Genomic DNA, 72,089 nt, shown 5'->3' on the forward strand with positions numbered 1-72,089 from the left:
AACAAACAAGACAAATGAACAGCACATGGGAGTTCCTGCACAGTACTGTCTTATCGAGGAGGAAGAAAACAGAATAGGTACTAGTGGACTGTAACGCACAGCGCGCACACGTGCATGCGCACATGTACACACGTACAGACACACACACACACACACACACACACACACCCCTTATGCTCTTTATTTGCACTTCACTTTTTCTGCTCAATTTTTTCCTATTGTACAGATTTTTATAAACACTGGAGATGAGACTGTCCTTATTCATTTGTTGACCCACACATTCATGTATCGAGCAAATGTTATCTACATGTCTGCCATGTACCAGCTATCGTCCCAAGCACACATGATCCCTGCCCTCATGTAAATGTCTACTGATGTCTGTTCTAGCTGCTTAGAAGGATCATCTTTTTCCTCTTCTGCAAGGGCTTTGGGTGGAAACTTGATGTCATGACAGATCCTCTTTGGCTTTATCCAGAAGAAAATAGTTTGAGTGATAACTAGAAATGGTCCCCAACATCCTAGATGATCTCTATTCAAAGGTGAACTGCTTTTTCACAGGTCACGGGCCCCTTCAGAAGATGTAGCAGCAGCCTTAATAAAGCCTGGCTCTTTTACAGTCCATGTTCATGTACATTAAACAAGCACTTGAAGACAAAGCTCTGTAACAGCTTTCACTATTTCAGTATGACTCAGTAATGTATTGATTATAAAATAAAACCAGTAAACATACACATCAAAGGACTGGGATGTTAACATTTTGATTATAAAGGATGAGAAGTAAGAAGATTACTATGAATGGGTAAAACTAAGAATTTTATGCTTTATTAACCCAAATTGGATTGACTGTTGCATCCAGACATTTAAAATAAATTATAACAAGGTTATTTGTATAGACGTCACTATTTGTTTCTTTCTGCTGTAGGAATATGAACTAATGAGGTATTTATTCTTTCCTTCTCTGTTACCCAAAAAGGTAGCTAAGCCTAGGTGCTTAGGTGTTAGGACATAAATTTAGGGGCTACTAATAGCTTTTGTGTTGCATAGTTGAAAACTGAAAATTCTACAAGTTGGGATAATTTCCCCACCACGTAGCTTTCTTTCTGAAGCTGTGCTCTTGTGATGGACAGCTCCTACACTTACCAAAGCTTTTCAGTTCCCACTATTTGTCAGAAAACTGACATGAAGAAGGAGCAAAATTGACCATCATCAAGTTTCAGGAAACTCTTAAATGCTCTAGTTATTTCTTCTTTCTACATCTCCAGGAACAGACGCAAAATAACACGAGTGAGATTGAGTTTCTCACAACCAGGAGAGTGGCACTTGAACCTAATTATATTTGTATCAGAAAAAAAAAGATGAACTGTAATATTAACTGAATATGCATACTATGAAGAAAATTTATACCAATTAGAGAACAGTTTATCTGATTTTGGTTACTTCTGAGTTCTAATAGCTGTTGGTAACTGGATACACTGGGTCCTTCATCTGTGGGCCCAAGGTGACCCAATCAGAATAATAGGTTATGTAGCTTGAATACTGCATGTATCCTGTCCATTTATTTGGTTAATGTCATAGTGTAGTATGTGCTAGGTCTTTATAAAGCATTTAGGATACAACCATGTACAAAACATAAAAATTAGTCTTCTTTTGGATATTATCATCTAGTTAACAGAGACAGTCAACATGCAATTTAAACAACTGGGTAGGCAAGAAAACACCAGTTATTATAATTGCTTTGATATATGAAATCAAATAACAGGTGTAGAAAGAACCAAGCACTACCCTACGGTGGATGAACAGGAAGGGCCAGTTGGAGAAGGCTGCATTTAAGTAACTGTTAGAAAGAACTAGCTATTTAAACCAAATAACTTTTCAGGCAGGAGAACTAGGATGAAGGCCTTAAGATGATAAATTCAGTGCAATCAAGAACCAGAAAGAAAAGCAATGTGGCTGGACGGTTTAGCCAGTTGCGGTTTATTGAGTCATGAAGGGGAAGCTCAGAGATGTTTCAGGGATGTAGTCTTGGGCTAAGCCTTGATAGGTCTCATAGACTAAAATAAAGAGTTTGGATTTTATGACGAATGCATTTGAATCCACTGTATGGATAGTTTTGATTTGGCAAATAAAACAATATATCTTAGGGTTTCCAATGTTTATCTAACTACTATGTGAATAATGGGAAAGCTGGGAAGATAGCTAGCAGGTTACTGCATAGCATAGATGGTTATTAATGGTACCTTGCTCAAGAGCAAGTGTAAGAGGAGAGGAAGAAAGTGAGCATATTCAAGACATAATCTGGTGGAGAGAGATGTAGGTATTGCTGATATATTGGATGGAGGGGATAAGAGAAAAAGAGGAATACACGCTAACTCCCATCTCTGTGGTTTAACAACTGAGAAAAAGTCTGCCAAATTTTGAAATAAGGAATTTTTGGGGAATGTAAAAGTTTATTGGTAGTAATAATTTTATTTTACTATACTTAAGTGTGTAGTATACTTGTGTGAGGCCATGTGGAGTACAGCTGAAGTATTAAACGGAGGATATAAGAATCTAGTGTCCAGTGAAAGCCAGAGACATAAATTTGGGAAACATTGACGTATATATTGTATGCGAAATCATGTCTACGTGTGATTTAATAGAAGTAAAGTAAATATAGGAAACATTAAGGCTGAGGATGAAATCTTTAGGCACTTCACCATCAAGATTTTATAACGGAGAAGATAGTAAAAATGATTTAGGATATGTAGCTGGTGATATGGAGGGAAAAAAAAAACGGTACTGAGGGATTTGATATCTAAGAATAGAAGGTTATTTAAAAAGGAGGAGCACCCAATGCTGTTCTTAGGTCAAGTAAGTAGAACACAAAGAAGTGACCATTGCAATATGGAGGTCATTGGTTACAATGACCAGGAAAGTTTTTGGAATAGTTGGGGAGGAAGGTTGATTTATTTTGGCTTGATGATATAAAAAGGTAGGGGAGGAAGTATAAGCATTGATTAGACACCTTTGTGAAGAAGTTTTGCTGTGAAAGGAAGGAAAGAAATAGAAACAGTAGCTGGAGGGAATGTGGTGCCTATTTCTATGATGGCGAAAAAGTCAAGAGATAAACTGGTGGTGGAAGATGGTCTTCGACAAACAAGCAGTGGATGGTATCCACAGCACATGTGAAGAGTTTGGACTTAAATAGTAGCTGGGACGTTTCATTCACAGTAACAAAAAAGGAGGCAGACAAGTGTGGATTTAGATTAAGGGGTTTGGGTAGATCTGGTGATGAGGAAATGTGGGGAATTCTTTACCTAGGCATGTTCTACAGACCAAAACTAATGTGTTGCCACTTCAAGGGCCACCCTGTTCATTCTCAGTGTCTCTGGATGAAGATGGGTTCTAATTCCTGATATTTGTACCCAACCCCAAATTCTCTCCACCTGCTAATTTGTTCCTGTCAAATTAATGTAGTTCAAGTGTTGTTTGCAATAATTGTTAATTTTCTTTTCAAACACTGTTAATTCAAAAAGATTAAGAATAGATTTTTTAGAACTTATTTGTGATCTTTTAGAAAAAATATTTAAATTAATGAACTGTGGCTTAAGTTCATTGCTAATAGTATGGTGAAAATTGATAAAAAACAAAATAGAGAAAAATAGCAGCTGAGATGGATGGTAGTGACTGTTTTATCATTAAAATAATACCTTTCTGAACATACTAGGAAGCTGTGTACTTTCTGAAGTGTCCTTGCTGGAAAATTATTACAGAAGAAGAATAATAAAGTCTGTGTTTTTGAACTTCACCCCTTTCTTTTCACAATGTCAAAGCAACTCATATTTCTCTAGGAATGTTCAGGTGGAGAAAATGTACCTGGATGAATTATACTCCAGTGGGGAAGAGATCACTGATTTACTCTAACACTTCATCTGTGAGAATTTGCTCTTTTCTATTGAGGGTAGCGGATGAGAGAATGGGACTCAGCATTTTGCGCATTTACATTCCAGTCACGGAAATAATAGCTATATGGTATCTAGAATAGAAAGAGTGCTTTAAAATAAAGCCCTTCTCTCAAATATTAATAGTTTCCACTATAAAAATTGAAGATAGTTCTTCCTAAATTCACTGTTTCAGAGAACTGTTATTAGTTGAGTCAAAACTTTAAATGGCGTTTGTTGCAAAATAAACAATTGGTATACGGCATTTGATGAGAGGGATAGTCTGGGGATGGTTTATTGTGACAATGCAATCACTTTCAGGTATTAAATTCCAGGATGAAAACTATAAATCATTCACCTTGCCAGAGCGAAATTTGACTTATTCTTGTGGTCAACATGGGTACAGACACCAAGAGCAAATGAGTCAGAATAACTTGAAGAAAAAAGCCCTTAGGCAATAATGACGTATTTTTCACCTCTTGCATGAACAAATATGTTCAATCTTCTCTACTATCAATTCTTTAACTATATATTAGCCATGATTGTTTTTCCGTTATATGATATTTATTATTTTATTGTATTAAATGTATTTTATATGAATGAATTAAGTCTAGGGACATATACCAAGATTATAATTGGGTAGAAAAAGTGTACATTTAGCTTTTATCAAGATCATTTAAATTGTATCTATAATTGATAAATGTCCCAGTTGATAATTGTGTCCCTAATAACATGGCACTGATATCTTTTTGTTTGATTTTATAGGTGCCAAGTATAGTTTAATCCGCACAAGTTATGAAAACAATGGTATAAAGAACCACATAGTTGATTTGAGAGCTGAATTTCATCTTTATGCAATTACAGGACCTTTAAGGTACTCCAGAAAGTGTTTCTCAAATTTTAATGTGTGTATGAACCACATGGGATCCTGTTAAAAAGCAAATTCTGACTCAGTGTGTAGGAGGTGGAGGCTAAGATTCTTCATTTCAAACGCCTTGGTAATACCAATGCTGCTACTCTGTTGATCACAGTTTAAGTAGAAAATAAACCTAAGTATATATGCTTTACAATATCAATAGATTAATGAAGTAAAATATTTTCAGTACTGAGTGGTTAAATTTCAGCATAATTTTCGCCTAAATGAAAGAAACAAGAGGCTATTAAAAGTACATTTTCTAGGGCCGGCCCCATGGCTTAGCAGTTAAGTGTGCGCGCTCTGCTACACTAGAAGGATGTGCAGCTATGACATACAACTATCTACTGGGACTTTGGGGGAAAAAAGGAGGAGGATTGGCAATAGATGTTAGCTCAGAGCCGGTCTTCCTCAACAAAAAGAGGAGGATTAGCACGGATGTTAGCTCAGGGCTGATCTTCCTCACACACACAAAAAAAGTACACTTTCTAGTTCCCCTTTTTCTCTCACATTTCTTATTTCCATTTTAAGTAAATATCCAAATTACAAATACGTTCATTAATGACTCTTGCTGACTTCAAAATCTGCAGGACAGCTCAAAAATAAGAACATCTTTTACGACCTGTTTTTTCTGGGAATTGGTAACTTTTGTAGCCATTCTTTCAGTCATTCTTGCTCTGTTTTCCCTCCTGTGGAGGGATCTGACAGTGCATCCTCACCTTGACTTGTTGACAAACAGGAGAGTGGCAAAGATGAGTGCCCAAGACCGGAAGACTTAAAGACCACAGACAATCTCTTTGCTCTTTATTTTTTGGAAAATATTAAAATATCAATATTCACCATTATTCAAAATTTTCTTTCAATCACGTCAAGGCACTAAAAAGATTTATTCAAAACTAACAGCTGAATGGCTGAAGATATTCCATCTGGAGACTTTCAATCGACAACTCAGGAATGCTGATGCTTTGTAACTCTGTTAAGATGCAGGAAAATTTTAAAAATCTCTTTAAAAATTGTGTGTATATTGTATTTGCAGAAATTTTTAAAATATAAATCTTACATAGGATATAAAATATATTTTTATGTAATTTTTCTTCCCTTGAATTAACGTTTGCATGATAATAACTACCACCTGCAGATCTCACAGCAATGAAATGCCAGGTCAACAGCTGCAAAAGCAACAACAACAGCTGTAACCTGGTTTCCAGAAGAGTTGGAATCATCTTTCACAGGTACATTTCAAGTTGGTGTAAATACATAGATTGCCCTAAGGCTTCAACTTCTGTACAGAAGTCGTAAAGATAGTAGTATAACAAAAAGTTATATTTATCACATTTGAAAGCACAGTCTCTTTTGCTCCATCGTTATCTTCAAATGCATCATGTAGGCTTGATTAAATTTATAAAAACAACTGCTGCTACTGGAAAAATGTAAAAGTTTGAGATCTAGGGAGGTGGACACAAAAATAAGGCATATTTTTAAGCAAAATAATTTTTGTATATATGGATTATAAATGATTAGTAAATTGGTTTTTACATTGATTTATTATAAGTGACTAAGTTATAGTAGTGCTGCATCCTTTGCTCCTGAAGAGGTAACTTAGGAGGGGCACACTCGGGGGCTCACTTTCCCTCCCAGCCCTGCAACGCTTCCTACACCACATTCTTAACTAACTTTCACATGCAGAAAAACCTGTTCTCAGAATTCTTCATAAGCAATCTGATGAAATATTTTGCAACTATGATAAGTGGACTTTTCAAAGCAATAAAAAATAGAGTGCAGAAGATACTGTTTTCATGACAATATAGCAAAATAAATGTAAGGAAATATTAGATTATTCAATCTGCCATAATTAGTGCAAATAACTGAAAAGCTTATAAATATGAGCAAATCTCTTAATAATTTCATAATCCCTACCTATTTACTGTCTCTCTTCTCTCATTTTAAGTCCAAGAACTATCAAAAAAATTTTCCTCCCTGTTATTGATTTTAATAATCCTTAGTCTTAAATATGGTATTCGATAAAATGCATGGAAATGAATTTCAATATATTAAATTGTATTTGGCTATAAACAATTGCTAATAATGTACATTATTTGGGTTAGTAATTAACTGTAGAACTACTTTAACTAACGCTCTTTGAAATGAATCACTATACCTTCTCCATCATGTTCACTGGTTCACACATTAATTATATGTAATTTACATATTTGTTGAATCAATGAGTAGATGAGTAAATGAACGATTGTCTATCAATAAAATGAAGCTGGTTATGTGCTTATTTTGTCTAGCAACCACCTCAGGTCAATATTTATCATGTAATAGAAAATAATTTTCCCTTTTTGTTTCAGTCTTACAAAATTTTTCATGGTTAATTTCCTTTAGAATATTTTAGAAAATGTTATGGCATTTTTATCTTTCTTAGATGTAATATACTCTTTTAGGTTTAAGATTAAAAATGTGAAATGAATGGATATATAAGATTCTAGCCTAGTGGAATAAATAAATTATTTATAAATTATATGTGAAAACTGATTTAGATATTTTCAACAGTTTTTGTTTCATTTTACCCATCACTTCAAATTTAATCACAAAATATATTTGTCGTAACATTGGATTAGTCGTAATCATCTATGATGGTAGTTTTGAAAAAATGATGTAATTTGAAAGGCAGTTAATATCTATTTTTCCTGTCAGAGAGAATTTTATTTTATTTTTTTCCTGAGGAAGATTTTCCCTGAGCTAACATCCATGCCAGTCTTCCTCTATTTTTTAGTATGTGGACCGCTAGCACAGCATGGCCACTAACAGACAGTGTAAGTCCGTGCCCAGGAACCGAACCCAGGCTGCCAAAGTGGAGCACAATGAACTTAACCACTAGGCCACCGGGGCTGGCCCAAGAATTTTACTTTTGAGGTATTTCACGAGTCATCACTCATAAGAAAATGTCTACATTATAAAATCATTTAGAATCTAAGAGTGACTTCAACCATGATATTTAGGATTTTTATAACAAAATGTGAAATTTGACAATCAAAAACATGGTGGACGCTTTTAGTGGCCACAAGAGGCTAGGTCCTTTCTTGAATATGGAGATGATACACTGTAAGGTTTAAAGGGCAAAGAGTTTAAGTCAGTCATGTCTTTCTTTGAAAAATTATCTGTCATTCAGATAATTTTGTGCTTTGCATTATAGAGATATACGTTCCTTTGCCTCATGCATTTATCATATGGAATTTAGCAGTTACTGCTCCAGCACTGAAGATGAAATGCTGGAACCAGACCAGGAGTGAGAAACCTGTTATCCATAGGGCAGATTTAGAAACACATCATTCATTCATTTGTTTGTATTTAATTTTTGCTTTATAATTTATTTTTCCCAGCTTTATTGAGATACAATTGACACATAACATTGTGTAAGTTTTAGGTGTACAAAGGTGTACCCATTGATTTGATACACATATATTGTAAAATAACTACTACCATAGCCTTAGCTAACACCTGCATTGTGTCACATAATTACCATTTCTTTTTGGTGGTGAGAACATTTAAGATCTCTCTTAGCAACTTTCAAGTATATGATACAATATTGTTAACTATAATCACCATGCTGTACATTAGATCCTCAGAATTTATTCTTCTTATAAATCACCTTTAAATGTTTCCCCAGATGAAGTCAGGAACCAGGATAATTTGGCAGTTCTCTGTCATAGTCCAGGAAGTTCACAAGGGAGATTTTGCAAGATGATGACCAAAGTACAAAATAAGGAAAATATAAGAGACATCAAAATATAAATGTTTTGATTTTTCCTTTAAAAATGTTAGGTTTGAAGTCAGCTTTCTTCCAATTAATAAATTTATAAAATTTATATTAAAATATAGAAAATCATTAAAATCTAAACTTTTGTTCAAGTCAGTTTAATTTTCCTAACTGGGTAATTATCTAATTAATTTCCTCTCTATGACCTAAAATTCATTTTTAAGTTAATAATATATTTTTTACAACCGTTTGCCAGATAGAAAACCTAATTTTCTGTATCCGTAAGTAATTAGTTTGTGGGCTCTAATCTCCTTTAAGTGATATAGCCAATAAGGGGGAAAAAGGGAAAACATTTGCAGGTATTATCACAATTCCCAGAGGAAATATTCAAATAGTAAATGATTATTATAAAGCATTCATTTCACGAAAATTTGAACGTATGAGTATGAAAGTCTTGGTATGAGTAGTTAAATGTGTGTTAAAAGGTTCCATAAATTAATGATAGTGCAATTGAAAAGTAAAACTAGAAATTATTCATTTTTTCCTGCAAAATTGTATATTTCATTGGTATAAAAGAGCTATTAGTTTGCTTCACTATTACATAGTCTGAGGTTATTTCTTAGATATTGATTTGCAATTTCAATACATTTTGGTTTCATAATTTATTTTTCTTGCTGCTTGTTATGGTTATGTGAGAAACAGTAATTCTTTACAGGACAAATGAAACCAAAATATGTATCAAACAAAACAGGCTTTGAATGTCTTCTCCTTTTTATAAACCTTTAATTAAATTTCAAAAAAAGTTAACTTTTTTTTTCCTATGTAATTTGAGTCCATAAAAATTTATACTACAGGGTGATCGCATAGTTCCGTGATCTCAACCATACTAAATAGAAGCACACCTACAGGGTGTGCAACACAGGTGTAAATTAAGTCTGTTTTTATGTTTTGGAGCCTAGCAATTTTCTTAATGCTATTTAACCATGGCATAACTTGCAAACTGTACTAATAAATTAGAGGGCAAAGAAATGTGCCTCAGATGTTAATCTAGAATTTATACTGGTGATAGACATTTTCTGCATTATTGAGCAGCAATTATCTTGCTTCACATATCACCACAATATTTTAAAGTTTTACTTTCATCTGAAATGGCCGCTAGTTATCATGAGAGCTACCAGTATGCTAAATTGCATGGCATATCACATTTGTTAAGAAAACAGAAGCTGATCACTCCATTAGTCCAGAATTAGATGAGTCTATACAGATAGTTTCTGTGCTGAGAATGTGAAGGCACAGATGTATTTGCATATTTATGTAACCATGTTGAAAGCATGCCATATTACATTTATTCCTCTTCTAAAAATATAAACAATCAGTGAAACTACATTTTGACTTGGCTGATTCTTGTTAATGCTTGCATGGAATCCTATAATTTCAACTTAATGTTTAAAATATATCACATTTAATTACCTTTATGTTGGACCTTCTCTAAAATAAAATATAGTAACTATGTAATGTTATTAAAATGACATTTTTGTGTTTTTACTAAATATATATTTATTATCTATAAACAATACTTGATATAAACTATGATATACACATTACTTTACATACATAAATATACATATACATCTCTCTCTATCATCTTATCTATCTATCCCTCTATCTATGACTAAGAGAATTGGATAAACCAAACATGAATGAAAGAAATGGAGAAATCAAGGATGACTTCTGGTTATCTCGCTTGAGTAACTGTGTAGATGATATATTTAGAGGAATATTGTAGTTTGAGAGAAGGTGCATTCAGGGGAGACCCAGTGTTCATTTTTAGATATCTTAAAATATTGAAAAATCAGTCTGACATCCAAACATGCCAATTGATTAGTAGGATCTGTGACTCTAAATGCCTAGGCTGAGAATGCAAATCAATAGTCATTTTCATAGAGATTATTTTTAGAGCCGTAATAGATGAGATCATCTAAATAGAATATGGAGATTAAAGGAAGCACAGTGTTGACAATGAGGACAAATTTTGAAGAACAGAAATGGATGTGGGGAAAAACAAAAAGTAACCAGAGAAAGAAAAATCAGGCAGAGAAAAAAAAGAAAGTGTGGTATCAGACCAGCTAAAGTATAAGTACGTCAAGGAAAAAAAAGACCGGTAGGTCAACTGTGAAGAACACTGATGAAGGGTCAAGTGAGATGAGGATTTGGCAATCTGAGATTATTGGCCAGTTTGACAGCTCACTGTAGTTCTCTCGTGAATGAGAGGTGGTGAATATGACATTTTTTAGATGATTCTTTTTGGAGTTTGGCTGTGAAGGAAGGAGAAAATGGAGCAATAACTACAGGAGACAGTGAAAACGCTTTCATTTTTAAAACCATTTCTGGTATTGTAATTTACACACAGTGAAATGCACAGAACCAAAATGGACAATGACTTTTGATCATTATCATCATGAATGTAAATAACAGTCAAGTTACAGAATCATTGATCTAATCAACACCTAAATTAAGTTATAGAAGCCACTTCACAGCCCATTTTTTGTCTGTTTCCTCAAAATCCTTACACAGAACTACCAGTACCCATTTCTGATTTTGATCACAATAGATTAGTGTTATAGTTTCTGGGACCTCATAAAAAACTGAATCATTCATTTGTACCAGACTTGTTTCTCTACATATTGATTTTGAAATTCATGAATATCACTATATTCTTTATTAGTTTGTTCTTTTTCATTGCTAAGCAGTATTATATGGTAGGAAAGTACCCCATTTAGTTAATCATTTTTCTGTTGATACCTGTTTTCCTGTTTATGCATACATTTCTTTCCAGATTTGAGCTATTATAAGTAATGCAATGTAATAAGACCAATCTTATATAAGTGTTTTATGGACACATAGTTTCAATTCACTGGGAAAATATTTAGAAGTTGAGTGGCTAGGTCACAGAGTAGTTGTATATTGATAAGAAACTATAACAAATTTTCAAGGTGTTTTTACCATTTTACACCAGTTTTGCATAAGAGTTAGAGTAGGTTTCACAATCTTACCTATGTTTGATATTGTCTTGATATTATTAGTCTTTTAAATTTGTATCCATTTTAGAATGTATAAATAATATCACACATGGTTGAAATTTGCGTTTCCCTGGTGACTAATGATATTGGGTAATTTTTCATGTTCTTATTGGTAATTTCCCTATCTTATTTTGTGAATTATCAATTGAAGTCTTTGGCCCTATCTTGTTGGATTTTTTTTTTCTTTAATTAAGTGTCTTTCATATATCTCGAATACAAGTTTTTTTTCGGATATAGTGTTATTAATAGTTTTCCAATGTGTGGTTGACTATTGATTTTAAATGTTGTCTTTTGATAAGTGTAATTTTTCATTTTGATAAATTCCTTTTATATATTTGTATGTTTTACATGTTCTGTGAACTGTCTAAAATTTATTTGCCTATCCCTAGATTCCCAAATAATATTCTCATATTCTTCCCCTAGAAGCTTTATGCTTCAACTTTTCACATTTAGGTCTATAATTCACCTTGAATTAATTTTTATATATAAGGTGATATAGAAATTGAGTTTTAATTTATTTCATACTGGTATCCACTTGTTGAAGCATAATTCGTTAAAAAGATTATCCTGTCCTTATCGGATTTTGCTGGAGCTTTGGAGCCTTTGCCAAAAATCAAATGTTCTGTACGTGTGCCTCTATTTCTAGATTCTCTTCAATTTCCCTGATATATATAGTATATACCTACACCTATACGGCACTTTTGTGATTTTTTTTTTTTCTAAGAAGGTTGGCCCTGAGCTAACGTCTGTTGCCAATCTTCCTCTTTTTTTTTTTGTTCTCCCCAAAGCCGCCATCTCAAAGACGGAGAATTTATTGGCACAAAGTTGCATGTGTGCATATGTTTTATACTCAATTATTTTAAATTCTGTACCTTATCTAGTGATAATTACTTGCACATTTCTATTTTGGAAATGTATTTCCTCTCTCTCTCTTTTAAATCTTGATAATCTTGCAAGAGTGCACCAATTTTATTTTTCTTTTCAAGGAATTGTTTTTCCTTTTTTGATTATTCTCTTGTTTATTCTGTTTTCTACTTATTTTGGGCATAATTTGCTCTTCCGTTTCAAGTTCTAAAGGCGAAAACTTATTGATTTTAAATTTTATTATTTAAATCAATTTTGTTCTCATGTAGCCATTTAAATCTATACATTTTCCAATAAGCACTGTTTTAGCTGCATCACACATATTTAAAAATGAGAAAGAAATTAAAAGGTTTCATGGACATAAATTTAATTTCATAGACATAATATTGGGATTTTGACAGTAAATATAGACAGCAAGTTATCTAGAAATTTTGGCCCTTAGTATGATAGTTTGCCATATATATATGTTTAAATATAATTTTAAATATATGAATATTTACATGAGATATTGCCATTTGGTAAAGATTGCCATTAAAACAAATGTATATGGAATAAAAGACTGCTATAATAGATGTCAATGGAGATCTTAAGGACTATAATTTACATAAAGTATAATTTAAATAAAGTTATAGAAATAACTATCTCTTGTAGATTATTTCATGAATAGCCCTCCAAGAATCATGCCTCTGTATCCATGCCCTGTTTTAGTCCTCTCATATTTTGATTTGGGTCTTGGTCATGTGACTTTTTTAGACCAGTATGATAATGTGACACAAGCAGAAGTTTGAGAAGGACTTATTCATTGGGGCTTTTTTCTCTTAAATGCTGCCCTGAGACTGTCAAGTAAGGCCAGAATAGCCTACCAGAGCAGGGAGAGGAAAAGTACAGCCCATTTGCCAAATCTGGCTTGCTCCTTGCTGTTTTTGGAAATCAAGTTTTATTGGGTCATGATTAGATTGTCTTCCTGTTTTCCATAGGTGTTTTCACACCACAATGGCAGGATTGAGACATTGTGACAGAGACCCCGTAGCCTACAAAACCTAAATATTTACTTCCCAGCCCTTTACAGAAAACATTTGCTGAATCCTGTACTAGGGAACGAAGTTGGCGTGGAAGAGAACCAAGGCAAACCTGCTGACAGGTGCACCAACTGCTAAAGATGTGAAGGAAGCAGTCTTCAAACTTCCATCCCAGGCATATGTCTGAGGCAAGGTAAAACCAACAGAGAATCACCCAGAAAACTCACAGAATCATGAGAACTAATAAATCACTATTGTTGTAAGCCACTAAGCTTTTGAGCTGACTTGTTACTTAGCAGTGGATCATTAAAATTTATGCTTTTTGTAAGAATAAAACGTGTGGCGTTTACTTTGGGTTTGTGTGGCAGGTGGAGTTGGAAAGGGCAGTGAGGAGATCACAGGTAGAGGCTGGCAGAGCAGTAAGGAAACAATTGTTCAAGGTTAGACAAAAAGCAGCACACGCTATATAGTGGCAGAAAAATTGACAAAAATGTTGCGTGCAGTAACTTGGACAAATGGAAAATTTGCCAAATTGACTGTGTACCTGGCTAAAGACTGTCCTGGCAGAATGGAAGAAGCACCAATTTGGTCCTCTTAGTGGCAAGCAGGACCTATTGTGTTAAAAAATAAAACTATTTATCCTTCCTAGTCTCTCTATGAAAAAAAATTCTCAAGGTAAGAACTGGCCTCCGTGTAGCGATTAAATTAGGAGACTAAGATTCTTTAAGACCTCTTAAAGAATTATGGTGTTGCCTAGTATACCCTCTCAGCTAGATAAAAAGATTTCTAGGAATCTTAAGATTCTTGCCCCCAGTAGCCTCCTATATGGCCCATTGTGAGTGTTGTTTCAAAAACTGGTTTTGGTGGGGAGAGGCGGAGGCATTCACGTGACATAATGATTTGCAGCATTCACATGGCCTAAATACTCCTGTCTTGGCTGGCTAACAAAATTCCTTAACATTTGACAGTTCACTCTCATCAGTTGGTGCCAGCTGGCTCTTGCGTTCCACTATAAAGTAGATACACTCAGAATGCAGGAAAAAAAAAAAAAGCTTTCCATAAGAAAAAGTGGATCTATGACAGCGAAAGTGGCAGGTACATGCCTAGAGGAAGTTTACATGAAATAAAACCTCTTACTAGTTCTCGGTTTTGTCTTTTCAGATTTGGAGAGCTAGGGAGAAGAGGAATGTGGAGGGCACTGTAGAAGATTGCACACCTTAACACTGAGGGTCAAATGGTTCAAAGGGCTGAAACATGAAGCAGAGGGGAACGTTGTGTATGTTTATTGTGGTCTGCTGATTGGGCTTTTACATTTCTCTTTCGAAGGGTTCACAATTTCCATGAATTCAAAGTAGAAGCAAGAGATTATCATTTAAAAATTGGTCATTGAGATCTTAAAATGATAAAAATAGATAAGATTTTCAATTGGTGATTTAATAACCTTGGTTACAACTTAAGAGAAATAAGTCAATGTGAATTGATCTATTAAAACAACAAAATCAAACAAAATGTTTTAGAAACTACCATTTCAAGGCAAGGAGCTGTATTGGGGTATCAAAAGGAAAACGGAAAACAATGTTCATCATTATGGAATTTAAAATCCAGGTGGAAAAATGTAGAAATATGCTCCATGCAACTGGAGATTAAATAAATGTGAAACTTCATCTCAACTCTTGTCAGACTGGAGTTTTCAGTCTGCGGATAAGGCTGTGATTGTATGGACAATGGTTTAATTTTATCTTTTATTGAATGGCTGCCTCAAAGAGATTGTATTTACTCCATTGAAACCTATATCCTTATAGTAATCAATGACAAATAATTTCAATTAACTCTTTTCTGACACAGTTTAAACTAATTCCGAACTGTATAAGTTCCCAAATTGAGAACGTTTTCTAATGATAGGCCTTGATGATTAAATGATTGCTGATAGGCATGAAACAATTTAATCAAAATACTATTCTCTCTTAGATTCAAATATTAGTTATTAGCACGAGTATATATAAATGTACAGGGCTACATATACTGTAGTAAATATTTGTACTGTGTACAATATGTTTAATGAATGTCATGAGGCTATCCAAATCATCATAAATGGAATTTCTCAGCATGGCTAGAGTTGCATGGAAAAGATTCAGTGATTAAGATGGTTGGCATTTTAAAATGGATAGTGAATAATGTGAATTATCATAATTAATTTTAAGTATTCTGATTGCTGTTGTTTTTAAATTTGGAAATGAATATAGCTTGACCAAAAACAAATTATTGTCACCACAAAACGTGTTTCCTTGTTTGTGTTAAAATATGCCATTAAAACAAATAGGCTTTACATGCCTTCTGAGCTGATAAATCCCATCACACACTCATTTTTCCCTGTGGCACTTTTGCATGGTTGCTATTCTGACACTGTTAATATCCTGCACGATAATAATCACACGTTTTCTTTCTCTCTATTCTCTGTTGTGCTAAACTTTCCATTCTTCGCAAGACAGCCAAGAAGAAAACACTGAAGGGGAGTCTAATTTTAACAGCAACGTGGATCTTTCTTTACAGAATTTGCACTCGACAGAAATGGGTAATGTTAACATGGCTTTTGGGTTAAAATGTAGTTTCAAAGTTCTGAATGCTATTATTTTAACCTCAAAAGTAACCCTTGGAACACTATTGAAAAAAACGCTGCATAGAATGATAATGTTTGTGACATAAAAAAAAATGAAAGCGTAGAACATGTTATTGAGCTGCCCATCAAAAAGTCATACACTTGTGAAAGTAAGAGCCCATGAAGCCGCTGAGAGTAAATTTTTAAAAATAGTCCTGGTTCTTTATTTTCTCGTCTGTAATAGATATAAGAATTGGATGAACTTGTTAAAACTAATCATTTCAAAAAATTAACCTACAACTCTAAGATTTGGAAAGTAAATTTTGATCATAACTAATTTATTAAATGACAATTTCATTTCAGTGTATGCTTGTATAATGTTATTCTAGTGTTGGCCAAAATTAAGTAAAACCTTACTATGTGGCAGAAATTAAATTAATAATATATGAGCATTAGTTATTGTTATACTTACTGCAATATATGATGTAGTTATTATTTATTTATTTATTTTTTTAATTTATTTATTTATCCCCCCAAAGCCCCAGTAGATAGTTGTACGTCATAGTTGCACACCCTTCTAGTTGCTGTATGTGGGACTCGGCCTCAGCATGGCTGGAGAAGTGGTGCGTCGGTGCGCGCCTGGGATCCGAACCCAGGCCGCCAGCATCAGAGCGCGTGCACTTAACCGCTAAGCCACGGGGCCGGCCCCGATGTAGTTATTATTAATCCTCATTTTACAGATAAAGAAATGAAGCTCAAACAATCAGTGATTTGCTAGCAGTGCAAATTTATTAAGTGGCAGAGCTGGGATTTGATATGGTCTCTTGAAATACGCTGCACTTCATTGCCTGTTTGATCTAAAATTAGTTTAACCTCTAAGAATAATGATGTATTTTCTTTTACCCAACCTATATTTATTTAGTGAATATTAGGTGTTTGTTATTTCCTTAAACTGTCAGGATGCACTGAAGAACAAAACATATTAAATCTTTGTCCTCATAGAATTGATGTTGGTTCAGAGCTAATAACTGGTAAATAAAGAAATAAACAAGATACGATCTCAGGAAGATATTAAAAAAGGGCTCATATAAACAAGAGTACAAGGAACACTTTTCAAAAAGTAATATTTGAGCTGACTCTTGAATGGTGAGACATGCATGAGGAGACAGGGGAAGGGTTACAAACAGCTTGATATACATGCTGGTGGATTCCCAGTGAGAAACAAAATAGAGAATGTGGTAGAAGCAATTTAATGAGAGATAATAGCCTAAAGCTTTCCAAAATTATTGAAAGACACCAACAAATTAAGACACTCAATGGGCCCCATATAAAAAATGAATAAATAAATAACTTTTAAAGAGATTTGCAATCCAAACACATAGAAATAAAACCTTAGAGAAATTGTCACTGTAATACTGCCTTGGAAACCAATACATATATATGTAAAACAATATATATATGTAGATAACTAGGATGGTGTAAATAATTAGAAGCCTCCTATAATTTGTGAGACTCAAACTATATATTTAATTAAAATACAGGACAGTAATAGGATGTTCTAGAGGATGAGGATAATGGAGCACAGTATCCAAAGTTTAATGCAGTGCTTAGGAATGTAGTAAAAGTATAAATTAACGTGCCGATTTGTTAAATCTGGGATATTTGGGGGATGATATAATTTCTAACAAAATCATATTGGTAATAGTACAACAAGATATAACATTCTAAATTTGGATATGCCTATTAACATGGCTTCAGAAATTTAAAGCATAAACTATATGGAGAATCATGGAGATGTAGACTCAACATCATCAGATTTATATTTTTTTAAAAAATATACAGAACATTTGCAAAAAAGTGATCATATACTGGCCATAAAGCAAATCTCAATACATTTCCTAAGGCAAAAATCATACAGCATATGTTTCAGTATACAAAACAATTAATTGGAAATTAGCATCCAACCTATAACTAGAAAATACCTGTAGTTTGGTAAATTAACAAAATACCCTATTAAATAAACCTTTAATCAAAAAATCCTAATTGAAGCTATGAAATATTTAACCTAATGATAAGAAAAGGAATGCATATGAATACTTGTGCAATGCTGCTAAAAGAAATTATATAACCTTAGAGGCAAATACTAGTAAGAAAAAATAGTTTTAAGTTCATGAACTGATATCCATATTAAGAAGTTAGGAAAATTTGTGGAAGGAGGAAAATAAAAAGATAAAAACAAAAATTGATGAAGTAGAGAGAACCACACTAGAGCAAATAAAGTCAAATGTTTGTTTTTTAAAAAGACTAAAACAATATACATGCCAAGAAAAAATAATAAAGACCAGGATACCAATTTCCATCACTTTGATTCAATACTGAAGATTCTGGGCAGTGTAGTGAGGCAAGAAAAAGAAATGATGTTATAATAACAGGAAAGGAGGAAATAAAGCTCCCATTTTTCATGAGGATGTGGAACCCTTAAAAAAACTAAAGATAAATTTAGGGACATAAAACTGAGTTTAGAAATCTTGCAGAATATAAGATCAAAAGAGAAAATTCTGTTGAGTTTCAATAAAACTACAAAGTCTTGGGAACGTAAGCACATACCAATTCAAATTTCAGGAAAACATATAAAACACCCAAAAAATATTCAACAAAATGTGCAAGACACATACAAAGAAAATTATAAAATGCTAGTGAGGGAAATTAAGAAAAAAATACCTAGTTAAGAAATATCTCGTGTATGTGGAAGTGTCAATATTAGAATGATGCACATTGTCACTAAATTAATCGAAGATTCAAGTCAATCATAACAAAAAAAATCTAACAAGTAGATTCTAAACCATAAATGGGGAAAAAAGAACAAGAACAACCAAAATATTCCTAAAGAATAGAAAACAGAAAAGAATTGGTCTTCCATATCTCAGGAATTATCATAAATCTGAAGTAATTGAGTGTAAATTAGGACATGAGTAAATGAAAAAAACTTAGTTGAATAGAGCAGTAGACAAAATATTTTTCAATAAATGGTATTGAGACTACTGAATATTCATACATATAAAAATATAAAACCTGACTCCTCTCTTCTGCCTGAACATAATTCTAAGTGAATTGTTTATTTAAATTCAAATCTAAATTGTACATCTAAATTGTATATCATAATACATATGTTCTTGAGCTGTAGATACTTTTAAACCAATACACAAAAAATCACTTACTACAAATGAAATGATTAATGAACTGAACTATATTAATGTTAAAAACATCATCAAGACAACCCACCAGTTGGGAGAGAATATTTGCAAAACATATATCTGACAAGGGGTTGATCTCCATAATATATAAAGAACTCACACAACTGAACAACAACAAAACAAACAACCCGATCAAAAAATGGGCAGAGGAAATGAACAGACACTTCTCCAAAGAAGATATACAGATGGGCAACAGGCACATGAAAAGATGTTCAACATCACTAATCATCAGGGAAATGCAAATCAAAACAACACTAAGATACCACCTCACACCCGTTAGAATGGCTATAATCACCAAGACAAAAAACAACAAGTGTAGGAGAGGATGTGGAGAAACAGGAACCCTCATACACAGCTGGTTGGAATGCAAACTGGTGCAGCCCCTATGGAAAACGGTATGGAGATTCCTCAAAAAATTAAAAATAGAAATACCCTATGATCCAGCTATCCTGCTACTGGGAATCTATCCAACAAACCTGAAATCAACAATCCAAAGAGGCTTATGCACCCCTATGTTCATTGCAGCATTATTCACCATAGCCAAGAAGTGGAAGCAACCTAAGTGTCCCTCGACTGACGATTGGATTAAGAAAATGTGGTATATATATATAACGGAATACTACTCAGCCATAAAAAAAGACAAAATCATCCCATTAGCAACAACATGGATGGGCCTGGAACATATTATGTTAAGTGAAATAAGCCAGAAAGAGAAAGACAAACACTGTATGATCTCACTCATATGTGGAATATAAACCAACACATGGACACAGAAAACTGTACCGTGGTTACCAGGGGCAGTGGGGGTGGGGGGTGGGGAGTGGGCACAAGGGGTGAAGGGAGTCATATGTATGGTGATGGACAAACAAAAATGCACAACCCAAAATTTCACAATGTTAAAAACCATTAAAACATCAATTAAAAAAATACCAAAAAAAAAAAATAATATCATCATCAAAGGACCAAGCAGAAAGTGGAAATAAAAACCATACTTTTGAAAATATATTTGTAACTTATTCAATTAAAATATTACCAACATGGGGTCAGCCCGTTGGCGTAGTGTTAAGTTTGCACACTCTGCTTCGGTGGCCAGGAGTTCACAGGTTTGGATCCCGGGCGTAGACCTACAGACCACACATCAAACCATGCTGTGGTGGCATCCCACATACAAAATAGAGGAAGATTGGCACAGATGTTAGCTCAGGGACAATCTTTCTCACCAAAATAAATAAATAAATAAAACAAAATATGATCAACAAAATAGGCAGATAACAATATGAGGAAAATATCAAACTGTAAAATCAGCAAGAGATCTTAGCCACTTTTAAAAACAGAATATCTCAAAGTCTAATACTAAAAGCACCTCAATACCATTACTTATTGGGAAAATTAAAATAAAAAAAAATGCTGTGAACCTACCTGATGACTAAAATGCCAAAGAATGAAAATATAAACAATTCATGAGGATGTGGATCAGTGGATCTTTTGGTGAAATAGTAAATTGGTACAATTACTTCATAAAAATATCTACTCAAGTTTAGGAATATCTACTGAAGTTGAATACGTGCATATTCAGACGTGTATGCCCATTTGCACCAAAAAACATATACAAGAAAGTTCTGCAAAATTTAATTGTAATCACCAAACCTGAAAACAACACAAATGTCAATCAATGATATAATGTAAAAGTAAATTGGGATATATTCATACAATGTAATTCTATTTAGCAATAAAAAAATAATGAACTCCTTCAAGCTGTTTACAAAGGTAAATCTCACAGATATGTAATCAATGAAGTCAGGCACAAAGGAACACATTTCATGCTTTCCTTGATGTCCAGTTTATCAACAAGGAAAACTAAACTGTAATTTTAGGTGTAAATACATAAGCGAGAAAACTCTAAAGAAAAGCTATAGAGTAATTACATAGAAGTTAAGATAGATAGAAGGAGGAGTGAGACCGGGAAGAGATCTCTGGAATGATCTGAGTTCCTGGTGATGTTTTACTTCTTTTTCTATTTGGTAATTACACAAGTGTTTAATTAATAATAAATACATTAAGTTGTACCTTAATATTTAATATTCTTTTGTTTGACCACAAAAAGTGAAAAATCATTTATATTTAAGACAGAGAGAATAGAAGCGAGAAACTAGAAATAGTAAGTATAAAAGATATGTTGGAAGAAATATGCTGTTCACAAAAAAAGAGAAATGGCTGGTGTTAGGGGATATGTGAGTAAAGTTTTTGGTTTTTTTCTTTTTCAAAATTATGGGAGACATTACAACATGGATACATAATAGTCAACATATTAATAAATAGAATTTCTTATAAATTTATAAACTGAGAATGATTAGTTATAATTATAGACAACAGAACTAGAAAGTTTATAAATTTGCATAATAGAATAGAAAGCCATAGAAAAATATTCAATATCTCTGTAGTAAAAAAGATCAAAAACAATATTGAAATGTTAAATATATTTTTGTCCCACTATATTTACAAAAAGGAAAAAAATAAATGTATAATGTCTATAGTAGGGGAGAAGTGTGTATTTTGATGGGAAACAAGCATTCTGATACACAGTTATTTACAGTAAAATATTGTTCAAAATTCCAGAATATCTGATAAAACTCACCTAAAACTTTAAAATGTGTTCTTATAGAAATTACACTTCTAGGTATTTAAAAAAAAAGAATAACATTTCTATATCCATAATAATCATATGCAAAATTTTATGGCAACATTGTTAACAATTGCTGAAAGAGAAATAATCAAAGTTACTATCTATGGGAAATCGACCAAAATTATATTTATGGATATATGAAAAGGCACCTGATATAGTTATTCTTAATTATAAAAGCAGTTTTCAAGAAAGCATGTTTGGAATTCTCCTATTTTTTGAGTGGGGTACCTAATACATTTTCTGGTTACCCGCCTATCTTCCCACATATTTTCATAAAGAATTAAAAATAATAATGATAATGGACAATATTCATGTACTGCTTAATTTAGGTCACACACAATTTTGAATTCTTAACATTTATGATCTTATTTAACCTTTACAAGCACCCTGTGATAAAGATATTATTCCAATATCATCTGTGTTTTTTCATATTCAAAAATGTATGACACAAAAGGTTAATTAACCTGCCCCTAACAGTCCCTAAGTGGTAGAGTTGAATTTTAATTTAGGCATTTCCTTCAGCATTTATGCTCTGAAATACTAATTTGAACTCTCCTCACTACAAGGTATTGTATTAAAGCAAATACGGAAACAAACCGTAATCTCAATAGTTTATTTTTTTCCATTCTTTCAGCTGCTAAATCCCATAGATGCCCCTCCTCTGGAGCACTGTCCTCTGCTGAATGGAGCTGCCTCACCAGGGAAGTTCCATTCCCATCAGCAGCCCTCAGTCAATGCCTACCTGATGTGTGGTTACAAAGGCTGGACCAGACTTCCAGCAGGGATAACTCTTTGGTACGGCTGATGCTCCAGCGGGGTCTAGCTGTGGGTAAGGCCAAAGCTAGACTTGATCTGATACCAAATCCTTGCTCAGCTCTGTCTTACTTTCCTGTTCTGCCTTACTTCCTTGCTGTAGGCGCTTCCTGAAGTCTCCTCTCCCAACAAATTCTATGCACTTGGATCCTTATCTTACACTCTGCTTTTATGGAAACTGACCTCAAACATTTAACATTCTCACATCACATTTTCAAAACGGAGAGACACAGAAAGTTGAGACAATCATGAAAATAAATGAAGTTGACTGCAGATAATGGACTGCAGAATTGAGGCCCTTTTAGAGGAGCAGCGGTTCCAGAAGAATGCAGCCAGGTGTGAGTTCAGCATCCAGGCTCAACTTTCCCAGATATCTATTTTTTCAAGAGATTCAGAGAATATATAATTTACATGAAAAATGTGATGATTAAATTTGACAAATCCTCTAACTGAAAAAGATACAATATTATTTGAGATAAAATATGTTTACAAGCTAATATGGCATGCAGGCTCCACTATCAGATTTCTATATTTATCAATTTCTGTATTTCCTTTCTATAATTGGAAAATAAATTGTAAAATCCAGACAATATTTTATATTTAAAGTCTTATCTGATCAGGTTGGGTTTTTATATAGAAACTAATGTTTACTTAAACCTCTAAGTATTTTATATTTACTCATTTATAGAATTATATGTATTAATAATACTTAATAATGATTTTAATAATTAATAATATCATTTAGACAAGAAAGCTGAAATAGATAACTAAATTTACTCTCTGTATGACAATGGCCAAGTGGTAGATCAGACTGTCAAAGATTATGTTTGAAACACTGTACTATGTTGCCTTTAATCAACAAAGTTGATCAGTTTGTTCTGTTCCACTTTGAAATGAAATAAAATCTATGAAAGAAAGTATCAATTAGAAAAGTTCTTTAAACGACATTGAACTGCTATAGGACAAACTATACATTCACAGGAATAATCAATTCCTCATAGGAACACCTAATCAATTTATTGACTGTTGAATTGAATTGACCAATTTAAATAGTGGATTTGGCTTCAAGGAAATACATCTTTGAAGAACAATCACAAAGGCCAAATTTAAGGGAAGAGGTGTCAAAGAATATTAGGGCCAGGTTTGAAAACTGATGTACACACAGAAGTACCCATATGCACGATTTCCAAACTGAGTTTTCTGTTTTGTTCTCTTATGCTTAAGTTTTTTCACCATGAATCATTTTAAAATTCATATTTAACATGAGAGTTTCATATTTTTGAATGTCTACCAGGCTTTTTTATAAAAATAACTGCTTGATAATGAAAAGATTTATATCAGACACCATTAGGTTTGGGCAGATGAGCAAGCGGAGGAGACCCTTGAGGAATTAGTGACAGCAAGTAGTCTGAATTAGAAAAGAAAAAGAAAATATAAGGTCTGCTAAAATAATGTAAAATAATCCATTAAATATTTATTTGAAAAGAAGGAGAAATCAGTGAAGTATTAAAATAGAGAGAAAGCAGTTTTTCTCAAATGTGGTCCATGAACCAGCAGCATTGACGTTACCTGGGAACTTGTTAGAAATCCAAATTCTTGTACACCACCCCAAACCTATGGAAATTGAATCTGAGGGTGAGGCCCAGAAATTTGTTTTAATGCTTCTTGTAGGTGATTCCGATCTACTCAAGAGTTTGAAAATCACTGACATGTCGAGTAAAATAGAGATTTTTGTGCATAGAACTCAGCATGCCACTCAGCAAATTTTGCAAGTTAGAAAGATTCATTTATTTGTCGTTTATTTTCTTGTTTATTTTCATTTAAATGCTATCAACTTATAGATCATCAAGTTTACAGAAATTTGTCCCTGCTAAGCAATCTAAACAGAACTGATGCATAAATCTGAAGGAAACTATTAATGTCCTAAAATAAATTGATGATTGATATGTAAATCAAGGTTTTGTTATGAGAACAGAAAACACTCCAGGTGTTTTTATTAAAGTGGGATTTATTGAGGAAATTTGTTGCCTTCCAAACTATTGCAAAGGGATTGGGAACAGATATCATGAGGAACCACAGGAGGAGATCTGGAAGTATAGAAGTCCTGGGCAGCTATTTCCGGTGGTCCAGCTGCCTGCATCACTTATAAAGGTGATTCACTACAGATGCCCTGGAAGCTACTGCAAACATCATTTCTTCCATCTGCCCAAGCATTTAGCCATTTCTGAAGGTGTAGGAGAATAATAGCTTCTGTTTTTCTTCCAGTTTCCAAATCGCACGTATGTATTTTTAATTTGGAATCCTGCAGTCAAGGGAGTCTGGGTTTCCAGCTACACAGTATGATATTAGAAGGGCAATGGTGGTTTGTAATACAAAAAGCAAGCATCCTACACAATCAGTTTGTCTCTTTGGATGCTCGGCTTTCAAACACATCCTTCTATACACATTAAAGTACAGAAACAATAATAATCAAAAACATCGTGTTTCCACTTTATATGGTGCAAATATCGTTGTACAAAAGAACAGATAATCACCCTTTTCCCCAAAATGGACGGCACAAAACCTATCAATCACTGGAACCATCTCTGGGTGCCCCAGAGACTCTTCTGCCTTCCAAACATACACTCCCTTCCCCCACAGTGGTCTCATTTCTTCAAGATAATCAAGATCAGTCACTACAATCATTGGTTACGTTTCAGTGGCATAAGGAACCTCAAACGGCCAGATGATATGAAGAGATCAAAATGGACAGGAGACAGTATCAATCTCTAGTTCAGTGGAACCACTGCTGTGTTCCACGGTGGAAACACCACTATATTGGAGGAAACCTCTAAATCATAAGAGGGCACAATTGAGAGGAATAAGAATTAAGGACAATTGAGAGTGTAATTAGGGGTAGTAGTGAGAGAGCATTCTGCTCACATCTGTTGCTTCTTATATCTGAGTCCCGGCTTTGAAAAAAGTACCATATTTTAGATGCAGATTCCAAACGCACTGTTCTCTTTTATAGATTAGTACCTAAACATATAAGCTATTATTAGCTTGTTGGCAGTGTAATTGACATGTCAATATTTTCTTACAACTCTTTCTAGATGATATGTATACAGTAAGACCACTAACTACCACAAGGTGTTGTTCATTGCCTCTTTTGCTGTACAATTATTGTCAAAAGCAATGTCGTGTGAGGTAGCAAAAGAGTGAATAAGATGTTCACTAAATTCACATATGACAATGTGGACAGAAGATGAGAAGCAAGAAAGGTAAATCCATGTTAAGATTAATTCACTTTTCTACTGAAGAAAAAAATGCTTGCTTTGTCAATTTTGGAAGAGATACAATGTAATCAATCTTCTACCAGGTAGCTAGCTTGTTCTCACATGGAGAGATGGCGTATTAGCGGCTCAGCATTGGTCTCTACCATTGACAACTGGGGTACTCAGAAATGGTGATAGATGTCATGGCTAGCTATGACTTAATGAACAACTATGGTATGTCTGAGAAAAACAAGCTGACAATCATACAAAGACTGGATATTTTGTCCTCCTGATTATCAAGATGCTCCTCTACGGTAGGTAAACTTTGGTGTACATTCAAATAGGACACAAAATATGCTAGAAATATCTATGTTACTATTGACATGAAATTGTCACAGATCTCCAACTCAACAAGTCCATGACCCTACATCAAACAATTACTGTCTATAAATCAATGTATATTTCACCTCTGGTCATATCCTATAACAAGGAAGGTGAGCAGCAAGATCTACTTTGACATTCTAATCATCGGGAGGATTTTTCCCCTAATTTTTCTTACATGACCCCGTAAATATGGGGTTAAAATGCAGCATCAGATCTTGTCAACTGGTACCAGAATCTTCTAAAAACAAGATTGAGAGGTGTTTGGGTTTTTTTTTTTTTTTCCCTAAATTTCTTTGGAAATCTCTATAAGGCCAGAAGAGAGGTTGGGATGGAGAGATCTAAATACATCATAAGTAGCTGCCCAGCAGTTTAAATCATTGTCAAGAATTGTAAAAGGTCTGAGATTTTAAACTGCTTGCAAGCTAACAAGTTAGGCTGCCATGATTTCATGGATGCTGGTAGTTGACAGGAGATTCCTGAGTCAGAGATGAAAAGAAGTTTACTCCTCATGGAAATAGCAGTGGCCAGAGTATCAGCGTTTTTCATCAACTTCCCAAGCCCAGATTTCCATAGGGCAATGTAAAGAGAATCAGATGACACCACCACCCATATTGAGTTGCATTATGAGAGAAGAACCTGAGCTTAGGAAACTTGGATCTTTTAAAATTGGCGCTAAACAAGCCTGTCTTTGCTCTTGAGGAATATTTTCTATTTGTTATACTAGACAATAAATATACTTGTCCTTTGCTATGGAGAGATTAATTGAAATACACATATGTGACAAATAATTTGTATCTAGAATATATAGAAAATGCTATGACTCAAATAGACAAACAGCTGAGTTAAAATATGGGTAAATATTTTGAAGAGACACAACTAAGTATACAGAAATATCTTATAAGCACATAAAAGTATGCTCATTACCTTTATTCATAAGGAAAATGCCAATTAAATTACAATAAGGTTCCACTATACCCAAAGGATATATAATACTTAAAAGACTGAGAGTACCTATTTTTGGCAAGGATATGAAACAATTTTTTATTCATACATTGCTAGTGGAATTATAAAAATATACAACCACTTAGGAAAGACATATGGGAGTTTCTTATAATTTTTTTAAGAGAATGAATTTTTAAAAATTTTTTTAATGAGGTCACATTGGTTTATAACATTGTGTACATTTCAGGTGTACATTACTATATTTCAGCTTCTATATAGACTGTATCGTGTTCACCATCAAAAGTCTAGTTTCCATCCATCGCCACGCATATGTGCCAGGCACATATAATTTTTTTTTAATTATACAAATCACCAATGCCACTCTTAGGTATTTTTGTTATATCTTACTTATTTGCTGTTTTTATCCTGTTACCAGAATGTAAGCACTGTAATAAATATTCAAAATAAACTTCTAAATCAGTGGTTTCTAATCCTGGCTGCATTAATATCTGGATATTTAACTAATTATATCATTAAACCATATTGTTAACTGTATATATATAATATATTACATACATAATATGTACATATAATATACTTATTATTAACTATATAATTAACTATCTAGATTTTTTTAAAATACCTTTACCATTTATCATCACACATACACACACCCCCACAGGCCAGTGCCTAAGCATCACTCCAGACAGATAGAATAGAGTCTCTAGGGAGAGGTCTGGGCATCACTGCACCAGATGAAGCAAAGCCCAGGGGAGATCAAAAGTCTGTCACCCATTGTCACAAGTGGCAGGATTCCCACTTGCTTTAATTGTTTGAAGGAACAATTAAATACCTATACAAACTCTTTGAGGCATATTTTGTAAGTAAATCTTAAAATCATTGGTACCCAATGTCACAATTACCAAAGTCAGAAATGATTTCTATCAATAAAATATTAGAAATATCACAAATAAAGAAAACCAGTATATTATGACTGGGTTTGAAATCTAGTTCCATCCCTGTCCAGCTGTGTATCCTTGAGAAAGTTAATTACAAATTCCATTCCACGTCTAAAAAAACTGCCTTCTAAGGGTGTTCTGGGTATTACCATCTAACAAGCATAAACCACGGAGAAGTGTACTTGGCATCTAAGCAGTTTTCAATGTGTTAGTTATAATACTAATATTAATATCTATTATTAGTATTAATATTTATATTGCTTTTATTATTATCTTCCTTCCAATATCAAGATAGTGTGTTGTAATGGATCTGCAGTCATGGGATCTATTTTGTTTTTCATTCTCATTCTTCCAGCTGATATTTTTCCCAAGAGAAATTAAATTGGTTTTAAATTAATATTTTTATTTTTTAAATAAGATGATATAGCCTGATGAAGAGATGAAGGCCTGTAGCCAGTTGAGAGAATTAAGTAGGAGCTAACTGATAAATGAAGATATTAATTATTAATATGTATTAAGAAAGCCAAGTTAACCAAGCTTTGTCCCGATCTTATAAAAGAAGAATGTTAGTTTCGGTCTTTTTCCATGATTTTATCTTGTATTTAGAGTGCCTGTATTTCACAGTTGATTCCAGTTGTATGACAGAGGCCTGAATTACATCACCCAAAAGTGATTTCCAGGTGTGAGGCTAAACACTGTCTGAAATATAAGTTTGTATACATATGTGTGCTTGTTTATGTGTGATTGGCCCAAATTAGTTATATCACTGGCCAATTATACTCAGCAATTGCACTTAACTGAGGATGAAAAGATATTAGATTTTTAATTTAAAAGGTATAGACAAAACAACTATCTAATTCTCATTAGAATCAGGGACCTGATGATGTTTCCCTCGATATTGTGTTTTCCTTTTTTTGGTATGTTAAGCTGTTCATTCACATGGTTAAAATAATAAGAAGAAAAATTAGTTGCAATGGGTAAAATGTTTTTCAGACTATACATATTACTAGCTTCCATTTGCCACTACTGAAATTTAGATTATGAGTGGTAATTAAATTTCCAAGTTGATTTTTGCAATTTAAGTTAAAATGATCCTTGCTAATACGTAAGTGAGAAAATATTCTCTACCTCTAACCACTCCACATGAGATAATGGTTACACAGTCCACCACATTTCCAAAAGCTAATATTGTTACTTATTGTAGTTCCTTTCTTCCTTTTTGTCTAATACCCCGTCTTCCCCCAAACCACAAAATTATGCTAATTTTCCTTCTTTATTAGTTCTCATATCAATCACCTCCTCTACAATACCACTGCTCCACAGAGATTCAAATCCTCATGATTCCTTAGCTGGATTCCTCCAGTAGGTTGCTAACTCTTTTTTCATCATTACTCTTGGATCTTTCAATTTGTCTCACTCGCCAGCTGACAAAATGATTTCCATAAAATATATCACCCTTCTGATTTATTTATTTAATACATTTTTATAACTGTAGCATCGAATGCAAAGACTTACACAATTTTTCTTTTTAGTTTTATATCTTCAAAATAACCTTGCTTCATAATTGATATTTTTGTGGCCTTTGCCATAGTTAACATTGGTCCTGGATATCACGGACAATACATGGAATGCCACAAACAAGTTAGAGATAGAGTTATTTGAGACCTTGTGCTAATATCTTCAATATTCCTCATTATGTTTCTATAAGGACTATTTATTCAGAAGAGAAGGGAAACTCATACAGTTCATACATACCTATAGATTCTTTAAGAGTGAAAAAATCCATGCTGCCTGCCTCTAGCCATCGCTCTTAAGCCAGCTCCTACCACCTGATACAAACAGGTATTGATTCTTAGGTCAAATCTTTTCCCATGACTCCTACAAAAATGTTGCCTCATGAGATAAGGGCTAAATCCAGCATAGACTTTTAGGCTATGGTATGCATGCTAGTCTGACACAGATGAAAACTCACTATAGAGATAGATCTGAAGTACTATGCATTCAAAAAGATATATGCACCCCTATGTTCACTGCAGGGTTATTCACAATAGCCAAGACTTGGAAGCAACCTAAGTGCCCATCAGTGGGTGAATGGGTAAAGAAGATGTGGTATTTCTATACAATGGAATGTTACTCAGCCATAAAGAAGACGAAATTGTGCCATTTGTGACAACTTGGATGGACTTTGTGGGTATTATGCTAAGTGAAATAAGTCAGAGAAAGGCAAATATTGTGATTTCTCTCCTATGTAGCAGATAAACAAAGAAACACATAGATAAGGAGAATAGATTGGTGGATACTAGAGGGAAAGGAGGTGGGGGAAGGCTAAGGGGATAAAGGGGCACATATATATGGTGGTGGATGGAAACAAGACTTTTGGTGGTGGACACGAGGCACTCTATATAGAAGCCAAAATATAATGATGTACACTTGAAATTCATAGAATGTTATAAACCAATGTGATCTCAATAAAATAATTTTAAAAAATTAAAAAAAAAACACAATAGATCAGTTAGAAGGCCATTGCAATGTTCTAGGTAAGAAGTAACATGCTTAGGGTGATAACAATGGGAAGAGAAAGTGTTTGGATTGAGATTATAAATATTTGAAGTTTTAGCCAAAATAATTTGATTATGATCGATATAGGATAAGAGCACAAGAGAAAGAGTCAAAGCTGACTCAAGGTTTTTGGCCTAAACTGCATAAAATGAGGGAACACTGTGGGAACAACTAATTTTTTGGAAAAAGTGGAAATCAAGAATTAGGTTTGGTTATTTCAATTTGCAGGTGTTAATTAGAATTCCAAGAGCAGAATTTCAGATAGTAGGTAAATATCTGAGAATCAATATCTGGAGGAAAGTACGAGAGATTTTATGTATTTGGTTACTGAATTAATCCTCTGTGTCTTAACACAACAATATTTCTTAAATCACAGTCAGTACATGTTGACTCCAAGAAATGTCACTGTGTTCTCATCCCTGTCATTTTGTGATGCCATCATCTTAAACACACAGCCTACATAGGCATCACAGAAGGTAACAGAGAACATAGAATATAGCATGTAGGGATCATTATGCCTAGGCCTGCAGGGTTCGATATACTTCTTCCCACGCAACATTGATCAGAAAGCAATCATCTGGCACTAATTGCAAAGGAAAGCTGAGAAATCTTTTTATCCTATCTGGTCATGAATAGCAAGTGACCAGTAAATACTTGGCAGTCTCTGACACACACTGTTTTGTGGAATTCATGAAGGATCTCTTGACAAGATCACACTTCATTGTGGGTAGATGGTTCTTGTTTACTCTGTGGGGAGAGGTTTCTTTTGACACAAGTGATCTTGTGGGCAGGGGTATCTTGTGCCATAGAACACAATTAGACAGGGCTATCTCATGCCATAAGATGACTTGGAAAGGGAGTTTGGAAAAGGTATCTTGTGCCATAATGAAGGAATAGTTGGACAGGAATATCTTGTACCACAAGCGGGCCTTGGAAAGAGCCAATTTGTTATAAATGATTGTTCCCTTCACTGGGAGGTGTCAAATGTTGCTCACAGGCTAAGATGACATTGAGAAATGACAATTGGATTCAACATTGAGAGGTTAATTGCTGCTTGAGAGGAATGATGGGGGCAAAAGCCTGTTCAGAGTGGATTCAAAAGAGAATAGAAATACTATAGCTGTAAAAATTAGCAGAGAAATGTGTCAATAGTTGGAGAAGATGTAGGGTCGTCAAAGGGATTTGCTTTTTCTTCTTTTCTTGTTTCTTGATGTACTGGCTTGTACAATGACAGGACTGGTTCCATAAAGATGAAACAGTCAATCATGAAGAAATAAACAAGAATAATTGCACATGTGATGTGATCAAATAATCAAACATGCATTGAATCAAGTACACAAGAGTACCTGGCCTTATACAGGACAATAGATGGTTCATCCTTCAATCAAGAGGGGAGGAAGACAGCTAAGAATTCTGGTAGTTTCACTTGTCCCATTTTGGATCTATTTTTATCCAAAAACCTTTGGAATTGAAATAACTAGAAGACTAGAGGGGATACACTGGAAAGTTACACACGCAGGGTGGAGTGTGGGATACCGGGCACTATGAATGTTGTTATTACTGGCAATGACAAGATCTAGTGTTTCACCATGGAATAATGGTTGAATAGGCAAGAGGAAAAGATATTTAGTGATGAACTCAAGGATGTGAGGATGCACTATCTGTGTAACTGCATCAAACATAGCTTTATTTACTTTTATTTTTCTCAGACTAAATTTCCTCCCAGGAGATTCCTGAGTCTCTTATAAAAATAGAGACCCCTAAAGCATAAACATCACCCTAGATATTGCAAAATCTTGCTTAATGACTTTAAAGAAAATATTCCTGCTGTTCTGTCTCACAGTAAAGACAGAGAATTCAAATTTAGCTAAATGAAAACTAAAATTCAGCTTACTAAGTTTGACATTCTAATTCTTTCTATTTATCATTAGTAATTATATCAAAATTAAATGTGAAAATTAATTCATTACTCTTGCTCTCAATGCATGCACCTCTATCAATCAGAAAGGCAAAAGTAGGGCAATAAAAATTTTCTAAGAAGAAAATTTTAAACTGAATAAGATTAAAGAACAATGCCACATAAGTATGCCATTCTAAAACACAGTCCAATATGAAACAAAATTTTCTCTTGCAGGTAATATTAATTTGACCCCAAAACTCACATTTCATTAAATTGCTAAATTCCATTTTTTAATTTTTTCTCAATTTTGACAATGTAAATATACAGGCGTTTAAGTTTTTAACAAAAAAATTAATGTCATATTTTAAACACATTTAATAAAGAAGTCAATGTAGATATCAAAATAATACCAATTTATGAACTAATATGCATAATTATTAAAACACAACTCAGGAAATAATATATATATAATAATATATATAATAATAAAAACACGAGCAAATAGAAGTCAAAAATTTTTGGGCCGGCCCGGTGGCTTAGTGGTTAGGTGCACGCGCTCTGCTGCTGGCGGCCCAGGTTCGGATCCCGGGCGCACACTGACGCACGGCTTCTCCGGCCATGCTGAGGCCACGTCCCACATACAGCAACTAGAAGGATGTGCAACTATGACATACAACTATCTACTGGGGCTTTGGGGGAAAAAAATAAATAAATAAATAAAAATTTAAAAAATTTTTTATATAATTGAGTCTTTTTTAAACTACACTCTGAAATATAACAGGACAAAAGAGGAAAAGGGTGGGGGCAGTGGAGAGAGAGAGAGACATTAAAAGAAAAACACCCAAGAATATTTTTTCCAGTTCCAGGAGAGATGATGCTGCAGTGCAGTGTAAATTTAAAATTGAAGGAACAAAAGCCCAATTCCCTACTTTCCTGCTACTCTTCTTTCCAGAGTCCTGCCAAATATCCTTATTAAGGTGGCTATTTACATATAGTGCCATAACATGGTGAGCTTAAAGGTTAAAGTCTGTAGTGGAAAGAAGTTCATTAAAAAGGCCACCTTTTAGAAATAGAAATGTATTTTTACAAGTAATGTTAAATGGGGAATTAAGGCAATGGCCCAAATAATTCAAGTAAAAGAAACCCTATGAATCTGAGAGAAAAATAGAACTTTGAGGCTTAAATCATCACAAATTACTGTCTACATTCATCGCATTAATGGGGTAATTGCTCAGCAAGCACTTTAAATAGGCTACGTATCTTCCAACTGAAGTCATTTCTATATGCAGACACTGATTTACCGACTTTTGTTTTATTCTTTCCAAAGTCTCAGTGATTCGTTTTTTTAAGAAAATGAGTTAATTTTGATATTAATATGGGAAATAATTTTATCGTTAGTCTATACTAAGTAGTTGTGTCTATTTTAATTTTTTTGCAATCCATACACTGTAAGTCAGAAAAATGTTAAATTTGTATTGTAGGAACAATAGGTACAAAGGTAGAAATTGGATAATAAAATTTTATTCATTCAGGTTATCTAAAATATGTAAGCTGGAAGCACATGACCCCTACAACCCTACATATCTGTTATTTCCTAAAGTCCTTTTAAAACCAATGCCGGCCCAGTGGCGAAAGTGGTTAAGTGCGCGGGCTCTGCTGCAGCAGCCCAGGGTTCGCCGGTCCGGATCCCGGGCGCACACCGACGCACTGCTTGGCAAGCCATGCTGTGGTGGCGTCCTGTATAAAGTGGAGGAGGATGGGCACAGATGTTAGCCCAGGGCCAGTCTTCCTCAGCAAAAAAAAGAGGAGGATTGGCAGATGTTAGCACAGGGCTGATCTTCCTCACACACACACAAAAAAAACCAATGCTGTCAGAGCCAATAATCTCATGTATGTCACGACCATCAAAGGGACATGGCAATTGATGGGCGCTAGTGGCCAGCCTGGACATCTTTCTGCTTCAATTTTTTTCCCTCCTTCCTTCTCTCTTCCTCCCTCCTCTCTCATTCTCTCTCCCTCTCTCTCATAGTTCTTTCTTTACCACAAGAGAACAATGGAAAATAGGACATAGTAAAGAATATAAGAAACATTCACTAAAAATGGGATACTCTCTTGAAGTTGAGTACTTAAGCCCAAACTAAGTTATACAACTATTTTGCCGGAGTACAGAGAGGAACCAGAATGGCACACCTAGGAAGTGTTTGGAAAATGTCCTACAGGAGAGATTGTTACACTTGTAGGACTAACTGAGCATGTCTTGGAGATAAAATTGTTACCGTCCCCCAAGCTCTCCAAGGAGGCTTGAGCAACCGACAGTCACACTCCTCTGAAGGCATACAAAGTGGCACTGAGGGAAAAGGTATAAAGTTTAGGACTGAGATAGCTAAATATATCCCCTGTTCCAGACAGATCGAATTAGAGAGAATGAGAGTCATAGAAATGCAAGACACTTTAATTGTAAATTTGGCAACATGATTAATACCAGCATTACGTAATTAATACCAGCACTACGGGGTTTTGGCAACCCGTAGTGAAGTGAGACAATGAAGTGAAGAAATGTAGGAGACAGGATAGGTCAAATCCAAGAACAATTTGTATTTCCCCCATCCTCAAACACTTGCCAAATGACACTCTGGGAAGCCTTGTGCGATCTTTAATTCAAGTTGAATCCCACTGCAGACTACAGGAACAAATAATATACCTGTTGCTCTAGATTAAAGAGGTCAACTGGGGGCCGGCCCCGGGGCGTAGTGGTTAAGTGCGTGTGCTCCACTGTGCACTTTTTGCTTTTCCTCAGCAAAAAAAAAGAGGGGGATTGGCATGGATATTAGCTCAGGGCTGATCTTCCTCACCAAAAAAATAAATAAAAAAGGATGTCAACTGGATATTGCGGTAAGGGAACCAGGAGGAAGGTAAGAAAGATGAAGATTTAAAGTTTCAGGGTTAGTATCCTTTGTGTCTAAAATTATATTAATTTTGAATATGAGTTTGAGAGCATATCTAGATTTACTGTTAAAAGATGGGAAAAATAATTCAAGCAAGGATTAGAATAGCACTTGTGTGAGAGCAGCTCAGAGACACATCTACCGAGGACAAGGATATAAGCAAAAGTTTCTGAGTTGGAATGAATTACTGGAAGTCACATGAGATTTGCCTCATTTGTTAGATAATGTTGCATTCAGTCCCTGAGTTGTTATTGGAGAAAATGAAATGCTTATGATTTGACAAGGAATGGCAGCATCTCTACAGCTCAAAGGGAAGATTACTGATTGACTACTTTTTTCCCACTTCTTAAGTTGCACTGTGGCCCCACCTCCATATAGAACTCTACGTTCCTATTGTACATTCTTTCTGTAGCTCATTATTGAGAGAAGTAAATTTGGAACTGTCAGCCTGGTGGGCATCTCGGGGTTCACACTGCAGGGCAACTTCCCTGTAGTTCAGGGAGGACTTAGGGATGTATGCAAGAGCCCTGGACTTGTCTGCTGTCATTGTTGTAGATCTGTGGATTGTGGTCCAGAGCTGCTGCTTTATAAGGGACTGTTAGATTGGGGAGGTTGGGGAATTCCCTCTTGTCTTCATTCTCCATCTTTTTATACCCCGGACCTTGAATATCACCAGCCTTAAATTTTATGCAAATTATATACTTGGTAGGAACAAAGTTTGTGACACTAGATTTTCAAAGATCATGCAAACATATTCAATTTTACTATAATAGACCATTTGCCCCAAATTGTGAAAAGATACTAATTTTGATTTTTAAGGACAGTTTACCAAATGGGTAGATAATATGACAATTATTTAGCCAGAATTAAGGTAACTATTGGGATTTCTGTGAGTGTCCCCAAATTCAGTTTTTTTTTTCTTTTTTCTTTCTTTTTTTTTTTTTTTTTGTGAGGAAGATCAGCACTGAGCTAACATCCGTGCTAATCCTCCTCTTTTTGCTGAGGAAGATCGGCTCTGAGCTAACATCTATTGCCAATCCTCCTCCTTTTTTTTTTTCTTTTTCCCCAAAGCCCCAGTAGATAGCTGTATGTCATAGTTGCACATCCTTCTAATTGCTGTAGGTGGGAGGCGGCCTCAGCATGGCCGGAGAAGCGGTGTGTTGTTGCGCGCCCGGGATCTGAACCCGGGCTGCCAGTAGCAGAGCGTGCGCACTTAACCGCTAAGTCGAGGGGCAGGCCTGAGTGTCCCCAAATTCATAGACTTAATAAATGGATAAATTTGAACTCTTGAGATAATGTGTTTTTTAAATGTCTCCTAAGTTATTCATATTTACACTATATAGAGTGAAATGGGGAGTTTACCAGGTGGAAAGAATTATTTGCCCAAAAGACTGAGTCATGAAAACACACATCATTTGATCATATATGTTAAATCTTACTGCTAAATATTTGGAATATTTCAAGGGACAAAGACAAACCTCTTGCTCTCTTGAGGCTCATGGTTTAGTGGCTTGTTTGAATGTGATGAAAGGAGGAATAAACCGCTGTCTCTAGCTATACTTAACTCAAATAGTGATCGTAATCTGACTAATCCAAGGGAAATATAGGACCTGCAAGGTTTGTTTTTCAATTGCTATATGGCATATATGCAGAGTATATAAATCCTGTGTGTTTGGTTTGATGTTTGATATATATCTGTGAGATTCCCCCCTCCATTAAAAGACAGAACACATTCAGCATTTCAGAATCCTATCTCATGCTCCCTCCACGGCACCATTGATTCCCTGGGTGAAGATAATGACTATTTCTATTTCTATCACCAGAAGTTAGCTTTCCCTGTTCTGGAATTTCTTACTTATTTCACTCCACATTGTATCTGTGAGATCCATCAATGTTTTACGTGTAGCTATTTTTTTTCTATTTAGCCTATTTTTTTCTATTTCTATTTGCCTCTGTTTTTGTATTTCTAGTTAGATTCAGCATTCTCACTGGCGAGGTCCAGGTTCATTTCCCAGTCAGGGAACCACACCATCTGGTGTTTGTCATACTGTGTCAGCTGTGTGTTGCTGTGATGCTGAAAGCTATGCAGCTGGTATTTCAACACCAGCAGAGTCACCCATGGTGGACAGGTTTGAGCGGAGTTTCTAGACTTATGCAGACTGGAAAGAAAACTGGCCACTCACTTCCAAAAAAATTGGCCACAAAAATCCTATGAATAGCAATGGAGCATTGTCTGACACAGCGATGGAAGGGGAGAAGATGGCACAAAAAGACCAGGCAGGGTTTTGCCCTGCTGTACACAGGGTCGTTAGGAGTCGGCATCAATATGTTGGTTTTAATTTGCATTTTCTAAAGAATAGTTACATTGAAAACAATTTATATGTTTATTGATCATTTAAATAGTATTTTTTTGTGAATTGGCCTTTTCTTTCTCATTTTTATTATCTTTGCCTTTTTCTTTTGGACATTGGGATTTTAAAATATACTTTTACGCAGCATCAGATGTATGTGTTACGAAAAATGCAGGCATTTTTCAGGAAGGGACTAGCAATACTCATGAATTTCTTTTTTCATTCCCTTTGGGTATTTTCACGAACAGAAGTTCTTAATTTGATTGTAATCCATTTGATTAATTATATCTTTTATGGCTAATGTCTTTTACATTCTCTTTAAGAAAACTTTACCCCAAGTTACCCCAAGTTTATAAAGATACACTTTATGTTTATTTCCACAAGCTTTATTTTCTTACATTTCAGGTTTTGTTTACCAAACACTTGAAATTGATTTTTGTGTACAGTGTGAGTTAAGGATAAAGGTTCACACTTTTCAGTCAAGGACAGCCAATATATCTAACACAAATTATTGAAAAGATTGTATGTTCTCCACTGAAATTAAGTAACAGTTGTAAATTAGGTGACCATATTTTTGAGCTTCTGTTTCTGGATTCTCTATTCTGTTCCATTGTTTTGTCTATCTTTGAACCCATACTGCATGGTTTTAATTATTATAGCTTCATTATTTGTCAGCAAGCCTGGTTGTGTAAATTCTGCAAATTTGTTCATGTTTAAGATTATCTTTCAGATTTTAGAATCTTTTTTCAAGTCTCAGAATTTTTCTTTTAATTTCTGTACCAATATTGAAATTTTTTTTCCCCAGTAGACAGAGAATACAGATGAAACTCTGTTCAGAATTGGTTTTAAACTTTGTTCATACTTGTCTGTTGATTTTTCCCATTAAACCTAAGATATTGTCCATACAGGATGTGACTGCTTTGTGTTTATATTGAATACCTGGGATATTTATTGGGTTCCCTATGCCTTCGTGTGCTGTGGATCCCATTCTCTGTCTTACCAGCAGCTCATGGTGGCTGAAATTTTTACTTAGCCTTTAGCCTCTTCGCTACATCTTTCTGAGGGAATTCTTGGTGTCTCACCTAGTGTTTGAGTAGCTTACACGTAAGCAAATATTTGAAGAGAGGAGAGCCAGCATAATCTGAGGTTACTTTCAACAAAGTTTTCTCCTTCCCATGATGTCGTCCTCTAGAATTAGCTGCTTTGGCTATCGTGAACTCAAATCTCTGTTTCTTCATTCCATTTCTCTCTTCTGCATCTCGAGTTTCTCTCTTTTTTAGATTTTTCCATCATGACACAGACATGTATTGATGTCCTTTATAATGAAATATATACACACAATCACATGTGCACACATGCATGCACTTATGCAAAACATCTCCTCTTCTTTCACATTCCTCTACAGCTATTTATTCATTTCCCTATTTCTTTCACCCAAATCTCTTTGAAAGAACTATCTTTAATTATTGTCTCCAGTTCACCACCTCCTTTCTCTTCATAGCTCATTCCATTCTACACAATTCCACTTAAATTTCTCTTATCAAGATCACTAATGATCCTCCTATTGCTGAATTCCATGCTGGCTAGTCTGTCAACATCTTTATCAGCTTGTCAGCACCATTTGATGCAATTTTCTATTTCCTCTATACCAAAAGATTCTTCTTTTGGCTTCTATATCTTGTTGACCTTATGTATATTTTTAAAACATTTCTTTATCCACTGGGTGGACCATCGGCTGTAAAGATTAAAGAGTGAAAGTAGAGAGCCATGTTAGGTGGCTATTCTAGTAATCCATAAGCGAGTGAAAGTCTTGGACTTAAGTGCTAGACAAGTATAGACAGATAAATAAACAGAATCAAGATATATTTTCTAATTAGAATCAATGGAAATTAAAGGCAATATGGGCTGCTGAGGGAAAGGGAATATCAAAATGGCTTAATTTTTAACTATGACAATTGGCTGAATGTGGGTGCAATTAACCAAAATGAGTGCTTGGGAAAGGAAAATATCTGTGAAAAACTAAAATTTCTCATTTAAGTATATCAAATAGGCAATTGGACATACATGTCTTATGGGGTTTGAGAGATAAATTTAAGAGTCCTTGGAATATAATGTGAGCCATAGGAAAGTACCTACGGAAAGAAAGTAGATGGTAAAGAAAAGAGGAAACAGGATTGAGGTGCTTGCTTTTCTCAGTATTTATAAATAGATCTCAGAAGGTGAAACAGTTACTGAAGTACTGTACACTCCACAAATATCATTCTCCAGATCTGATATTTCATCCTCAGAAAGTACTGAGTCACCTGTGGACTGGAGTATTAAAACTCAACTCCTTTTCACATCTTCTCAACCCTTTATCTGGTAGATCATTTGGAAGCAAAGGAAGAGGCTCAAGGTCTTGTCCAGCGTCGTAGGACAACAGAGGTTGCTTTGACACAAAGTACGCAGGACCTCAAACTGTCTCCTGTGCTCCACTGTATCTTCCAGCAGAGCCTTATCTATTGGCTCCGCCCTGCCTTGCCTCGGCTACCACTGCTCCCTTATGTCGGAACTGACAGAAAAATGGCTGAAAAGACAAGTCCTTAATCAGATGATGAACCTCTCCACCACATTTTAATGAGTGACTGGTCTGTGAGCTTTACGTCTCTATATAATCTGCTGAAGACAAAACTGTGTCCCTATTTCTACATTTGTATCTTTCAGTTTACTATCCTCTTCTGTGCAGCAGGATTAGCAGGAAATGAAATAATCATGGCTGTCATGTCTCTACAACTAGAGGTATAAGAGAAGCTATGAAAAAAATAAAGGTATTGAATTCTCTCTGCCTTTAATAAAAGAAAATGGCCATAAAAAGAAGAAAGCATCTGGAACAACCTCGGGACATGAGAGCAGCAAGCAATCAGCGATAAAGATGATGAAGATAAAGAAGAAGGTTCTTCCTGGCTTCAAGAGATGGGTGTGCAAGACAAAATTTTTAAAAAACAGCCGTACTCTCTGTCAAGCTATGTAAAGAGAAACATGAAGCACAAATGGATCACAGACCTGAGTTTTGTCTATTGGTGAATGGAATCAACATCTTTACATTGCTAATTTTTTTTTTCTCAGTTGTAAGAGTTGAATTGCTACTTTGGGTCCACAGGCAGGACTTCCACCCACTCTCTTAATCCCTACGGCTTTCCAAGGTGCTGCAATGCAAATGCTTAAGGCACAAAGTACAAAGGTGAAGACACCAACTCTTTAAGGATATGAGATCAATTTACTTTGGAGATTGCCGATCCTATTATGCCTCATTCTCTACCTTCTGTGACCAGGCTACTCAAATCTTCACACAGTGGGTTGTTTGCTGCAGGACTATATAGGTATGAGCCAACTGCTATATTTCATATCTGTGTGACAATGGATAAACTACTGGATAAAGAGACTGTTCATGAGGAGCTTGCTAATTATGGGCTACACCCTAAGACTCTGGACCAATTTAGTCAAGTACCGTTACTGGATAAATCATCTTTACAGCATGTGGGAACGAGTGAGTACATTTATATTTGGAAATCCTGAACGGCAAAGTAAGCCTGAAAGGAATCTGTGAAGAAAAAAACCTTTTGACAAGGAAATTCAAGATTCTTATACTTTTGCCTTTAAAGTTCATTTTGGAAGCTGAAGGAAAGGAATAGAACAAAAATATGCAAATGTTTACAAACAGTAACTTTTTACATTGATTTTTATTACATGCACTGAGCGGTAGGATTAAGGTTTTAAGTCAATATTTTCTGTTTTTCGTATTTTCAGATTAGATATTCATATTTGAAGATAACTGAAACTCAAAAAAAACAAAAAAAAACTCAGCTCTAATGAGAATTCTAGATCCCTACCACCTAATTATAAACTGAGTAGAAAACTGAATTAATGTCAGTGTTTTCTTGCAAATGGGAAATTGAGGCTAACATCAGCAATTATCTTATGTCATTGTTACTAATGGCATCGAGGCAAAACTATTTTACTTTAAAAATTTACTTAAGATTATTAGCTGGTTCTAGTTTTATAAAGGTAGAAAACAAATGTAGACAATACCTACCTAGCTGATTGTTGATGCTTCCATCATAGTGTCTTTCCTACTGATTTGCAATTCCTATATCTCAAATATATTAAATTTGTTTTTTTAATGCATGTTAATTCAGATAAAAGTATTTTGTATTTCATATAGAATAGTGTTAAGAGGTGCAAAGTATTTCAGCTGTCATGGCAAAGTAATATTTAATGTGCTTGTAGGTATTTGTGTGTATATATATATATATATAAAATTCAAATTTTCTTAAATAAAAGTTATTACAAGTTAAACAAAACACTGAGAAGGAGGGCAAGGGGAGCCACAACTTTGGGGTCTTGGAAGCAAATATAATAAAATATTTCAAGAGCGTCTGAGCTATCCCCTGCAACAAATAATGGTAGGAAGCTGATTAGTATTGTATCAGAAAGGAGGTAACTGAGATTTGTCAACATGAAAGCTATTGATGATCAAAAATAATAATCTCATTGACAAAAGGAAGATGAAATTCAAAGTGCAGTGGCTTGAGAAGAGAATGAGAAATGAAAAAAATGAGAGTAATTAAAACAACTCTTTAAGGAAGTTTGTTTGAGGACAGGTCAGGAAATTGTGTTCCATTAATTCTCCGGCACTTCGAAAAACAAAGACACAATGAGAGACAATTTTGGAGTAATACAACTTTAGAAATGAGGAAGTAGGTTTATTAAAGCAGAATAATAAGACAGACTGAGGAATGGAGACATTTTGGGTATATCTAGCAGTACAAGGAAAGGCAGAAATATTTTATAGAACTCTTGTTTCTTTGTGGGCTCTGTTTTTATGTGACGTGCACTATGTAACTCTTTAGTATAGCTGCTTGTCTTGGCTAAAATAGGTTTTTGGATTAATTTATTCATAACTTTCTTCTAATTCATCTTATAGGCTTTTGGGAACAACATCAAAATGAGATGAATGGATAAAGAAGATGGGGTGTGTATATGTATATATATATATATATACATATACACACATACACACACACACACACACACACACACACACGATGGAATACAACTCAGCCATAAAAAAGATGAAGTCTCGTCATTTGAGACAAGATGGATGGAACTTGAGGATGTTATGTTAAGTGAAATAAGTCACATGGAGAAAGCCAAATACTGTATGATTTCATTCATATATGGAAGATAAAACAAGAACAGCAACAAACAAACAAACACATAGACACAGAAAGTAGATTGGTGGTTACCAGAGGGGAAGGTGGGAGGGGAGATGGCGAAAGGGGTAAAAGGGCACATGTGTATGTGGATGGATGGCAATTATACTTTGAATGGTAAACACGATGTAGTCTTCACAGAAATAAAAATATAGTGAAGTATATCTAAAACTTATATAATGTTATAAACCAATGTCACCTCAATAAAAAATTAAAGAAAAAAATTGATTCATAAAAGTCCTGAATCAAATAGAAACAGTGACTCTGAGAAGGAAGTGTCTCCAGAAAGTATATGATTTCTGTCACACTCCATGATTCTTACTGTCCCAATCCAGATCCTAGAAATTAGCAACACTCCTACAAGACAATGGACTAGCTGTTAACCCTATTAGGGATCCCACAGAAGAGGGGGGAAAAGAAACTACACCAATCAGTCAGTCAGTCAGTCACTCAGGATAAGTTTGGCTTACAGTTAAAGCACCTATTTTATTTCTCTCCTATTTAATCACTCATAATCAGTAATGGATTGGGATTTGTGTATTTCTCTCTGCCTTGACTAGATATTCCCTCTCTGAGGCGAAGTTTTCATTGAGGTTGACTTTTGAATGCATGTGGTGTACACTCACATTTTCCTAAGCTCTTTTCAGCTGATAGATGTATCTAGGATTTATTTTCTTTTCAATGATGGAATTTGGTCCCCATTTTAAGCTTGTTGGCTTGGGACAGAAGAAGGCAAACCTCCCTACTGAGGTTAATATCGCCTGCATAACAGGAGGCCTTTACATGCAAAATCATAGCCTAGTCGTATACTATATTGAATTTAAGAGTCAGATATCAAGACAGAATGAAAATACCATCTGGTTATGCTTCATCATCTGTACATAAATGTTTCTCTTGGATTTTGAGGGGAGGGTTGGCTTTAATCTGATAGAATCAAATTTAAAGAATCTGATATTATAGATGTCTATATTTTTATCTATATGCATCCATTAGTGTGACTAATGATTCTTGTCCATTTTATTGTTGTAAACAATAACAAAATCTCATATTGCATTTCTAGTTTTTCATATTTTAAAGTGATGTCTCAGGAGGTTTTTTTTTAACTTGAAAAATCTTCCTATTTGGGGGAAAAAATAAATCAATGCTCCCTAATGCTCGGGAATGAGCTGAATATTTGTCATAATTTTAAACAAAAGATATGATAATGTAAATTGTGTTTCAAATGTCTGAAAGGAACATTACCATTCAAACTAAAACCACATAATTTTAATATTCTCATCAGAGCTGATCAGTTAACAAAAGTGGGTCATTAGAAAATAACTAGCTAGGCCTTTCATTAACACACAAATAAGCCAAAATAATACTAATATTTCCACACTCCCCAAATATGCATGTAGACAATAGTGTTCAAATGCTGACTTCTTTTCCTATGCTATGAAATTCTCTTAATTACATATTGTATTCTTATTTGCTGATATAAAAACACTGGGAAAAGGAAATGTAAGAGGCAGAAAATGAATTCAGGGTGGGGCCTTTGATGGTGGAAATCAGGTCACTAGCTCTTACCTAGTCAAACGGGTATTTTTCAGATCTTTTCTAATGTGACTCTGAAGCGTACATCTTACTCCTTCTCAGAAGACACTCTTCCCTGGGGCAGCGTCCTCACACTCTCCTGATCGTCCCCTGCCTCCTGGCTGCTCCTTCTTCACACCTCTCTGCCTCCATCCCTGCACCAACTAGAAAACCGAGAGTCGTCTGTGATGCCACTTCTCCTTCCTCCCCCGTATCCAGTAAACACAAATCCTCGCCGATTCCATTTCAACATAATCTAGAGTTTTCACCTATTGACTTCACTATTTTGGCCCAAATCACCAAAATCTTTTATCTGGCCACTATAATAGCTGTTTTTTACTGTTTTATACCAATGAACTCACACGTCCCCTAGACAAACACCACTAAGGTTTATTGAGTAAATGTTTATTTTTATCATTCTTGTGCTTATTATAGTGAAAGTGCTTCACATTTGAAACATCATTTAAATGATCATATCTATTATTATTTTTAAAGATATAATAATCTATTATGTGGCTATCATGCCATACTACGACTTTCCCTGTACCTTCCCAGGGTGTTTTCACCCTTGTCACACACATGCATTCCATGGTCTAGTCTTACAGATATTCCTTAGGAGAAAATAGGGTATATTCTTCCTGGATTCAGGGCGTGCTTTACTTACTGTCTTAACTAGTCTTTCCATATTTTTATTTTGGCTAACTCTAATTTGTCATTTAAGTATCTGCATAAATGTTACATTATAATTAAGCATTTAATGACCTCTGATTGGTCAGAGTATATGGACTCATAGCATGCTACATTTTACATTTTCTAAAACTTATAACACACTTCATAATTTATTTGACTGTCCATCACACGAGAGTGTAAGCTCTAGGAAAGAAGGGGCGATATGTCCTGCACACTAGTGCATTGACAGCATTTCTTTAGTGCTTGTGACAGAAAAGATGATTAAATGGTGAATCAATACATCTTGCCTTATAATTCACTTGATTTTTGGAAGATATGAAAATATAATTGATGTTAATCTCTCAAATGAATTAATAACTGTCCTTTATGGTGAGAAGTATCTTCTATCCCATAAAAATCTCCACTTGTGTGCTGTTAAAATCATAGAATAAGGTAGTTTATAATAGTTTTAAAAAATCAGTAAAACAGTGTAAGATTATGTACAAGGACATTAGTTAAAACATTCTGGGATAGACATATCAGTTTATAGCTGCTCTTTTAAAAATGAACTTACATGAACATAGCAGGTTTAAACAACAAATAAACACAAATGACCAAGTCAATGAGAAGGGAAATCAAAAAGCAAACCAAGCTTTGGAAATAGGAAAGGAGAGGGACAAAAGAAAACTAAGAAATAAATGAAAACTATGGGAAACTGTGAGTAAGGCTGAGATTCTCAGAGTGGCTCAGGAATTAGATGAGCCAAGTAGCTCTGAAATTGTAGGGTGTCTGTGAAGCTGACAACAGAAATCATATGAAATCTATAAAAATAGAAAGTAGATCCATGATATTCTTCACTATCCTTTCCAACTGGTAAATTGCCCCTTTCTCCTTTGGCAGTAGATTGTTAATTTCCTCTCGGAAGACACTGAACCAGAGAGACTCAGAAGGGGTCCTAAGACACAGCTGGAATTAAAGGTACTATACTTTAAACATGGAAATAATTAGAAAGGCGATGTTCAGAATTAAGGTGAGAACTCCTCTCACAACACTTTCTCCCACTAGCTATGAGTACATAGTATCCAGGCTTAAAATCTCACATAAAAGACTGAAAAACTCCTCTCTGGTAACACATCCATCTAAGAGAAAACACTCGCAGATAATCCCTTTTTGAGATATAAAATAAAATAAAAAACAACAAATCCCATCAACCTACACAGAACTTCCAATTAGCTTAGATAGAGTCTTACTCTTAACTATGAAGAGAGAGCCAAGTCTCACCAGACATTTGCAGAAAACCTCTAACATGAAACACAGATACTAGAGCGAACAGAGACATAAAGGGAATCCAAGGAAAGAGAAAATTCAGGAAAAAGAAAAAAGCAAAAGAATGATTAATTAAATAATATTAAATCCTGAAAAAAGAATATTAATTAGATTATGCATGCAGAACACCAGTAGACTCTACAAAGGAACAGTAAGAAGGACTTGAACAGGACTTTCTCCAAGAGATGGATAAAATTGCTAAACTAGCTGAAACTACTGAGAGAAGAGTTATAGTTCTGGAGGAAGTTAAGGTATATTTTATTGCAGACACATGGGAAAATTAAGCAAACAGAAAATGAGTCTATTACTAATTCTAGGGAAAGTACAAATAGTATACTTAAGGGAATAAAATCATAATATGGTGGGTTTGCATCTATAAGTAGTAATTACCTGGTCTTTATAATGTTAACATGTAATAGTAAAGTAGTATAAAATTATGATACAATTACAGCAGTCCCCCCTTATCTGCGGGGGATATGTTTGAAGACCTCCAGTGGATGTCTGAAACCACAGATAGGTACCGAACGCTATATACATAATGTTGTTTCCTATACACACATACCTATGATAAAATTTAATTTATAAATTAGGCAGAGTAAGAGATTAACAACAATAACTGACGATAAAATAGAACAATTATAACAATATAACTTAGTAAAAGTTACTGTAGATCTTAGCAACCTCAGCATATGATTTTTTTCTTTCTTTATTAATTCGAGAACTTTCACCTTTTTACCTAAAGGAAGCGCTTTCTGGCTTCTCTTTGGCATATCCAAACTGCCAGCATCACTAGTCTTATGCTATGGGGCCATTATTAGGTAAAGTAAGGGTTACTTGAACACAAGCACTGCAAACTGCCACAACCCATCTGCTAATAGAGACTAAGTGACTAACGAGAGTAGTGTATACAGCGTGGATACGCTGGACACAGGGATGACTCACATTTCAGGCGACATCAGGATAGTGTGAGATTTCATCACGCTAATCAGAACAACATATAATGTAAAATTTAGGAATTGTTTATTTCGGGAATTTTCCATGTAAGATTTTCTGACCATGGTTGACTGTGGGTAACTGAAACTGCGGAAAGGGAAACCGGGGATAAGGGGGGACTACTGTATATTAAAAATAAATAAATAAATAAAATAAAAATAAACTCATAAAAAAAAAACTATGCAGCAAAACTTGGATACACTATTACTTTTTTAATCTTTGAAAATACAAATTACTTTAAATTGAAAAAAAAAGAAAAACATATGGTGGATGGGGGCCAGCCTGGTGGCATAGTGGTTAAGTTCATATGCTCTGCTTCAGCAGCCTGGGGTCCCCGGGTTCTGATCCTGGGCACGGACCTACACACCACTCATCAAACCATGCTGTGGCAGTGTCCAACATACAAAATAGAGGAACATTGGCATAGATGTTAGCTCCGAGACAATCTTCCACACCAAAAAATAAATATGTATATATATATGAGGGATATATACGTGGAGGATAATGTGCACATGAGGACAGATACAACAGAGCTAGTTGTATTCTTCCTTAGTGAGAATTCTTAGTTTCCCTTAATATAAATATTTCAAAAGAGATAAACTGAAAATACAAACATATTCTTTTTGGGAAATGGAAACAAATTCAAAAAGAATAGCTAAAGATTGTAAAGCTTTTGCCTCTGGAAAATGGAATTTAGAGAGGTGAGAGATGTGAGAGTACTGTTGTTTTTTGTTATCTGACTGGCAGAATTCTTTAAATATTTTAACTATGAAAATTTGTATCCCTAACACAAATGTTTACAAATAGATTGAAAAACTTCATTCCCAGGTATTCTAAAAAGCCTTACATACAGAAGCATATCGTGATAAGCTTTCCTCTAACCCTGAGTAAATACGTGATCACTCAAGTAGGGACATTAATGAGAATTCTCTTTGAATAGTATATATTGGATATTTTGTATATTTATTTCTCTGAAATTATATTCAAAAATTAATGCAATACAATTTATGTTTTAAAACAGATAATTTTTTTTTTTGGTGAGGAAGATCAGCCCTGAGCTAGCATCTGTTGCCAACCCTCCTCTTTTTGCTGAGGAAGACTGGCCCTGCGTGCCCGGGATCCGAACTCGTGTACCCCGGGCAACCGAAGCTAAGTGTGAGCACTTAACTGCTATGTCATCAGACTGGCCCCTACAGCGGCTGATTTTTATTAAGACATTTTGTTATATCTATATATATGTAAAAATGCAACGAAGTGAGTTAAAATAAGCTGTGATTTTCCTAATACAAACACAGTTACATGTAATTATTTTCAGTTCTGATGGTGGTGTGGCGCTGTAGAGCCATGCAAAACCTGGTGCTTTGAGTATAAACCAAGAAATTTTAAACGAGATAACTCATTTCCTTCGTTCTATAAACTCTTTGGCAAATATACCAATATGCACAAACAAAAGTTTTACCCAATAGTTTGTGAATATAATAGGATATCTTTCATTATAATTTGTGTAATTCCTATTGTTATTTGTACTAGAAAAATTTGGAGATGACAAAAGTAATTTAAAAACATGAAATAGTATTGGCAAAAGGGTAAAGTTGATATATGACAGTACTGTATTAAAATAATACAGTTATTAAAAATAATGTGTTCAAACAAATTTACTGACTTCGTGAGATATTAACATAAATAGAGGCAAAATTCAGCACAAAAGTCATTATATTAAGGTGATTCGACAAAATTTTATTATTGTTAGTTTTTTTATATGTCCTGTATCACATTTTTAGAATGAATAAAGTATTACACATTATTAAAATATTACTATATACCTTAATATGATCAATGTGACATATTTTCATTTACTAGATGCCAAAACAAGTCAAAGCAATGGTGCTTTTGAGGTATTTAATAAATATATTGAATAAACTTTATTAATTCATTCGCTAAGTATCAACTATTTGAAATATTCTATATTTGCTAACCAATTCCATGGGATGCAAAAACAGACATAATTTTTTTTAAAAGTTATTATTTTAAGTATTTTTATCTTGTCTTTCAGATGACCTATTCTAGACTCAAGTGCAGTAAAGTGCATGGCCATCATTTTATGATTGTTAATGCCTGTTGACATTTTCCACTTTAATACACAATAGATATCCATCTTTCTTTTGCCCATCAGAATTGTATATTCTATTATTTTTTACAATAGGTTTTTATTACATAGGGCTATTGACCACAGTGTTTATCAATTCTGAAGACACTACTAAGGTAACGCTACAGGAATTCTAATAGGAAAAAGGAATGAAGTATCAGTGGTCATAAATCAGTTAAAATGTTGGAACATCAAGCGAAAGATACACTTCAATGTGAAATAAAACACCAAGTAGAAGAAAGAGAAACAGAGAATTAGAGAACTGAGAAATCTTAATAATATTCAAGGAGAGAACAAAGAAAACAAAAAAGGACATTATCAAATAATGGTAGGCAGTAAAATGAAGAGGGTTGAAATTTAAAAATACAAGTATGTCTCGGGATTCAGATACAAATACTTTTTTAAAAAAATAAGTAAACTGCAATCTGAAGGAAAAACTCTTGCACTAAACAATTTGTAAAAGAGTAGGGGAAAATGTTTAATGTAATCTTAGAAAGTAAAAGTCTAGTTCTTGCAATATGTTTGATCCCAAAAGCCAAAATAAAATTAAACCATAAACTAGAGTTATCACTAATATAAGGACTGAATGGATGCAAAAGACATTTATCAGGAAGACCAAACTGTTTCCCTTCCCCATATTTTAAGGATACGTTAATAAAAGCTTGTGGATATACAAGGCTAACGAGGTCCAGACGTAAGTAGCATACTGCCTTCAGAGCCATACTGAAAGGGGGATCCTGGCTAAAGTAAGAGAAAAGACAAAAATGTCTTTATATAGGATTTGTGTAAATACACAAAGACAGGCCAGAGTTTTTGAGATCTTTCATGATATTCCAGACTCGCTGCTTTTGTCAGTGTCTTTGGACAAGTTATTTTGTCTAATAAAATATGTAATTATACAATTTTGTTGCTTTGACTCACTTAATAATCTGTCTACATCAGTGTATGGCAGTGTATACTGGAAATCATGGACCAGGAAAACAGCAGAGTCTCCTTTCCACTGGTTCCCTCTGTGAATCGCTCTGAAATTGGAACTATTCATCCAGTCTGTCATATGGAATGTTCTGTCATTTCTACCCTCTGAAGCACAGAGCTCACAGATGAGTGGCAGTGAACTCATGTACATCGATATAGGTATAGATAATAATAGAAAATCATAAAATAGTGCAGATGAAATATGCCATAATATATCTCAGCAGCACCACAGCAAAAGTACCTCAGTATGAATAATTTTTAACCTAGAATTCTACACCCAGCTAAATAATTGATAAAATGAGAGTAAATTAAATTGATTTTCATCCTCATAAGTAGTCACAGATTTTGCTTTCAATCTACTTTATTCTCACAGGGTTAATTAAGAATGAACCATGATAAAATAAGGACAAAAAAAGTAAAGAAAGACTATATGGTATTTAGGAAACTTTGAATTAAACTCAGAAATGTTGTGAAGGAAAGCCCAAGGATGGAGGCTGTGCAGGCGAAGTAAGAGCAGTCAATATGGGGGCAGGAGGACTATGGGCTCTGGGACAAAGGACTCTGGAGGTGTGGGGAGAAAACATGTGTGCGATGTGCATGTGCATTGGGGGAGAGGTGGAGATTCATAGGCCTCTTGACGTAACGGGTCATATGAAAAGCAAAAAGAGAATACCATGATAAGCAAAAATAGTGAAAAGAAAAAGGTGAATTAGAGAGTCAAGCAAAAGTAAGGACATGTAGAAGAGCTACAGTTGGATTTAGAATAAGTACAGTTTTGTCTCAAGTGTCTGGTCCTAGAACAAATGGCGTAGACTCAGTTTTTTCTCCATCTAACCTCTCATACAGCTAAATGCCCTAGAAACAACTCAAAAGGTAACCATAAAAGCACTCTGAGATGTGCAAAGAAAAAGGCAACTGATTAGCAAGCTCAGTGCTTGAAGAATGACACTGTGGTGACTTTCCTGTTTTTGTTTTATTTCCCATTTCTCTTCCATGTATACAAAATTGGGCACCTGAGAGGCCTCCAACTCAAAAAAAAGTCAGGAATAGAAAAAAATCAAACAAGCAAACAAAACAAAAACAAGAAAGCCTAGACTCTTTCTCCTAAAGATCAGAATTTTAAAAGCCCAATGGAAATCTAGACAGGGTATTCATCTTATGACCATATCCAGTGATAACTGTGGGCCTGATCTCCCCACAGAGACTGGTGCCAGAAGAGCCTGGCTAGGCTGACCCAACCCCATGTGTCACAGCCACCAGCAAAGGTAACTAGCCTGCTCTCAGAGGCGACATCAGCTGGGTCAAGTTGGGCCAATGCCTCACTCACCCCCCACCGACTAGCACTGGTAGATGTCATCAGTGTGCACACATAGAGTCAGTGGAGTCCAGATGGAGCCACTCATTCTCCACCCACCACACAATAAATGTGGTGGGTCTGATCCATGCCCACCACAAAGCCAGTGACCCCAAGTGGGGAGAACTATACCATGTTCCACAACAGGAAGAAACAGGCAGACCCCTCGGACTGAACCTGAATTACCATAAGACCTAGTTTTTTCTGACTCTATCCTATGGCAGGAGGCAACTCAGGCCCAGCATCTCCCAGATCTCTACCAGCAGCAAAAGGTAAACCAGGCCGAGTGCCCCCATGATCCTCCACCCAGTGACATAGTTACCTAGATCTAGCTACTCCTGGCCATCCAGTCAGCAGCAGAAGACCAAACAGGCCAGACATTTCCCTCCCTTCATGTCAAGAGTTAGCTCAAGTAGTTGCTTCCCTTCCCTGAGGGTATTGGCAGAGATATAGTGAGAAGATACAGGCTCCCAGTGGCTGGAGAATAGGCCAGAGACATGCTCTTTGTTCTGCAAATCCAGCATCTATCTCCTCCCCCACCTAGCAACACCTGGTAGCCAAGGAAAGCACCTTGCCACCAACACAGATAGAACTAGCATGGATCCAGCAGGTGCTCCAGGGAAGCCCTAAGAAGAAAGCAGACCAGAATAGTATTGCCAGGCCTCAGAGGGCTAAATTTGAATTACATCCTACAAAACTATTCTGGAATCTACACACTAAACCTGATCAGGGAGACTGCCTAGCAAGATTTAAATAGGATCTAGCTTCCTAACATAATGTCTCAAATGTCAAGGATATATAAAAAGCCACTTATATCAAGAACCATTAAATCACAAATGGAATAAGAAAAGACAGTCAACTAATGCCAATACTGAAATGAATCAGATCAATCAGGTGTTGGAACTATCTGACAAATATTTTAAAGCAGCCATGATAATAAAATTGTTTTAATAAGCAAGACCAAATCCCATTAAAACAAACATAAAAATCTAGACAATCTCCACAAAGAAATTGATATTATGAAAAAAGAATGAAGTGGAAATTATAAAACTGAAAAATAAAGTAAGATAAATCAAAAAAAGAAAGACTCACTGGATGGGCTTCATAGCAGAGTGGAGATGACAGAGGACAGAATCAGTGAACTTGAGGACAGATCAATAGAATTTACTCAATCTGAACAACAGAGAAAATAGACTTAAAAAAATGAAAGAAAAATAACAGAGCCTCAGTGACCTGTGAGACTATAACAATAAATCTAGCATTCTATTGTTTTTATCATTGGCATCCTAGGATGACAGGAGAAAAAGAGTGAGGTTGAAAAGTTATTGAAAGAAATAAGGGCTGAAAACTCACCAAATTTGTCAAAAGACATAAACCTAGAGATACATGAACCTGGGAAAATCCACATAGAATAAGCCCAGAGAAATCCATGCCATGCCATGTCATCATTAAACTTCTGAAAAGTCAAGGCAAAGATAAAATCTTGAAAACAGCAAGGGAATAATGACGCCCTACCTGTGAGAGAAAAACAATTTGAATGACAGTGGTTTTTGCATCAGAAAACATGGAGACCAGGAGAAGTGGTACAGTTCTTTTCAGTTACTGGAGGTAAAGAACTGTCAACCCAGAATTCTAGACCCTGAAAAAATATTCTTCACGAATGAAGAGGAAATCAAGATATTCTCAAATCAGGAGAAGGGGGGAAAGAAAAGCATGACAGGGTGATCTATCATTAATAATGGCTAAAGGAACCTCTCAAGAGAGAAAGAAAATGATAACAGAAGAGGCTAGAACTTCAGAAAGAAAGAAGAACAATTGAATAAGTAAAAGTACAGGTAAATACAATGAGTTTTTCTTCTCTTTATGTGCTACTTGAATTATATTGGATGTTTAAGCAAAAATTCTAACACCTGATGTGGTGCCTAATGTAAATAGAGGAAATATTTAGGACAATTAAATTTTTTAAATGAAGAGAGCAAAGAGATCTAACTGGAAGTAGAATTTTAATACTTCACTTGAAGTTAGTAAAACAGTATGCCATATAAACTGCAGGCTGTGCTATTACACATATATATTGTAATACCTAGAGCAACCATCAACAAAATTCTGCAAAGAAATATACTTGAAAATACTATAAATAAATCAAGACAAGAATCTTAAAAATGTCTAAGCAATCTATAGGAACTCAAGAAAAAAATTACTGAAAGAGAAAAAAACAAACATGACAAATGATAAAATGTCAAAATTGGAGATTTAAAGAACTCTCAGTAATCAACATTTTTAAAAAATCCGGTTAGAAAATGGGCAAAAGACATGAGATGTTTCACTGAAGAGGATGCACAGATGGCAAATAAGCAGAGGAAAAGACGCGCGACAGCGTTAATCATTAGATAAATGCAAATTAAAATTGGATATTAACATACACCTATCAAAATGGCTTAAAAATTGGGATAATATCAAATGATGAGGATGTGGTGAAACTGCATCACTCATACTTCTGTGGTGGGATTGGAAAATGGTACAAACACCCTAGAAAACTATTTAGTAGTTTCTTCTAGAATAAAAATTAGCCTACCATATGACCCAGCAATAGTAATCTTGGGCATTTATCCCAGAAAAATGAAAACTTATGTCCACACAAAACTGTATCCAGATATTCATAGTAGCTTTATTTGTAACAGCCAAACACTGGAAACTATCCACATATCTTTCAAGGGGTAAATTAAACAAACTGTGGCACTTCCCATGCCATGCAATACTGCTCAGCACTAAAAATGCACAAACTATTGATACACACAACTTGGATGAGCATCAACAACATTATGCTGAGTGAAAAAAAAATTCAATATTAAAATATTACAGACTGTGTGGTTCCATTTATATAACATTCTTGAAATAAAACTAGAGAGATGAAGTACAAATTAGTGGTTGCTAGGGGTTAAGGATGTGGGGAGGAGGTAGTGGTGACTGTGGCTACAAAAGGGTAGCATGAGGGGGCCTCACGGTGATGGAAGAGTTCTGTATCGTGATTGTGGAGGTGGTTCCATGAAGCTACACATGTGATATAAAAGCATAGAATTACACACACACACACACACGTGACACATACATAAATAAGTACATGCATAAATGATGAAATATGAATAAGCTTATTGGTTTGTACCAATTTCAAAGTCCTGGTTTTGTGATTGTGCTATAGTTATGTAAGTTGTCAACACTGGGGGAGGTATGGTAAAGAGTGCACGGGACTTCCCTGTACATTTCTTTGTAAACTCCTGTGAATCTATAATAATTTAAAAATTAAAAAAAATTAAAATGTGAACACTCACAATGTAACCACAAGCATTAATATGATAGCAAAACCAGAACAAGACATTGCTTGAAAAGGAAAATACAGACACATACTCACAAATATAGATGAACGATTGTAGCAGATCATATCCAACAACAAAAGACAGACCATAACTAAATGGGGTCTGCAAAGGAATGTAAAGTTGATGTGACATTTAGAAATCAATTAATATGATTTATCATATCAACAGACTAAAACTGTGATGCCTCAAAACCTATTCATGATAAGAATCTCTTAGCAAAATAAAAATATAGGGAAACTTTCTTAACCTAAATAAAGACACCTAACAAAAACTTACAGTTTACAACATAGTTAATGGTCAAATACTGAAGGATAGCCCTCTAATATTAGGGACAGAGCAAAGATGTTCACACTCATCACTTTTATTCAATGTTATATTGGAAGACATAGCCAGTGCAATAAGGCATAAAAAAGAATCATGTAGATAGAAGAGGAGGAATTAAAACTGCCCAGCTGAGACCTTCTTGATTTCCTGACCCACAGAATCTGTAAGCGTAATAGAATTATTGTTTCACACCATTAAATTTTTAAGTGGTTTGTTATGTAGGTAGAAAACTTAAATAAGTTTGTGATTAGGAAGCTATGGCAATATTCCAGGGAAATTATGATGGTGACTTGGAAAAGTTTGTAACCTGATGTTAGTAAGATCAGATACTGGACATATATTTTAAATATGAGAGATGTCTTTTAGACATCTAAGTGGAGAGGCTACCGAAGCAGTTGAATATAGAAGATAGGATTTCAAGAAGGATCTCTGGTTGGGAGGTAAACGTTTGAGAGTCATCAGAAATTATACGGTATTTGAAGCCATGAGAGTGGATGAGAAAAACTATGGTGGTGAGTTTAGTTAAACAAAGGAAGAAATTCAATACCCCTTGGACTTCCATATGGAAGAGGTCTGAGAGAAATGTAACAACCAAATGTAGATTCTGAGAAGTCAATGAAGCTAAAAGAAAACTAGGATTTTTTTTTCATCAGACAAATGAAGCAAATATAATTGGAAGGCAAACTGATCAGCAGTATCAGATTATGCTCAATTAAGTAAGATAAGGACTCAAAATTGATGAGCATTTAATTAACATGGAAGTCGCTGGTAACTAGGTTGAGGTCAATTTCAGTGACGTGAGAGGCAACGCACTGATTGGAGTTGACTTACAAGAAACTAGCAGAGTAAGAACTGGACTAACATAGACCACTGTTTAGATCAATTTGACTCACAGGGAAGCAGAAGGGAAGTGGCTCAAGAGATTTTTCCATTCTTTTTTAAACAGTATTGAAGAGATAAGACTTATGTTTGCATGCTTACGAGAATAATCCAGCAATGAGAAAAAGAAGAAAATGTAGCAGAAAGTTGTTTAAGATTTATCTATATTAAAATCAGAATGAGTGAGGTTTTGTGGATTGACACATTTATATGAACTGAAGAAAAAAGTCAGATTTTTTTTCCATGACTGAAAGTCTGATTGTTTTGACAATATAGAGTAGTTTGCTGATTAGTTTATAAGGTAGATACTTTCCATGGATTGAATGAAATAATCTGTAGCTATATATATTTAGAGAGTTAAATTTAAAACATATGATAATATACACATATAAGATATACTATTTTCATGATGTGGAAATTTAAAAAATATTTTGATTTTCTAAAACTGGAATTATATTGTGTTAAATAGGATTTCTCCAAGTGAAAGTGTAACAGGTGTATTTCTATTATTTCTTCTAAACCACACATTTTTTCACATTTTTTGCATCACTAAAATTAAAATTTTTTCATAATTAAAAATTAGCAAGAATAATTTATTTTAATTCACATAATTTTGCTTTCTTAATGTTACATGCAATAATGGATGACCTCTTCTTACGCCATAATCTAGAAATTATGTAATACATTAACAAGACATTTAAAATGTCTTGATAAAAATAATCTTTCTTATGCTTCCAGAAACTGATGAAATAATGGCTCTACAGAATAAGAAATTCTTTTTATAGTGAGATTTCTATTTATTCATTTATTTAGGAATGACCACATAGTTTTAAGCTAATCAGCAAAATCATTTTTGAAGAAGGATAATTATGTGAAATTCAGTATATGACTTTATAGGAATTAAAAGAATTTAATGATACTAAAGTAAACATCCATTTTCACTACGTTTTCATGTTAACATAGACTCAAGAATTATATTACAAAAATGAAAAATATAAATTATGATCCAAAATTAAAAAAAATAAAAAAGATACATGGACTTAACGGTAATTTATCACTGCAGCAACACTAGCTATATGTTGTTCATCGATGGATAGCAACTGAAAATAGCAGATTCATTACTCCCTCAAAAGATGTAATTCAAGTACATTTTTACTATTTAGACTTAATATCTACTTATCAAAAATGTCCAATATATTTATGCTACCTTAACCAATTATGTGCAAATTATGTCAATGATAACTTAATTCCTCTGAAAAAAGCTCTTAGATCTCTATCATCAATGAAATTAAAATATAATTTAAACTTATATTTGTTGAGGCAAGAATATTAATAAAATAATTTCAAGCATCAAATGACATTATCATAGAATAAATATCTGTATGAGAAAATGGAAAAGAATGTTAGTTCAAGAAGAAAATTAAAAAATTCAATATTACCCACTGTTAGAGAAAAGCCTGTTTATTTCTAAAATAAATTATTATGGGTATTAAATTACTATGAAATTGTGATTTCATTAAATACATTTAAAAGATTATATGATATTCAATGTAAAAATATCAATTTTTAAAACATAAATTGTATTACTTACCAATATTTAAATTAAAATGAAAAAGTTTAGATGTCAAATTAAAATTGTAAAGGACACAAAGCGTATGAATTACTCAAGCAAAAGATCAAATACCACAGCACTACGCCATAAAGTAAGTTTCCGCAAATGCTGAAGATTTGCTCTCATGTAGAAAACAATCTTTGAAATATTCTAGTTGGTGAGGAAGATAATTTAATAAAAGATCAATAGGTCATTTAAAAAATAAATTTTTGGAATAAGTTGGCAAAACACCAGTAAATATGATCATGGAAAAATGGAATTGGATCAAATATACAATATTAGAATTAAAAAAGATATAAACGCAACGCTGCAGATATTATAATCATAAATCAATATAAAATGTTATGCTAATACATTGAAAAATAGACAAAATGATTAAATTCATTTAAAATTGTTACTAAAAATGACTGAATATATAATACAGCTGAATAGTCCTATAATGATGAAATATGTTAGATATATTCCAACACATTATTTTTCTGGGTATTGATATGATATATAATTTTACTCCTTTATTCTATTAAGGTGATGCATTCCAATGATTTGTTTTCTAATCTTGAATCAATCCCACGGCTAGGTTAATCTCCAAATGGTATTCTTTATATCTTTTGTACTAAATTTTTAAATATTACATTAGGGTTTTTTAGGATGTCAATTTTGTTAGTATGAAGTTGTTCTTAATTATCATTTTAAATTTCTATAATGTATAATGACTTAGTCTCTGTCCTCTCAGATATTAATAATTTATATTTTAGTTTTTCTTGATTTAAATATTTATGTTACTTATTAATAATTAATAAAATGGCTTATTCTACATTGATTCTTTTTTATTGTTTGTCTACTTTTTATCACACTAATTACCTCTCTAAACTTTATTATTGCCTTTCTCCTACTGAGTTTAACGTCTACTTTTCATTCTAACATTTCAATATGGAAGTTTTCATCACCGATATTGAACCTTTCTCTTGTCATATAAGTAGCTACAAGCATAAAGGTTTTTCTAAGCACGGTTTTAACTGCATCCCAAGAATTTGGATGGTAGTGTTTTCACTATCATTCAGTTTATAATCTTTTCTAATTTCCATCATGATTTTTTGTTTGACTCATGAGTTATTTAGAAGTGTCTTCCGTTTTAAACATTTCAGAATTTTCTAGATATCTTATTGTTATTGATGTCTAATTTGATTACATTGATGTCAGGAAACATACACTCTATGACCTCAATCCTTCAAAGTTTATAAACATTTTTCATAGCACTTTTATGATTTATCTTGTTTGCTATTCCATATGCACCTGAAAAATTACACAATCTGACCTTGTTAGTTGTGATATTCTATAAATAACAAACTTGTCAAATGGATCTTCAGACTTCCTAAAATAGTCAACATCTCTACTACCTATTTGTCACCTTCTTTTTTATTTTTTTTTTAATTTTATTTATTTATATCTTTTCCCCTAAGCCCCAATAGATAGTTGTAAGTCATAGCTGCACATCCTTCTAGTTGCTGCATGTGGGACGCTCCCTCAGCATGGCCGGAGAAGCGGTGCGTCGGTGCACGCCCAGGATCCGAACCCGGGCCGCCAGCAGCGGAGCACGCGCACTCAACCACTAAGCCACGGGGCCAGCCCAAATTTGTCACCTTCTTCCCCAAAGTTTGGAGAAAACACAATTAAATCTGTAATTATGCTTGTAAATTTTTCTGTTTTTAAAAATCAATTACTTTTTCTATTTTAAGTCTGTTATTAGGTGCATATAATTTTTGGAACACTATATTCTGTTGTAAATTCACACTTTATCATTGTGAGATTATTCTCTGTATTTCAGGTAATATTTGTTTTCTAATATTAAGCTAGATATCCCTGATTTTGTATGTTTAATATTTGCATATATTTTCATTCTTTTATTTTCAACTCGTCTGAGATTTTACATCTAAAATGTATTTTTTGAAAACAACGTTTAACTAGGACTTGTTTTGTTTTCCATTCTGACAGCCTCCACATTTGATATATTTTGTGGTTTATTTATATTTTCTGTAATTATTGATATTGTTGAGTTTAAGTTTACCATCTTGATATTTCCTTTCTATTTTTTCACCGTCATGCTTTTTGCTTTCTATTTTTATCATCTGTTTACTGTTATTTCTCTTTTCCTCCTTCTTTTGGGTTGATCAATAATGTTTTTAATATTCCACTCTAACCATTCTATTTGTACTTGTCTGTGTGTATAGTAGATTTTTTAAGAAATTAAAATATGCTTTCTTAATTTATCATATTCTACATGGAATCAATATTGTAGGAGTTTACATAAAATGGAAAAATTCACAACAGTATAATCCTATTTTTCCTACCCATGGAAGACTATATATCTAATCCACTACTGAATTCAATTTGTCCTATCCTTACTACCTTTTTAGACACAATTTATTTTTGTCACATTTGCTACTGTCTTTTCACTGACGCTCTTCATCTCTTGCAGCTGCTATTACAAAATCTAGTTAACATTTCTTCTACCTTCGATCTCACAGTCCTCTTAGCCAACCCTAGAGTGATCTTTCTATGGCACGCATTCCCATGTCACATTGCTGCTAGTGTTTTTAGTGCTTTGGTATTGTCTACAGGGTGAAATTGAATCCCTTGGAATGGCATACAAAAACCCCATATTTTATTTATCTGTTTCTTAGAATGTACCCTCCAGAAAAACATATCTGTCTTGTTTCTGAACATGACACATTCTGTCACACATTCATATGTCTTTGCACACGGTATTTTTTTTCTGGCTGAAATACCTCAAGGGTCAGTTTTAGAATTAGGTTTTTTTTTTCTTTTTTTTTTTTTTTGTATGCGATACTGTGTTTTTTATATTTCTCCATTTTGAACTTATCAAATTGTATCTTTCTTTTCTGCTTAAGTTACTGTTTTACAAATAGACTATAAAATCCTAGAAATGTTTTTATACCTTTTAAGGGAATTTTCAATAAATATTTGTAATGTAATAAATACATCACTTTCAACGAGGTTGCAAAGGCATTTCAGTAGGTAAAGAGTAACATTTTGACCAGTGATTGGATAACTGGGTATACACATCCCAAAGCACAAAGGTGAACTACTTCCTTACACCACACACAAAAATTTACTTAATAGATCATAGACCTAAGTGTAAAAGCTAGTACTATGAAACTCTTAGAAAAAAAAATTAGGAGTAAATATCCATGACATTGGATCAGACATAGCAAAGCCTTTTTAGACACTGCACCAAAAGCACAAGTTACAAAAGTATAAATAAATAAAAATTGATACATTTTCATTAAATCTAAAAATTTTGTTCCTCAAATACCATAACAAAACAAATAAGAATGTTCACAGAATGAGAGAAAATATTTGCAAATCATAAAGCTAATAAAGGACTTGTATCCAGAATATATAAAAATATACTTTCTACTCAACAATAAAAAGTGAATCAGTTGAACAATGAGGAAATGAATTAGATGCTTCTCTAAAGGAGACGTACAAATGGCCAATAGGTACACTAAAAGATGCTTCTGTCATTAGCAATTAGTGAAATGCAAATCAAAACCACAATGAGGGGCTGCCGCAGTGGCATAGTGGTTAAATTTGCATGCTCCCGCTTTGGCAGCCCAGGGTTCACAGGTTCAGATCCCAGACGCGGACCTACATACCACTCATCAACCCATGCTGTGGTGGCATCCCACGTAAAAAATAGAGGAAGATGGGCACAGATGTTAGCTCAGGGCCAATCTTCCTCATCAATAAAAAAGAAAAACTACAATCAGATGTCGCTTTATCCCGACAGGTTGGCTATAATCAAAAGACAGGTAATAACAAGTGTTGGCAAAGACGTGGAGAAACTAGAACTCTCATACTTGAACTATAAAATGACACAACTACTTTGGAAAACATTTTGGTAGTTTATCAAAATGTTAAACCTACATTTACCAGTAATTCCTCTCCTAGGTATAGTATGCTTCAAAGTAATAAAACCGTATGCTTACACAAAAATTTGTACGTGAATGTTAATACCGTTATTCATATTGGTCAGAAAGTGAAATCAATCCAAAATGTCCATTAAACTATGAATGGATGGACAAAATGTGATATAACCACACAATGGAATATTATTCAACAATAAAAATAATGAAATACTAATGCAATGCTACAATATAGATGAACTTTGAAAACATTATAACGAGTGAAATAAGCCAGTCACAAAAGACTACTTATTGTATGTTTCCATTTATAGGAAATGTCCAGGATAGGCAAATGCATAAAGACAGAAAGTAGATTAGTAGTTGCCTGGGGACTGAGGAATGAGGGCATGGGAAGTAACTTGCGATGAGTACAGGGTTTCTTTTTTGGGTGATGAAAATGTTCTTAAATTGATTATGGTGATGGTGGCATAACTCTGCTAGTATACTAACAGCTGTTAGTTGGAGACTTTAAATGTGTGACTAGTATTGTATATTAATTTTATTTCAATAAATCTGTTAAAAATAATTAAATGAATGGATAAATGGGTCCAAGATTACCTAAAGTAGTTATTTTTAAATTTGTTGTCATTTTTGCAATCTGTATTATGAATGACCTGACATTGGTTTGGACATCTATATTAATTGGTTTGCATTTTTGAAACTGATTTAACTCTTGCTATTTTCTGGTGACTTAAGTAGTTTGTGATCCACATGCAAATTCTAATACATCAAAAGTTTATATAGTTTCCATTTCCTGTTTTCTTCCTAATATAATGTGACATTCTTCTCACCTTGTAGCACTTTATTTGAAAATCAATATTCCATTAGATATATTGAAAAGTGTGACTACTTATGAAATGTAATTAAACACAAGCTAAATAGTTTGCCCATGTTTAAATATAAACTCTCTTTTTCCTATAAAAATACATTTGAAAGGAGGTTGAAAAGTTAGCTTATAATGAAACATTATTAATGTTATTGTTCCATATAGAGAAAAATGAGATGTCAATAAGGTAATCAAATACAAAGAGTTAACACTTTAAATATAAGATGTACTATTTTCATTAATATTTCACTGTTTGTCATTTTCAATAATTATTTTGATTTCTTTCTTCAGCAGTTTATTTTTTGTCCTGAGTCAACTTGACGAAAGCTGAACAGTAAAATGCATTTTTGTTGCTTCTTATCTTAGCTTCCTTCAAATTATTTTCAGAGACTCACTCTGGAAATGGACAGGAAAAGATGCACAGATGTTACGACTAGCAATTCTAGGATTAATTGCAGTTTCTCCATAAATGGAGAAAAATAAGTAATTTTAAGCAACTTCTCTATCAGCATCTACATCTGTAAAATATTGATAATAACCACTTTTCTCAGAGTGGTTAGAAATAATGAACACAATGAGAGATAAAATATCTAACACAGTATCTAACATCCAGGATATGACTATATTATAATAATTATTATTGTAATCTCTGAAATATGGAATAATATTGCTGGCCACTGAAAGGCATGTGAGCTAGCCCATTGTGGGAAAACTAATAATGGTCGATCCTGTTGAATAGATTTTGTACCAACGAAGGCTTGTGTCTTAATTTTAGATTCAGGTAGATTCTAAAATCTCATGGAGTCTTGCAAGCTCAATATTATTCTGCCTTGCTGTTATTGTTCTATTTTCCTATGATATGATACCAGACTGGGACTGCTCCCACTCCAAAAGTTCACATAAAGAGAATTTTCAATCTCTGTAATTTATCTGTTCATTAACCTGATAGGTTTGGTCAGTTTCTTCCGATAATCTTTACGTAGATTTAAATAACTGTAAATAGTTTCTTACTGTTTCACTTTGCTTTTCCTTAGATTTATATAGTGCGTAGTAGCCCTCAAATGGATGTACTCAAGACTAGACGAGATAAACGACATGAAGACGCCTGCAACATGAGAGACCTTCAGTCTTTGTTATACTCTCTGATTTAACCCCAGAATCCCCTTAGGTCCTTTTCAGCTTCTATATTTCCATTTCTGCTTTAATTCCCAAAGCGTTGTATATCCTCCAGGGCAGAGATGAAAGGATTCTTTATATAACTGCCTTAGCACTGAGTGCATTCACAGAGAAAAAGTACTTCAATAAAGAAGATAAAAAATGAATTGTGAATTTATATTTTGGGCTTGATAAATATTCATGTAGTTGCTACATTCAAAAGCAAATTTTTAATGGTCTTATATTTTTTATGAAATATGAAAAGGTTGTAATTTAGGTCTAAAGGGTTGTATTTCACTCCTAGAATTTTGATGTCACCATTTTTTAAAGGCTATAACAGTCTTAATGCCATACTACATATTATATTGATGTACCTATCAGTCATATTATGATTTTATGTCATTTACGTAATGATAACAACATGAACTTCTGATAACTGACATCTATATAATACACTTGGCGTGTGTTAATCATATTTTAAATATTCATAAGAAAATACTATACTGTAATACAGGAATAGCACACTGCACAAAGAAACACATTCTCCCTTTAAATTTTATTAAGCATTATAAACCATGCCAAAGGCTTTGAATTCAACAAACAAAACATGCATTATCTAAATGGTATTAAATCATAAAATACTTAATGTTCAGATTTTTAAAATAAATTGTTAATTAATAATGTTCTTGATATTTAATAGTTAAATAAAAACTAATTCTAAAGAATTTCAAAGTATTTGAATGCATTGATATCATGTAAAATTAATGATTGTTTTATAGCTAAAAATCATAACAATTTTACCAGCAGTTTTTAGCATGTCCTACTACATTCGTGTCTTTTTACTCCCAAATGCAGTGTAAACAGAGGAACCAAAGGTTACAAGATATACCAACCAGAAATACACAAACATTTAAAGTTCAAAATTCCTATTAACTTTCCAATTTCAGTTTTCAAAATTGCTGCTTCTTTCATTTCACCTGATGACTGCAGAGTTAGGTCAGAACTTACATTCCCCATGAAATGCCAGATTTTTGAATTTTTATCATGCACACCCTGGAAAATGAAAGCATTGTTGCCTGACAAGCCTACAATAAAAAGATAGTCTATTAAGAAAAAGAGATGTCAATTAGATTAGCAAAACAGAACCACCACTTGACACAATATGAAATATTGCTTAGCTATGTCAACATTTTAAAATATTACAGATGATATTTAAAAAAGAAGAAAGCTATTTATACCTTTAAAGTGAAATTATATTATATTATTGTTAAAAGGTATATATTTGTGTAGGAAAAAATCTAACCATTTTTCTCTAGTTAAAGCTAAAGAAATTTAAATTTTATGGCTGATTTTAAAAACAGGTTAGCTTTTTGTTTTACGTAAATTTGTACATGTCTCTTTCTACATATGTGTTAAATTTATGCACATATCTGTTTTGTTTGATATGTCATTATTATATTATATGATAAAATAGATGGGGATAGCTTCAATCAGTTATGTAATTACAATTTTTTTTTTTGCACTATGTTTCTATCAATGCTTTGTGGAAAGAAATAAGAACTTAGCCAAATATCTGCATAATTTCTTTGCAAAAATTTATTTAGAAGTAAATCAGAGAACCAGTGTATTAATATAAAATATGAAAATTATCTAGGTTCAATGATACTGTTCTTTTAGATTTGCAAACTTAGAAATTTATTATCTAAATGTATGAGTTACATGAAGTTATAAGCATTATGGTATGATTTTATTTTTTTCCCCAGCACTTTTTCACGTATAACTTTCATTTGATTCTTATTAAAATTAAATCACTTTGTGTTTTCAAGTTTATTTTACAAACCACAATATTTACGATCTTTTTATATTTTTCATTTGGCAAAGCGGCAGAAAAAGAATTCCTCTCATGTTTCACACTAATAAATCTTCATAATTTGTATAAATACAGAAGAATTTCCTGTAAGAAGTACATTGTTTACTAGTACTTTTTAAATGTTTGTGGTGGTCTTAGACCTCCGTAAACAATTTCCTGAAAATTCTGGACCCTATCCTTGGATAAGGAATATACACATAAATGTATTTTACATTTTGTTTTTCAAAATCCCTCAAAGAATTATTATGCTGCATCCTATAAAAATATTCTGAAGTGATCCTTTCTTCCTTGAAATATACCATCAATAGTAAAGAAAACTGTTCATTAGCATTTTATTCTATATGGTCTTCACTGTGAAGAAAAATAAATGAAGATAGAGAACGATATATAGAAAACTGGTTTTAATAGTATTTTGTCTAAGCCAGAAAAGAAGATGAGAAATTATCTGTTAGCCATAAACACAGACGGTGGAAAAGAAAATCTGAAAGCCATTTTACCATTTCTAAAATGCAAAAAACAAACAAAAAAGGATCTTGGGGAACCAATCTTCCCTAAAGAAAAGACAATTTATTCTGTAAATTATGTTTTTAAGCCATTTTGTTAAAGGAGAATCAAGTTGCCAGATATGGTAGATCATGTAGATGGGTTTATCCAGCCTCTAGTCCAAGCTCCTTTTACATATCTTCCAAAAGATGCCTGCTAAAAGGAAGGACCCAAAGAGAAGACAGCAATGCTACTAAGTTTGGAAATATAAACAGTTTTTCAAAGATCCCTGATGCCTAGGGTGTTGGATAAGGTTTTCGTTCTGCTAACGTGTGAAACGGGAATTCATTAGGCGGGAACAGAGGAGAGAAGCAGAGCAGAAGGCCATCTTGTGGGTGTGGACTGTAGCGGGGAGGGCGGCTTTAGGGACTGTAGCTGTATTGGCAGGTCCTCATTTCAAAAGGCAGCTCCCTCCTCATGGCGAAAGGAGCAGCAAATCTAGTTTAGGGAGTGATGGCCGGGAGCTCACTCTGAGTGTATCTGTTCATCCCTCTTACCGATTCTGTGTGTGATGGAATCCCCAATACCCATTCACTCTCTGTTTCACCTACCTATGATGTATCATGTGCCTTGCAACTTAACCCTGTCCATTGCATCCATCAAGGTCTTTCTGTTGTTGTTATCTTGTATTTATTCCTGTACAGTATTTTTAGTGCATCATATACACCCTTGTATTTATCTTCTCATCCTCACATTATTCCTCATGTTTAGGAGATGCTTCTCCCCCAACTGCGCCCTCTTACTCTCTCAATCAGCCACTCAGTCCCTGCCACCCAATTGTCCATCGCAGGGATGGAGAAATGTCCTGTTCGACAAATGTGGATATTCAATCTTCTGCCAAAGTGATTGATTCAAGCAGTGGATAAAAACCACAATGTTAACCAATTATCCACTAGGATGTTATATCAACACTGAGTGATTTTGTTGCTCTACAATGCAGAGAGGCTTATGGATATGGAAGAGACCAGGGGAGGGAATGAGGCAGAGACAGCTAAGGATAAAGTCAACAAGAAAGACAATGCCTTGGCTAGATGAGGTCTTCAGCTCCATTCCTGGGACCCAGATAATAAGAAAACTTCTGTCCATTCTGTGAGATTCCCAAAATGTCAAAAAAATTTATTTTTGCTTCAGAGAGTATTATTTTTCTTTCTAAAACCAATGAGTTCTTTAAGCATTAATAATGATACTGCTTTGCCCTTTTAATTTATAGTTTGGAGTCGTTTGACTTTTGCATGAAGTAGGCCATTAAAATTTTGATGGAAGTTACTCCTTTCCTTCCATCTCAAATATTTTAAGTGTTATGTGCTCTGATTAAAAGCCTGTTGTTCTTTGCATTACATCTTGGGATAAAAATGATCTTTTCATATTTTAATTCCTTGTATGTATGTTAAATGCTGAAAGACAGTAATATCAATAGATTTTTAATTGTGTTACCTGATTGTCCTCCAGAGGTGCTTTTCATATTTCTCAAAAGGCTGAATGAGCAAATTTCACCAGGGAAATGATTTATTTCTCACATTTAAAGGGCCTAGGGAGGAGCTGGCTCGGTGGCATAGCGGTTAAGTGCGGGCACTCTGCTTCAGTGGCCCAAGGGTTCGCAGGTTAGGATCCCGGGCGCGCACCAACACACAGCTTATCAAGCCATGCTGTGGCGGGGTCCCATATAAAGTAGAGGAAGATGGGCACGGATATTAGCCCAGGGCCAGTCTTCCTCGGCAAAAAGGGGAGGATTGGCAACAGATGTTACCTCAGGGCTAGTCTTCCTCACAAAAAAAAAAGAAAATTAAAAATAAAAACATAAAGGGCCTAGGGAGGATTTCCTGCTTTTTTTTAGATAATTGGAAATAACTTTGGTATCACCTTGTAGACATTTTCATTTACAAATTATATTACTTTATTCATGAATATTTATCTCTGAAATATTTATTTCAAGCTCTAGTCCTATCTTCTGTGGAAAATATCATTCCCTTTATTTCACGATGTGAGCATTTAGTTAGCGTGATATTGGTTACCTCAAATTGATTGGGTCATGGCTTACTTCATTACACCATTTAATGTGGTCAGGGAAGGTAGTCTTAAGCTGTGTTATTTAAGAATATATAATTATTAAACAGTGATGCTGTTTTGACCAAGAAATACTATTTCCTTATATAACTTTAAAATAATGTTTATCAATGAGAAGAAAGGAAAAACAGGCTGACTATAATTTAAAAATTAATCGCTTTCATGCAAAATCATTATTTACATATCAAATATCAAAGATAGCGATAAACAAACATATATATAATGATTCTGGTGCAGTTTTCTCAAAATCAGTTGTTTTATGTTACGAAACAGTAAAAATATATGCTAATAAAGCATTTGCTTATGTTCCATAAAATTTATTCAATGAATAAGCATCGAAAATACGTATCTTGCTTCTGAACTCACTTTATATAGTCAAAAACCACGTGAAAGTAAATAAGGGGGTTGGAGGATAGAAAGAGGTTGATATGCATCCCATCAACAGATCTGGAAGTTTTCTTCATTTTTCTCTCATTTTCCCCTCTCAATCAATGATCAAGTTTTGACAGGTTCCTCAACTAAATACTTGTCAAATTCTGTCCAACTCTTTATCCCACTATTACTGTCTTAAATCAGGACTTTACCATGTTTTCTCATCTGCATCATAACTCACCAGAGCCAACTTGTTTCATCATCCGCACCACTACCATCTTTATCCTTCTAATATCAAGAAACAAGAGTGTGTGCCTGTGTGTATATTTATATATATGAGACTATATAATACATCCATAGCTGCATATGAATATATAACATATTCTTGTGTGTGTATGTGTATGTGTGTCCTTCCTTCAATATTTCCATACAGCCTATGGATATAAAGCCTAAATTACTTCACATATCATCCAAGACCCTTCATAATTCAACACCAGCTTATAATTGGAGACTGTCCAATAAAACCTATCTTCATACTAAGATCATTATATTTATACAGTAAGCACTTTCCTTACACTCATAATCTTGTACTTAATTTCCTTCTCCTTTCCTGAATATCCTCTACATAGTATATCAGAAAAACTTGCACATAAAGTTTAAGCTCAAATACTTCCTTTTCTATATCTCTTGTCCTTCATTCCCTTCCTAAACAAATTTGCGGTTTTTTCTCTGTTCCCAAGTGACGTCTACATACTTCTCATATCTATTGGCAATGTGTGTATGTGTAAATAAGTATATTTGTTTGTATGTATGTTTAAATTGTTTATTTATTTGTCTCCATACATAGCTATAAGCTTTTGATCTTCGATTTTAATTTTGTCTCTGTATTCTCAACCCCTTTATGAGCAAAATATAAACGAAAAGCTTTATAAATGTTTATATATTTTAATGGAAAACTCTCATGCTATAATATCCTCAAAAAATTCTTTAAAAATAAAAGAATTTAAGTAAAGTTATAATGTAAACTTTAGTAAATCATGTAGAATGTTAAAAAAGAATTTATCTTCTATACACATGTAAAACAGATAGACAATAATTTCAAATATTGCACTTATTCTGCTACCCTATTAAATTGGTCTCAAAAGAAAGGCTTCATCAGTGGTAGAAATAGGAAGTGTTTCTGCAGGACACACTGATTGTTTGACAATCAACTGCTTTGCATACAAGTGAGGTCAGAAGTTTCTCGAATGAAAACCAATATGCTTTCTTATATCCATCTCTAGGCTTCATTACATTATGAACGGCATGTGCTATGGTAGCAAGTTTTCAACTTAAATCCTGAATTCACTTCAATACATTTGGAAATATCCAACTACCATTTTTATTTTCCACTGGGCTAGAATATTCATCTGCCAAATTTACTACTACTTATGTTGCTCAAATTTTGCCATGTTATACTATATGATATCAGGGTCTTGGATTTTCAAAGCTTTAAAATTTCAGCTTATTCTTATAAACAGCATGCACTCACTGTCCTTTTGGATGAAACATAATCTGACGTCGTTTTACCAACCACATTTTACTAATGATTGATTTGAAAGATTTTACTGTGGGAAGGTTAAGGGCATAGTCTTTGGAGCCAGAATGTCTGGCAACAGATCTCAGCCCCTACACTGTCTAGCTGTGTGAACTAGGTCAAATCACTCAAATGTCTGGGTCTCAGTTCCTCCACATGTAAAAATAGGAATGGTTAAGTGTCCATCTCAAAGGGTTTTCGTGAGGTTTATATTAGTTCATGCTTGTGAAGCTCTCAGAACAGTCATAAACATGGTACAAAGGTTTGATAGTATTACTCATTTTAAATAATAGTTTAACACATATGTAACCAAATGGAATTCTATACTCTGAGGTTAAAATTGTAATCAATTTATATTTTTAAGTAATATCTCACCCATTATTGTTTTGGCTATTTTGTCTAAGTTACAAACTTTATCTTACTCTTGATTCCATTCAGTTTACTATGCTTGCTTAGTCAGCCTTATAAGACAACTCCAATTCCCAGCGGAGACTCAGCCATCCATTATGTTAGCTCTGTTATTTAGGATCAGTGGTTAATGGATTTCTGATGTAGATGGAAGTTTTTGTGTAACTGAGATATCACTTTGACAGATGAGGTCACAATAGCTTTAACTGATTTTCTTTCAAGCCTGAGGATTGTTTGTTTACATAGGTTCAACTAAAGCATTTCAGAAGCAACCCGTGGTACCCAGCAGCCTAGCTTCTCTATAGAGATGCATATTATTATTTTTTAAAATTTTGTTTCAAGGCTTTTACAAGCTTTACAAATTAATAAAAGCAAAATTATTGTTAATTAAACATAATCTTTTTAATAGATAGTTTGAAAGGACTATACATCGTCAGTACAATGCAACGCTGTCTTTCATGTAATTTTCATTAATTTGAATTCAAAGTTATTAAATTCAGAGTATTTTCTTAACAAACCCCTGCTGTTCCATTTATATTCTCATATTTTCTGAGGAAAAGGTGCTGAAACAAGAGCAAAGAAATAAAATTTTATTTGAAATCTTATTTTTCTTCCTT

At 34.0% G+C, this 72,089-nt stretch overlaps 1 pseudogene; it reads left to right on the plus strand.

The window, feature by feature from the left end:
* The first annotated feature begins 3,121 nt into the window (after positions 1-3,121).
* Positions 3,122-41,751, plus strand: LOC131423054 (protein downstream neighbor of Son-like; annotated as a pseudogene).
* The last annotated feature ends 30,338 nt before the right edge of the window (positions 41,752-72,089 follow it).

Source organism: Diceros bicornis, chromosome 27, assembly GCF_020826845.1.
Source record: "Diceros bicornis minor isolate mBicDic1 chromosome 27, mDicBic1.mat.cur, whole genome shotgun sequence".
NCBI classification, from domain to species: Eukaryota; Metazoa; Chordata; class Mammalia; order Perissodactyla; family Rhinocerotidae; genus Diceros; species Diceros bicornis.